This window comes from Mixophyes fleayi, chromosome 1 (genome assembly GCF_038048845.1).
Source record: "Mixophyes fleayi isolate aMixFle1 chromosome 1, aMixFle1.hap1, whole genome shotgun sequence".
NCBI classification, from domain to species: domain Eukaryota; kingdom Metazoa; phylum Chordata; class Amphibia; order Anura; family Limnodynastidae; genus Mixophyes; species Mixophyes fleayi.
The window spans coordinates 324,483,708-324,555,796 of NC_134402.1; positions in this window are offsets into that span (position 1 = coordinate 324,483,708).

Here is a 72,089-nt window from a genome sequence, read left to right on the forward strand (position 1 = left end):
AATACTCATCAGACAATAGCCCCTCACACTGCCTCCGAGTTCCTGAGCTAGCAGACCTTTTCATAACCCCTGGACCAAGTTTGATAATGGGCTGCTCAGGATATCCTATTAACTTTTCTTCGGCCTCCATTTCATCCGTATCACTCCCAGAACTCTCCTCCATCCTCCATTCTCCTTCACAAAAATAGAATGTCCTAGAAAAAGTAAAAACAAGGAAAATCCTGGAACAAAAGAAAAACAAAAACCGCCACTCCATCGCTGGAAAGATAGTTCTGAGGCAACGTCTCTGGTTCAGGTGTCTTAACTGCAGGCTTTAGGTCTCCCGGAACAGGCTCACAAGTGACAGCTCTATGTCGTCGGTCTGAGTCTTGTCTTGCACTTTCTCCGGATTATGGACTCTCCTGCAGTGGGTGGAATGGACCCAAGTGTCTCTCTCTGCAACCTTCAGTGATGTAGTACTGGTCAGCAGCACTTGGTACGGGCCTTCCCAACGGTCTGTTAAACAACCTGAACGTAAGAAATTGCGGATCATAACATAGTCTCCAGGTTCAACATCATGACAGTTCGTTTCTGGCATACCAGGTGACAGCATTTTTAGTTTTTGTTGTTGTTGTTTCAGCTGTCTACTCATTCTTATAAGATATTGTACAGTCACTTCATTATTACACTTTAAGTCGTCTTGTGGACTCACGATCAAATGAGGTTGTCGTCCGAACAGTATCTCAAAGGGGGACAGATTAAGAGGAGGTCTAGGAGTGGTTTGAATGCTGTGGAGGACCAACGGCAAAGCCTCAGGCCATGCCAACCCAGTTTCAGCCATTATCTTACCTAGTTTGTTCTTGATAGTACCGTTTACTCTCTCCACCTTACCACTGGCTTGTGGTCGGTAAGGGGTGTGAAGTCTGCTACTGATTCCCATGAGTTTACACATATTTTGGAAGACATCACCAGTAAAATGGGTACCCCTATCACTTTCAATGATTCTAGGGATACCGAACCTACACACAAAGTCTTGTACAATTTTCTTTGCAGTGAACACAGCAGTATTAGTGGCTGCCGGATATGCTTCTACCCAACCGGAAAACACATCAATACACACTAACACATACTTCAGATTCCTGCACGGTGGTAGTTGGATATAGTCAATTTGTATTACCTGAAAAGGTCCGTCTGTAGGAGGGATGTGGGATGGCTCAGTTGGAATAGTTTTCCCAACATTTTTCCTCAAACAAGTAAGACATGACATTGCTTTCTTACCAGCTTGAGAGGAAAATCCGGGAGCACACCAGTATGCTCTCACCAGTTTGCACATACCTTCTTTACCCAGGTGAGTCAGGCCGTGTGCTGCTTCAGCCAGGCTTGGATAGTATGTTCGGGGAGCTACAGGCTTACCTTGTCCATCCCTCCAGAGTCCTGAGGACTCTTGACCACATCCCTTCGCCTTCCAGACCGCCTTCTCCTGCAGGGAACACAAATCTTGCATTTCAATTAATTTCTGCGTGTCTAATGTCTGAAAAACCATCATAGTCTCGGTCGATACAGTCATAGGTTGCCCTGCTGCCCATTTAGCAGCTTCGTCTGCCCTATTGTTGCCCAATGACACTGGGTCTTCTTCAAAGGTATGGGCTTTGCACTTTATGACGGCTACTGTTCTGGGTAACTGTATCGCTGTCAGAAGTCCTTTTATGTGTTGTGAGTGTGCCACTGGTGTACCTGCTGCTGTCGTAAAGTTTCTAAGACGCCAAAGGGCCCCAAAATCATGCACTACCCCGAAGGCGTACCTAGAGTCAGTATATATGTTGGCTGATTTACCCTCTGCCAATTCACACGCTCTCCTTAGTGCTACTAGTTCCGCCACCTGGGCTGAGTGAGGTGGACCAAGGGGTTCAGCTTCTACCACATCCTGATCGTCTACAACAGCGTAACCAGTACATAGCTCTCCTGTCTCTGTCTGTCTATGGCAACTTCCGTCTGTATAAAACGTAAAATCTACATTTTCTAAGGAGGTGTCACATATGTCGGGCCTTGCAGTAAAGGTCTGATTCAGGTGTTCCATACAGTCATGCGTGTCAGTATTCTTGCCTAACTCATCATCAACCAGGGTCTCCTCACCTCCCACCCTTTGTGTCTCTTGAGACACATACGGAAGGTATGTAGCTGGATTTAGGGTGCTACATCGTTTGATGGTGATGTTTGAGGGTGCCATCAGGGCTAGTTCCCACTTTGTGAATCTAGCTGAAGAAACATGTCTGGTTTGGGCTGAATTTAACAGAGCTGATACAGCATGGGGTGTATAGATGGTTGAATTATGTCCTAATACTACATCCTCGCTCTTACTTACTAGAAGGGCCGTTGCTGCTACACTTCTGAGACATGTTGGGAGTGACCTTGCCACATTGTCTAATTGTGCACTGTAGTATGCTACCGGTCTGCTAGCGTCACCATGTTTCTGTGTGAGGACACCTGCTGCACAGCCATCAGCTTCTGTACAAAATAGCTCAAAAGGCTTTTCATAATCAGGTATTCCCAATGCAGGTGCTCTTGTCAGACTATCTTTAAGATTAAAGAACGCTTGCTCCGACTCTTCTGTGTGTATGACACGTTCTGGTTTTGAGGAAGAGACTAGCTCCTGCAATGGTAATGCCAGAATAGAAAAACCTGGGATCCAGGACCTACAGTATCCACACATCCCCAAGAAAGTACGAATCTGCTTCTGGCTCTGCGGCAGGGTCATGTGTTGTATGGCCTCAATTCTGTCGGTTGTCAGGTGTCTTAGCCCCTTAGTGAGGCAGTGTCCTAAGTATTTGACCTTAGTCTGACATGGCTGTAATTTATCCTTTGCCACCTTGTGCCCTGTTTGTGAAAGATGAAGCAACAACAATTTAGTATCATGTAAACATGACATAAAAGAATCAGAGCACAACAACAAATCGTCCACATATTGAATTAGAACAGACCCATTGTGGGGTTGAAAGGATTGCAAACAGTCATGTAAGGCTTGGGAGAAAATACTGGGGCTGTCAATGAACCCCTGGGGTAGTCTGGTCCATGTGTATTGCACTCCCCTGTAGGAGAATGCAAAAAGGTATTGGCAGTCAGGGTTAAGAGGGACTGAAAAGAAAGCAGAACATAGATCAATGACAGTAAAATGACTGGCAGACGGTGGAATCTGCATGAGGATGACAGCTGGATTCGGCACTACGGGGAATTGGCTCTCAACAACTTTGTTAATTCCCCTTAAGTCCTGGACTAATCTATAGCCCCTCCCCCCACTCTTCTTCACAGGGAAAATGGGACTATTTGCTGTACTGGCTGTACGAATTAAAATCCCTTGTTGTAACAGCCTCTCAATAACAGGATATACCCCTAGTTCCACCTCCGGTTTTAATGGATACTGTGGGATTTTTGGAGCTATCCTACCACTTTTTAGATTGACCATGACAGGGGCTACGTTTGCCATCAGTCCAGTGTCCTGTCCATCTCTGGTCCATAGGGAACCTGGTATTTCCAGCAACATCCCCTTTACTTGAGATGGACTTTGTTCTATAACAGGAGAGTGTAACATTAACCTTGGAGGGGTGTCCAATATGTCCTGTACCTCATGTGCAACCTTCTCGGGTATATCTAGGAACACACCATCTGAAGTACAGTATATGACACATCCCATTTTACATAACAAGTCTCTCCCTAGCAAGTTAGTAGGAGCCGCTGCAGCCAAGAGAAACGAATGCTTAGTATGCAGAGGCCCGATAGTAACTTCGGCGGGTTTAGTTAGAGGATAATGTAACACTTTTCCCGTCACCCCCATAGCTGGAATAGTTTTGCTGGTCACCTGTAGATTGAAAGGAGAGGTTATCACAGATCGGGCCGCCCCTGTATCTACAAGAAAAGTTTGTTTCCTGCCAGCTATGTCAACTATCATTGTTGGTTCTTCACTCTGACTCTCAGTTAACCTCACTGGCTGTAGACTACAGGTATGACCTGACCCCTAGCGCTGACTATTGATTTCCCGCGCAGCATTTGCTGCCGTAATATGCGCGGGTAGATGTGAGTCTTCTAGTCTATGTGAATCCTTTCTTGGAGGATATCTATGTGACCCACCCCTATGTGTATTGAGTCTTTCTTTATTACAATCTCTCCTGTAATGTCCTTCCTTGTTACAGTTGAAACACATGATCACTTTAGGTTTCCTGTTATATGGGTTGTATGCTGGTGGTCGTGTATGCACCCCTTCTAGAGCCTGTATACTTACCGTCATTAACCTATCACTTTTCTCTTCCCTTTTTCTAAAAAGGTTCTTGTCATGCTCCACAGCAGACTCCCTAAGGAAGTCTACCGTGACGCCTCTCCAATTAGGTAATGTGGTTTGTACTCTCGTCTTTAAATTTTCCCTAAGGCCATCCATCAGTACCCCTACAGCTACCTCTCTGTGATGTGGGTCCTCACTTATGTTGGATATCCCAGTAAATCGTGCAATCGCTGTTATAGCTCTAGCAAAGTAATCTGAGGCAGTTTCACTATCCTTTTGTTTAATGGTGAAAATCTTACTCCAATTTACTACTACTGGAAAACAGATGGCTAAGTGTTTGACAATTTGTTCTATATTCCGTTGGTTAATCTCATCAGTCAGGGTGTCATCTTCCTCCAACAAACAATCTCCAATAAATTTTTGTATGTTAGTATTGGGAGGAAGACACGCCCTCAACACTACCCGCCAATCCTTACTGGTTGGTTCATGAGCATTCCCTAAGTCTTTAACAAATTTCTGACATTTAGCTAACTCTTTTCTAGGATCTGGGAATTCAGTCATAATGGAACGTAATTCTGATCTAGTCCAGGGACAATGCATTGTAACATTTCTTAAAGGAACTACACCATCCTTATCCGGTTTCCCATTGGGAACTGATATTGTGCGGACCGGGAACACACCCTCTGGTACACTAACTTCAGGGGACGCTACAGGATTTACAGGCCCTAGATTTAGAACACTTTCACTCCTAGTGATCACGCTACTCTCACCTATCTCAGCCATTTTCTCATACTTGCGCTGAGCCTCTAGTACATTAACAGCATGGGCAATGGCCGAAATCACAGTGGGTTCATCTTCGTTTTCAGATACACTTGATTGAAACTGATTTAAAACAGGGTACAACTTAGTAATTTTTCTATTTTCAGTTTTAACAACGGCTGTACTTACCCCTCCCGCCACATAAGGTGGCGGGGGCGCGCTTGCGCTGAGTTCGCCACGCTTCTCAATGGTTACATCCGCCTTGCGCGCGCTTTTCGCCACGCCTATTTCCGGTTTGCATTCGCTGCTCTGCAACGTGTTACCTTCCATTTGCCACAATTTTAAACAATCATTATGTCTATTTCTCTTTTTCGTTGACTTGATCAACCATATTCTATCTTTTACAGTATTCAGTACCTCTGCATTAAAACTCCCTATTGTTGGGAAAGGCCTATCACAAGCTTTGGTCATCCCGACCCACGTGTCACAATACACAGTTGCATATGCACCATACTTCTTACACATGAGAAACCTCGCTGAACCAATAGGGCCTTCCTTAGGCAGTACACTGACCATCTCTAGCGTATGCTTAGCACCCATGTTGAACAATATACCTTCTACCCGGAACACAGACACACCGCAATGCTCTGTTCCTTCCGGCCAAATGTGAAATACAGACACACCGCAATGCTCTGTTCTTTCCACCTAATAATTTCAACTCTGTTGCTATACTCACCGCTAGAGATCTATAATCCTCGGTGAACGTATTTCCTTTAGCCGCGCTCACTCGATTTTCCCTAATACAGAAATATCACTGTGGGCCCCAAGGGCTATCAGCTCCTCGATACCCTGGCTAAACCACAAAATCTGCTGAGTTTATTATCGCTGGGAGCGCAAAGTCGATACAATCAACCTGCCTTTCCAGTATAATTCCTCCTAGCTGCTTCACCAATTCGCACTAACGGTGCGACCGGATCGCACTGCCTACCAATACTAATTATTAGCAAACCTTGTGATCTATTGGTAGCGCTTTGCGAAAACCCAGTTTTCGCATTCGGTATACCTGCCCTGTATACCGTCCTTCAGTTGGGCAATCCGCCTCGTCAGACAGCAACTGAGCACCTCAACAATAAAACAGTGTATCTACGTTACAACATCACACACTATACACCTTTTCTGCGCAGAAAATCAAAAGTTCCCAACAATAGTAATAATGTCTCAGAGGCTTTCACAAGTAATTATACTATGCATGTATAATAACTATCAACACGATTGTTTAACCACGTGGCAAGTTTACCGGAAGTTCGCGTACGCACAGCAGGAAGTACACATACGCTAAACAATGCAATACAGTTAAAACGCACAATGACAGAAAAAAGAAACAGTTTTCTCTTTTGTCCCTAGGTTCTAGTTAGCGTGCCCTAGATAATGCAAAACGGACATTCGGTTTCGCAACACAGAGTAAAATTCAGGTTTTGAACACCATGCGTTCTTACCCGTTTATGACGCGTCTCCACCCTTTGTTGAGGAACCGAAATCCGTTGGTCTTGCGTATCATCGGCAACGAAACCTCCAAAGCTCACGAGCCCCCAAATTGTAATGTGCGTATTGTCGCTAACCAATAACGATTGTCGAACCTCGATTTGTGTTTCCAACGCACAAAGATTTATTCGCAATAAGTGGAAAAAATATGCTCAAGCGATGTAATAGTAAATACAGCCGTTACTTAACGCAGGCGCTCTGGATCCAGTGCAGTCATTCAATCCTGAAGTCTGGGGACAAGAAGTCTGCACTCTGGATCACAAGCTGCTGCTTATATACACAATCAAGTACAGTAATACAATGAAGATGGTATGGCTTGCATCTATTGGTCCGGGTCTCAGGAATGTCCAAGGGGTCGTCAATCATTGGCTGGTTCATCCTAAGGAATCCAAAGGAGGGGGTCATCTCTGCAGGGGGTATGCTCTGCTCTTCCCGCCAGAATTCCTTAGTCTTAAGTAGTTCATAATTCCCTATCATTCATAACTTGTGTATGCACTCTGCGATTCCCTCGCAGAGCGCACCAAACAGTAGGATATGTAACAAGGTTCATTATGATACCACTCATGATGTTATTCCTTTAACCCGTTCTGTGTATTTCACTAATATGCATGTAACTCTGATATAACATATAAATACTACTATATTTCGACATAACTGACTATGTGTTGCAACTACCAATAATGTGTACTATTTTATAAGTATGCGTGTTTGTGCGAATGTATGGTAAAAGACCAATTACTGTTGCTGCCACGTGTAGTGGATGCGTACGCCCTTTCACGCCGTAGCGTGCCCTTGTACGTCATAGCGTACCGTACGCATCTTTTCAGACAAAGACAACCAAGTTTGCTAGACTTTAATTGAAATGACTTTATCCAATTTGCTGACTTCGACAACAGATTTTATTTAAAATACTTTATATATGCATTTCAGTCAATAGCAGCAGCAACAAATATGATAACCTTGTAATGTTCTGTAGCAATTTTGGCCTAGAAGATGGTCAGCAAAGGGTGTTAGTAACATTAAGCAGTCCATTGGGAGCTCTACCTGGTAATATCCTAGGAGAGTTTCTCCCCAGAAATAGGTTAGTTCATCTGAGTCTCAAGTTCCCTAATCTGGTATATTACAGTCCTTAGTCTAGGTACCTTACAGTTTGTTTTCCTAAATCGCACATTGTTAATCCCCCGTTGGAGCACTCATGCACGGTGACTTGAATACCAGATAGGATTTCCTCTGTCAGTGTGTCAGCATGTATAACTCCCAGCTGGATAAGTAGGATGTTTCACCCACATTCTGCTTTAGCTTGTCCTCTAGGCTGTCTGATCAGCAGACATGTATAATTCAATCAGCTTGGAGTTTCTCAAAGCTGTTCTGTGCACCATATTTCTTGCTGTATAAAGGCTTTATGGGTGGGAACTTTCTCTTATAATTGATTGGTTGACTGTTAGATTAGAATTTTAACCCCATTTTCCTCTAATTGCTCTTCACTATATATATATATATATATATATATATATGTATATTGTTCTGAATTCAAGTTGATATTTTTATAACAATCGCACAGGTAATTAACATTTAGCCTACATGCAGCTACAACAAAGATCCAATTTGTGAAATAAAAACCTCAGAATGCATATTCCTATCAAATAGAGTTATCCTCATCTTGATTAACATGCACTCAAAGATCTAAATAAAATTGTGGTCAAAGAAAATAAAATAAAAGACAATTAATGTATCCATCTACTATATTATAAGTAATAGAATCCAACCCTTACTAAATTAGAATTAGCAAGGAATTACAAGGGCATCAGACAACCACGAGGTTAGTCTGATAACTGTAACCATTCCATTTCATTCTTACTCCTTAAGTAGTGCACTAAAATTAATGGGTTATATGTAAACCCCAGTAGAGGTATCCTAAATCATACTATTGCAATCCAATGCTTCATTCAACCCTCAAGATACAGTTAATGCAATATACAAATCCATGAAGATTCACTCAAACATAATTTCCTGAACCTATCAACACCTCTAATGGTATTTTGAACTTGTTCAGCTCCATGACAACCGATCATAACATACCACGACAATTGGGATTACCATTATGGACTTTTTTGTACTTGTTGTATCTCGGGAATTAAATAACAGTTACAGAGGAGGTGACTTCCTATTAGCAATGTGTTTGCAAGATAAACAAGTTGTTTTACAACAGTGAAAACAGCTCATAGGTTTTATTTTTGTAATCTATGTAATTTTTCTATGAGATTCCACAGTTTTCAAGATAGTTGGAGCTAGAACCTTCAAAAGATTTCAAAATTCCTTACTAGAGTGATTATAATGAATATTTGTCTAGAGTGGTAGCGTAATCAAACGCTCCTTTCAAAATCAGTTCCCTAACATGATGTCTGCTTGTCTCTTAAAATGATAATCCATAGAACAATTATGTCTCAACCTACCAACTTGGCTTTCTGAGGATGTTATACACCCAGGGTTTATGGAATCCACCAGTTTAATACAAATAGTTGCTGGCATCAACAGGTTTGTTATAATTGGAGGAGATAATCTTCCCTTTCCAAATTAAGAGGACAATATCCAGGAAATGTATAGTGTTAAAATGAGAAGTATGAATAGATTTCAAATTTGACAAACTCCAATGCCAAAATGTATCCTCTTTTCCAAATTATAGGCAAATCCTCAATAAAATAGTCATAGAGGAGAATCATTCCAAATATACTGGTCTTCAAAATCACCCATATATATTTTGTTGAAACAAGGGGCAAACCTGGTCCCCATAGCCATTCCGAGTGCCTGTAAATAATACTGGTATCAAATTAAATATAATTGTGAGAATTAATATTATTGCATGCAATATAAATTCCCATAATTCGTTTGACAACCCACTGCCCTCTGGCAGTTTCAACTGCATTTTTCACTGTGTTTGTATATAAAGCTTGAACATCAAGTATAAGTAATACATGTCCTGCATTTCAAACAATGCTCTCTATCAATTAAAAAATGTGGTAACCCACACGAGAAATGATAGAATGCCTGGGAAGCATGTAGACGGATTTGTGTACTTTCGGTAGGTGATAAAACATAGGGGTAAAATGGTGCTCAGTGAAAAGCAATCAATATTCTCCCCTGTCTATCACCCCCTCTAGTAGAGCATTCTGAAGTAAGCCCTTCAATTCACATTTGTACTGCAATGTAGGATCCCCTTTCACTTAGAATAGTTGATACCCCAATTGTCTGAGGACTTCATCAACATATTTTCCCAGTACATAAGTTACAGTTACCCCCTCATCAGCCATTTTAATAACTAAATATATATCCCTTTACATTATTTTAAAGCTTGTTTTGGAAAGCAAAATCTAACCAGAGGGAGTCCAGGACCAATCCAGAGGGAGTTCAGGACTGTTCTAGTTGTTTGTGCAGTGTCCTGAATCGTCCCAGATGCCTACATTTACTACTACTTCTACCCTAAGGTCTAATGAGGAGAGCCATTGAGGACCTTTCCAGTCTTTGGTCCATATTTGAAGTGCCCAACAAGTTTCAAGAACTGGTCAGTGTTCATGGCAAGAGTCACAACATACATGGCGTTGAGCACCAGTATAGCTTCCCATCTGAGCTAGATTTCTGACATTGAGCTGCCTAAACCTACTACACACATTTATGTTCAATTTTATTGCTGGGATTACTACCAACACCATTATCTTATTATTATTACTATTAATATTAATATTATTATTATTACTTGTTATTATTGTTGGGTCGACTATTCCCATCATCTTTAATAGAGAAATACACACTTCTTCATTACTCTTATTATCGTAGGCCTCTTTGTAACTCTTTATCATTGTCTTCATATTACACTTGTTAAACCATGTCACAAGTTCTGAGTCAAATGGATTCTCGGGATCTGCTTGGCTGGACAATACCCATAAAGAGGCACGGAGAGGGAAATATTCACCAGGAATCCCCACAAGGGAATATGGACTTTGTGGCTTCCAGACCGCAGGTCGCGGCCCTCTAATGGGTGACAAGTGAGACCAAGTGGAGAGCCCTGGAAAGGATGTCCAGGGTCCACTGAGGTGCACTAGTCTGCAGAGAAGTGAAGAACTGAGGTCCTGAGGAGCTGGAAAGCCCTGGAGCAGTATCTGTGGGAGGTGCGACAGTCAAGCAGGAGGACAATATAAGTCCAGGTAATTGATGAGATGGATCAGTGAAACACAGGAGCGTAATGGTCTGCAGAGTGATGTAGCGCTAAGGTCCTGAAGAGCTGGAAGCCCTGGTGCAGGATCAGTAGGAGACACGACAGATTTCAGGAGAACACAACAGCAAATACAGGGAAACCAACAGCCAGAGGAAGAAGCGTCCTAACAGGTAGGGAGACCGGAAGATCTGGCACTTAGGAGCGGCAAGAGGTGCTTTATATACAGGGAGCTAGCAGGTAATCAGCCAATAGTTTGAATGGAGGAAAGCTATAAAAGTCGGAAGAGGGGACAGGCAGGAGCACCAGACCCCGACCATGAGGTTAGTTGGTCCTGTGCGTGACAAAGCATTATTCACCACTACATGCTGCTACCTTACGGATTCATACCAAGAGTTAAATCCCTATGATCCCGATGCTTTTCCATTTCATGGACATTAGAACATTAATTAGTTTAGGGTGTGGTAGATCTAAATGTGTTTACTGCCCACATTAAGCCCCTCCTATGTCCAGGTTTGAATTGGTTATATGCTAAGAATAAGATATTTAGCATGATATTGTTACCAGTAACAGGGTGATGTGGTCATCCTGGTTGCCATTGCCATTGCTGATTTAATGCCATTGTCATTATTGTCATAGCTGATTCTACCATTGTCACCAATGGTATTGCTGAATTTTCTATTGTGTCAGATTTGAATTCCAATATTGAATGCCATGCAATTGTGTTATTGCTATCTTCTGCACAGAAATTATATTATTGTCTTATTATATGCTACATGTCTTTGATAATTACAGTCAGTTAATTAAATCTTTCAATGTCTGCCACCCAAACCAATGACTGGACGTGTGAAAATCTGCTCCGACAAAAGACAGAAGAGCTGTTCTCCAGTTGGTATTTGAAAAGGATCATATAATATGAGAGTGGGGCTTTCTGAATTGCAAAACCTGCCCATTCTTAAATGTTAGTAATTTGAATACTTTCAATTTGGTGATTAGCACAGTAGGTGTGCTCCTTGAATTGCAAAACATAATCCATTTCACTCAATGTATATTGCTTAAAGGAGGTCACCAAGAAGCATGGCAAGGCATTAAGCATTATCTAAACAAATGCTTAATGAACTGATTACAGTTAGAAGGTTATTGCATACACTTCAGGTGGTTTAACAATAATTACGAGGAAAAAATGGTATAGGGTTCATAAAATCTTGGCTAACAAACAAAGAGCGTGTATAGCCCAGATAAATATCCTAAGAACTAAAGATAGGACAGGAGACCTTTAGCATGATCCCTAAAAAGTAATACATCATATACTCAATACTAGGAAAAAACACTCAATTAATTTATCTCAAGACACAGAGAAGACCTTTGATAGGATTTCCTGACAATTCATGATCCATACACTGAAGCACTTTGGTCTGTCCAGGAACTTCCTATCTGGGGTCCAAACATTGTACTCTCACCCCACTGCCAGGATTATGGCCAAAGGTTCTCCTTCGGATCCCATCTTCATTAGTAATGGCACACGCCAGGACTGTTCCCATTCCCCCTTTAACTTTCACTCTTGTCATAGATCCCTTGCCAGCCACTAATTGAGCCTCCTTGGATATATGAGATGTGGGCACGGGGGATTTGGAAAGAAAGCTTTCTGTTTTCAAAGACGACCTAGAACCCCCCACCGTAACTTATTTGATATGATGACACAATATGGAAGCCTCTCTGGCTCCATAATTAGTATTACAAAATCTGAAGCCTTGTTACTTAACCTTCCTGTGACTGTCAGGATATTACCTCCCAGTTCCACTCTCAGTGGCAAAAGAAAAGCCTGAAGAATCTATATCACCACCTATACCAGGAGAACTTCCCGGCCCTCTTTCACAAACTCAATTCATATATATTTTCCTGGCGTGCCTTGCTCATCTTATGGCTGGGCAGGATCATTGCCATTAAAATGACTATTCTCCCTCAGCCTCTTTATTTTTTTCAGACACTCCCCATTAAGGTTCCTTTCTTAAAACTGTCCACTATGCAACAACACCTAGCTAAATTTGTCTAGTGGCGCAGTTCTCCCAGAGTCTGGTTAACACTGCTGAAGTAACTCACAGGGTGGTAAAGGATTTCCTGAACTTAAGGCCTACAACTGGGTGGCTCATCTCAACTCTATGGTGGCCTCCTTTGCACCCCCTGCTTCCCAATCCTGGGTGGATATCAAGTCTGCTTATCTCACTTTACTATACTTGCTATTCATCTGGGGTCTAACTCAAATCTCTAGGGCTTCCCTTATAAAAATTTTCCCTACCTGGGAGACCTGTAAGCACCATCTCTCCATCCCTCCAATTCCTCTGTCCATTATGCCCCTATGGCACAACCCTGACTTTCTTCCCGATATGTCCAGATTCTTCTCTCAGCCTTGGATTGCATTGTGTGTTCTGTTTTCTGGAGACCTCTTGGACCAGGAGAAGCCCATGGCCTATGTGTTCTCTGCTTCAAATACCCCCATCTTCAGTCTCCATTTTTCCAGTATCTACAGATTAGGCATTTCCTTCACTCTCTCCTGTAAGGCAGCCTCTTCGCCTGATTTCCCCCTTTGCGGCTCTCTATCTCTCCTCACTATTAATGAAGGACATGATCTCTTTACTCTATAACATACTCCTAGATGATAAACTAGTCTTTAGGAACAGTCATAAGAGGGAGAGGGAGAGGGACTTGGGCCCTCTCCTGGAGGAGGACTGCTAGGAGACCATCAGATTAAGTGTGGCCTCCACTTCCATCTCAAACCTTGATTAAAGAAAACACGTACAAGGTCTACTATAAATTGTATTTTACACCTGATAGACTTGCTAAAGTGTATCTGACTATCTCCACTGTTTGTTGGCGAGAATGCGGACATAGAGGTACTTGCTTACATATCTGGTGGTCTTGCCCGGTGATCTTCTCCTTCTGGGATAAAGTCAGTGACCTTCTGTCCTCTTTCCTCCAATGCCCTATAAGGAAATATCCCCAGTCCTTCCCTTTCTGTTACCCTATCCAAGATACCAATACCTCTTGACTAACCGACATCCCTACTTACTATTCTCCTGAACACAGACTTACGCCCCTTTCTACTCTTTCTTCTCTGAGGCTTATTTTCCCACTACTCACTACAGCTGATGACCACCTCACCCCCACCCACCCTTTGTCCTCTTAAATACACTGAAATAGTTTAGTTTTATTTTTTGTTTCCATGTTTTATTACAAATCTCACTTTTATTTTGTATTGTGACAATAATTGGGTTCTCTTTTCCTGTCATGTCCTCAATGCTATTTGTCACTCCTGCTTGTTCAATAAAATTTTGATTAAAAAAAAAGTAATACATGAAAACCTGTGTAATATTCCCATTCTACTAAGTCCAGAACCATTAGCTGTTTCCTTGCGGGATGCCACCTCCCTAGCGTCTTGAATTCTAAGGCTAAGCAATAAGAAAGGGAAATTACTACAGAGGATATTACACATGCCACTAAGGGTCAAAAATCAGGATTTTTCAATATTTATTAACTTCACATTTATATAATCTCCTTGATGAAGATATCAAGGGCAAGACACTTGTTATATAAAACCTGGTAGATCTGTGTAGGTAGAATCTAAAAATTAAGGGATTATAAGTAGGAAAATTATCACTTTTGCTGAAGATATCCTCCTTAATATTGTTTATCCCTATGTCTCCATCCCAAATGTATTTAAGGTTGTAAACTCGTACCCTGAAATATCTGTGTACAGCATTAACTATACCAAGTCACAAGCAGCAGTTGGGCAGCACAGTGGCCTAGTGGTTAGCACTTGTGCTTCACAGCACTGGGGTCATGAGTTCAATTCCCAACCATGGCCTTATCTGTGTGGAGTTTGTATGTTCTCCCTGTGTTTGCGTGGGTTTCCTCCAGGTGCTCCAGTTTCCTCCCACACTCCAAAAACATACTGGTAGGTTAATTGGCTGCTATCAAATATTGACCCTAGTCTCTACCTGTATGTGTCTATGTGTGTGAATGTGTATCTATATTAGGGAATTTAGACTGTAAGCTCTAATGGGGCAGGGACTGATGTGAATGAGTTCTCTGTACAGCGCTTCGGAATTAGTGGCACTATATAAATAGATGATGATGATGATGACAAGCCCATCCCTTACATATCCCAGGCACAAACAGGGAGGCATTAACTCAAAGCTATAACTTTAACTGGGGCACCAAGAAAGTTAAATATCTGGGAATTTGCATCACCACCAATCACAATTTCCAATACAAAGTGAATTTCCTGGCTCTTTTTTTTCCGATGTTAAAAAGATTACTCACAGGATATGGTCCGCATACTATCTCCTGTTTAGGCAAATTGCAGCAATTAAAATGAATGTTATTCCAGACAATCTTAGTTCAAGATCCAGGGGTTATTCTCAAGCAATTCCAAAAATCCTTTCTTCAAATTGCCTGGATGGGAAAGCCATTTAGATTAATAGGTAGATTCACAGGCAATGGTGGACTGCAGGAGATTTTTAAATATTATTAAGCCTCTCACTTAAGTCAACTATTGGCCTGGTTTTCCCCTCTATCCACAGTCAACTGGCTCAAAACTGAGATATCCTCAGTATCCATATTGGACTATTTTATTGAATCACATTTTATCATTGACCATGCAAAAACCCAGATTTCTCCCCTGCTTCCTCATTCTCACTATTGGTGAAAACTTGAGAGAAGACCTAACCTTGTTTTTTATTTTATTGATGGTGCAAATAGGAATTCCTAGACTCCCATTTGGATAGATACAGTATCCCCTGATCTAATTCTTATATTTCTATAAAGGGATCAACTGTTCAGATCCCTCTCCATATTTAAGTAATTATACTACCATCCTCTCAGGAAGGGCATGAAAGCTTTCTTATATAATATGCTACACCTCACCACTTCATAACTTTGGTTAAAGCTTTAATTGTAATAGAAAAAACACCTAGATCATCCTCTGGATGAAGACTCATGATTAAAAAGGTGTAGAGTCACAAAGGACTATCTCTACTTTTATAAAACAAAATTCTTATAAGGTCTAATCGAGATGGTACTTACAAGATGGTATCTACAAGGTTTCACCAAATGTTAGTTACCCTCTCCCTGAGCTTTGTGCTAGTGGTTTCGTGGGCAGTGAGGGTATTTTCATACTTTGTCGGAATGCCCAAAATCTCGCCATATAGAAGTAAAATTCAAACTGCTTGAAAAGATAAAAATTCAACTATTCTCTTGTGCCTATCTATCGAAATCTATGTAACCAATCAAATAAACTACTTTCCATATATCAAATGCAGCCAGATCAGCAATAGCCAAGTACTGGAAGACACTGCTTTTCCCTTTTTTTCACCTACCCCTCAATTCCTATTCTTTCCTTCAATTAGTCTCCAGCTTATGTTACGTTTATTACATCATATAAGAGCAGCAAATTTTCTTAAAATGACTCACTGACAATGGTCTGTATTGCTTTGGAATATGTCTGTTCTTTGCTAATTATTTTAATACAATTATTACAAATTTGCATAATGTAATTTTGAAATTAAAGGGGCTGTCCACTTATATACAAGTTTATTAAATTCACTTCCTGATCTTGAGACAAACATATTACTAATAAACATGTATTACCTGAATTGTAGGTGTCAGTCTTTGTAAATTTCATTGGGCTGTAGAAAAAATATATGTAAGAAACAGGTTGTGAACAGAAGTGAATATTGAGTAAAAGAAAATACAAATATATTCCTCCCAAATGTCCTGATTTTGGAGGGACAGTCCCGCTTTGAATTGACTGTACTGCGGATCAGGACAGTTGGGGGATATACTTACTGATGATGTTCCTTCAATGTCATGTAAACCAGTGGCAGGTGCACGTGGCAGTGAACAGGTGTTTTTGGAGAAGAGAAGGTGATTGTGGTACTCCGGAATGCCTAGATGTGATGTGACCACACAAACTGTAAAAATAGAGACAACTATAGGTTATGTGGTATGCAGATATGTACAGACTGAATTGGAGGATAGGGAAAAAAACAAAGGGACTGGGAGATAAATGAATGGCATGTGAAATCAAAGTGTAGGACTGCTCTCTTTTAGTAAAGGAGTCATTTTCATGCAATTCATTAGTTTTAAAGACTGTCAAAACAGTGAGGCCTTTTTACCAATAAAATAGTAAAACATGTGCACCCAGATTCATTCCAACAAGCATATGTAAAATAAATCTGTTTCTAATCCTGTTTTTTCCTGTCTGCTCCTGGCTTAGCTAACCGAAATGCAGCCTCCTATCCAGCTCTAAATTATGCACTTCCTGGTCACAAAGAAGGGGAATGACTGTGGCCGAGTGACATGGTCCGATGTTTACAGTTGGGGAAACAGGACACTCTGCAGTGAACACAAGTAAAGGGGGCAGGACAGAGCCCGCAAATTGGGAGGTATGACTAAGTGATCATCATTTTACAGCATAAATGACAGAGGCTATCTAACCCAGCCTATATTTAATAACATAGTTCCCTTTCACTGGTCCTGACCTTGGCTTTGATGCTTATTTCTGCTGGTGTGCCTGTGACACCTTACACTAGTCTGAATTTGTTAGCCGTTCATGTGGACAATGTTAGGTGCATTCACCAACAGAAACCTACCTCCAGCATGTCCTCCGTGCAGTGTACAGAGCAGGTACATAAATTCCTCCATATCCAGGAATGTGACAGCTGCAGCAAATAATGGTGGTCCTTACCAGAATATAACTGCTTAAACAGGGAATTTAATTCTTTAAAGGTCAATGGGTTTACAGCTTTCTCTATCCAGCAATTAGGGTGTCATTTTGGTAAAGCCCATACAGTGAAGACCATACAGGCACAGTGTCATTAACTACAGCCTTTGGCAGCAGTTAAGAACTTCAGAAAGCATGAAGACATCTGGCTCACATGTCCTGTCCAGATATCACCTAATTGCTTCCTGAACACATAGAGACAGAAATCTCTTAGAGCTCTTTCTGCCTTCCTTTATTTTTACTTAAACTACTGTCACTTCCAGCACTCTACATATTGGTAACAGGTGGACAAAGAGTAAAGAAGCTTGTATTGAGTAGAACTGTAAAGTCTGCTAGAGAAGTAATCTAGAATGATAGTGTATGTTATATTCAAACTCTACATTTCTTTTTTTATCAGGGATCAAAAAAGGTCCTTTTTTCATTCTCCATTCTGTTATACCATTACAGCACTGAAAAACCTTCTGCATGCTATTTCAGTAGTATAGAAAGGGTAAAATCTTTAAAATCCTCATTGTAGTCATGTGTAAAGTCCGATCTCAAAGGTGTGATCCATGCAAAAACCAGTACAATAATAAAATATGAAGGGATTAACTCTGGATTTTGCTACAAATTAATATAGGTGTAGAGAGTTTTTGGGGGGGTTAGAAATTGGAAGCTAACCCCTTATCGATTCAGTAAATAAATAATTTAAAAAAAATTTGTATGGGGAAAAAAAGTCCATTAAAAAAATGTAAATCTTCTTTTCTTCCATCCAATATGATACAAACACCAACTGTGGATTTTCTCATTCAGCGAAGCTCTCAGCCTCATTCTTCTACCATGACCCCATGTAGTCCAAAATAATAAAAAAATAAATAAAAAAAAATAGACAAAACAAGCAAAGAACAAAAACAAAACAAGCATATACTAGAACCAACCAGCACTAAATTAACAAAGCCAAGAGTCTCCCAGACTCTTCACCTGGCAACCTATCAGAAGTGAAAGGAATTTATTCTAATATTTCTGATTGGTTGGCTGGTACAATCATTCTTACAAGCCAGCATACTTACGGCTTCATTCAGAAAATGACCTTCATTCATCTACTTTTGAAGTAGAATATATGTAATAAATGTAGTTCAATGTTCTCTCATACTCATTATTAATTTAAGATATAAATGTGGCTGGAGGTTTCAATCTGCCAGTAATAAAATCAAGTTCCTAAAGTGGTACATTGGAAGACAAGTCTTTCCAGTACGTACATTTCAAGCTGGACCTGAAATCTCTCAAAAGTTCAGAGTGACTTTGAGAACTAGAATGTGACTTTTCCCTTAAGTATGCACGGACAAATATGAACATTTGCTCATAAGAGAAACTGTTGCATTTTTCACTTTTGGTAAATGACCTTTGCTGTGCTCAAAGTAAGAGAAAACATTTCCTTATCAAACAGTAAAGACACAACATTGTGAGACAATACTGAAAAATTTGTGTGTCTGGCAGACTCTACTGACTTGTTTCCTTAAAAACAATTCAGGTCTGGTCAGGTCAGATATTAGTAACGTATGTGATTAGATGTGAAAATGTCACTTCCCATACAATGTACATGTGTTGCTTGAGTCAGATTTGGGTAAAATCAGACTTTATGGTTGGAATTAAAAAAACAACAACGTGGAAGCTCCATACAGCATTTAATGCATTATACTATTTTATGATTATTTAAATCCTCTTCAAGACTGTCAACCACAGTCAGGAACAGTACCACTGTTTATCCAAATCCCTTGTTAATTAGAGCACAGGAATAGACCAGTCTTCCTGCTTATTGGCACAAACAGACTTTTATTTCTCCATGAAACCGGAGCAGTTGATCCCTGTGGTGATGGTAGATAATTATCAGGGCTGGAATAGTCTAGCACTACTAAGTCAGGTGCCCACACTAACACAGTGTTATGTACACTCTGAATAAACAGAAGCTTAAAACTCTTTAGATCCAGGGAGGTATGACATTTCAATAAACCACAGTGCAAACACAAAAGCAGACAAACCCAGACTGTGCTAGAATAGCATGATTTAAAAGGCAAATAGGAGACTTCATGTACATTCCTGACTATCAATCATTTTCCTATTTAAATGGCAAGGTTGCTGTTTTCTCTCTATCAGCATAGGACAAAGTAAGGCTTGGCAAAAACAATAATTCATGTACTCTGTGTATAAAATATGGGAAGTTTTACAGTCTGCTGATTGTGCTCTAGGCTTAGTATACAGTGTCTAGTGTCTATATAGCCCTGAAATGAATACTCCCTATAATTCCATCTATTTCGACAAGACCTTGCCCTTAAGTTGCATTTCTATACACCTACCAATATACCAATTATGTCTCATGTTTACTGCCTATAACTATGGACTAGTTTATACAAAACCCTCCAAAAAATGGTTATTTTTGGGTCTATAACACGCAATGATTGTGTATGTGTCTGCTTGTTTATATTAGGATGTAGTTTATACCTGGCTGAACATATTCTGACACTCGGAGGACTAGCTAAAAAATACTCTTTATGAATGTCAATTAAATATTTCTTGCTGATAGAACCTTATATCCGAGTACATGTAGTTATAAGCTTTTCGACAAATTTTACTAGAAGTAGAAGAAGTGTGTATAATTACATCCACCCATATCCAATAAACAAAGAGATTACAACATTCCTGGTAAATGGCACAACTACCATAGCTGCTATATGACCCACAGCTGGCGAGGACCTGCCTTCCTGGTCAAAGCCCAATGTGTACATGTGAGCTTTTCACTATTAGTTTGTACATGTGGGCCCTTACCAAATTTTGCCAAGAGTCTTGCTAATATCTTGTTATTTCCCTGTTCCAAGTCCTACATCTGGGTGCATCTAAATATAGTGTATTGAATTGCGTGTTTTCATGTTGTCTGACATGCATCAGACAGATGCGTTATGTTGGCATGCCCCACACACTTAAAGGTTCATGCCTACTCTCCATTATCAGGAGAGGGCGGAGAGGTGGTAAAATCTCAAGAGGCGCACCGTGCAAATATGTAAACGTCATATCCAAAGTCCATCTTCCTACCACTTTATAATCCCCCCTTTATAATATAAGGTGAGCTAAACTAATCATGAAAGTGAATTGACATCAAGACTCCCTTATTATAAGTGGCACTTTTGTGTGTTTGAAGATTTTTTTCCACTAGGTAAAGTGCTCCTACAAATGCACTTCTGTGTAGTGCGACTGACAGGCACAAGAGGCGTCCGATTAACAAGATGGCAAAAAACAAGCCTTTGTGGAGTCTGCACAGCAAGGGACATCCATGAAAAAGTACCCTCTTCCACCCCATATCTCATATCAATAATCAATATGATTATTGCCTTTGGCAAACTGAAATCTTGTTTTTGGGCTGCTCTACAAAACTAGGTGCATTGTTGAGGCTAATTCATACTTAGCAGCACACACGCCATCTTGCTTCATAGACCTATGTGCTTTGGCAGAAATCTAGGTGCTTGCACACAACACCCCCAAAGATAGTATTACTCTGCCTCTCATCCAGTGCCGGCAGAACATGGTAAGCCCAGTATGCATGGCAGGAGCTAAGCATGGCGCCCAGCCAGCCATCTGCGCTGAACATTATCATTGCGGGCAATGTACCATTAAATAATCCATGTCCCTGCTCTGTGGATAATAGAGCAGGGACTCAGTACTGGCCCATGGGGTTGTTAGGTGGCAGGTGTGCATTGAAGGCATTACTGTGTTTGCGCTGTAGATTGGGATATGACATCACAACGCATGTGCCAACTCGCAGCAAGGGGGCGATGGAGCTCAGGGCTCTGGTGCTGCCCTCATCCATATTGTGCTTTGGAAATGAGGCCCATTGTCTTGAAAGTATGTTTTGTTTTCTTTTAGTTTTTTTATTTTTCAATCCATTAGTTATGACATACATCACCTTTAATATGCTAATTTGCTTTTGCTATTTTAAGTAGTCAAATTAATCAAAATATACATTTTAAAGAACAATACTTTCTATGATCTGCCATTTTTATTTTACAATGATGATTTGTTTAGATGCTATTTATGGCTGTTCTATACAACGTCTATAGTTAAACCTTAAGATTCAATATACTGTGATTTATTTTCTTCTATGTATCTAGTCTGCAAATACTGCACATCCCCAGACAGGCTACCAGGAATTCCAACAACAAAGTCGTCTGGGCTCTACTGTAGCAAAATCACACACATGTGCCAAAGGGAAAGATTACACTTCACTGCAGACTTAATCATTCAGCATAAGGCTGGTTACATTTCTCATCTCGCATCAAACACTAGCCCGAAAAAATTAAGGAATGCACATGTCTATGTCGATACATACCTAGAGATACACTAAGCTGCAATTATACAGTTCCCACTAAAGATCTATACACTTTTTTGGCTCAGTCAATAAATCATCTCTTTCTTTCAGCTGAGAAACATGTTTTTTTTTGGTCTATAGACACATACAAATTCCTAACAGTACTAGCACAGATGCCTGTAAAGCTTATGAAAGATCTGTCAAGATGCTGAACAAAAACCCTTTTATAGAATTGGTTATGATAGTTAATCTTTTTAAGACTAATTGTAACACAGGTTTTTTTGTGGCAGCCCTGACCTACAATGAAACCATAAGTACATAAATACAGTTGTACAGAACACAGTTCTGTGTGGATTTTTAGGATAAACATGGATTTCACACATTTTTACATTATAAATTTTAAAGGAATTTGCGCACTGTATCTGTACTTTAAGCTTGATTTTTGCCTAGTTGTAATTTGCTGTATTTAATACATTAGTCCACATTTACTCAAATGCATCCATCACAGTTCAAAGAGATCTACTAGCCCTTGTGGTACGTTTCATAAGGACTAGCAGAATGGAAATAACTACTTGCATGGAAGATTGTAATTGATTTCATGCACTGGCTGTCTAAGAAGAATATAAATTAATTGATACAGCACTGTAACACACCATCAGAAACATATATCTTTCTATCTATCTATCTATCTATCTATCTATCTATCTATATATCTATATATATATATATATATATATATATATATATATATCTATATATATATATATATATATATATATATATATATATATATATATATATATGTGGGAGAGAGGCATGCTCTTATAAACATAACGTTCTCTTATGGCATGAAAAAAGTACTGTCCCACTGCCACATAGGGACATGGACTAAAATTACACGGGTGAGTCTAGAAGTATGTTATATGCACAATAAAGTAGAAGAAAGCATGGTTAACCATAGCAGTGAATACTGATTATTGGAAAACAGTGAAGGTCATATACAAAGTGCAAAACAACTTTGGTCCAACTACGTACCTCAGTTTGCTGAAGTGCGCCTTGATTTATGCCAAAGTACGTTGGTTTGCTGAGCCAAATAGTGGTGTATTGTGGGATCTAGAAGCTTGCACAAGCCAATGTTGGGAGTTAGGCAGAGTTAATTATGGGCTAGGTGAATCAATGTTTCAATTTTTGAAACAAGATAAATGAGTGGAAAGGTCACATTTTTAGTGGCATTGTTAGCTGTGCAGAAGGGCAGATGGCCACTTTCATTCCAGAAGAGGACTTCAATTTTGTAACAGCTCAGAGCCGGCAGTCTTGTCCTATGCTTTAATAGGACACATTTTGCGCCAACCATGTTGCAGTTATAGTAAATAAAAACAGACATTGAGGATTGTACCTACAGTATGAACTACAAAGGCAAGAAAAATGGATAGAATGTGCCCTTTTAGCACATTTAATTTGGTGCATTTGTGCTTATTTATTGGACTCTCACATACATAGCTACATAGCCACATTCCATTTTTGGAGCTGTCCACAGAAAATGACTCTGCATCTACTTTTGAGGGATTGCAGCTCCATCTGGAAATGCATGTGGTGGAAAGAATAAAAATATGACCTCAAAGTCTATCTGACGATCAGTCAATATTTTTTCCTTCCTATTTCCATCTAAAATACTGCTTATCCCAGCCTGATTTATATCTTAAATTAATCATGAGCATGACAGGCAATTGGGACTATCTTTAATACATGTTTCACTATCGTACATTTGAATGTTTTTATTAGATTTTTACTATATTATGTTTTATTATATTGGTAGAAATAACATTACAATTTCCAGCATAAAATGTGCCTGGAAAGGTGTCCTAATAAAGTCCAAGGCCAAGGGGTAAATTTATCAAGTCGCGGGTTTGAAAAAGTGGAGATGTTGCCTATAGCAACAATTCAGATTCTAGATATCATTTATTAAGTACATACTACAAAATGACAGCTAGAATCTAATTGTTTGCTATAGGTAACATCTCCACTTTTTCAAACCCGTAGCTTGATAAATTTATCCCTAGGATGCGATACCAGCTCCGGATGAATAATTCTTTTGCGGGCAGAAAAAGCCTTTACGACACCAATAAACAATGGACTTACCTTGTAAATGTACTTTCTTCAGACTTTGAACTTATTTAAATATGTGTCCATGCAAAGTGAACTCACTTTTGCTTATGGACTCAATACGTCGTGAAAAGGTGCACCTAGCCCACATTCACCAAGGAACTCCTGATCTATCAGTTCACCCATCAAAATATGCAACTCCTGCAGATGTGACCATATTGATGTACAGCAGGTGCTCCCCATAGAAATGAGTTGTGCAAAAATAACTTGTGCTGCAAGCCGGCAGTTTCATAAATGAGCTTAATTGTTAGAAATACAAATATATAAAAATCCGGATTGTACCTGCAATATTTTCTTCTGTAGATAGTTATTAATTTGTATTGAAAATTTACTTCAAAAGTTGATGAAATGTGAAATTTATTATATTGTTGCTATATTCATTATGTAGCAACTGAAATACAAGGAGGAAGGAGAACTCAGCTAATGTTTTTATGTAGTAACTCCAGGTGGCAGGGTCCTGGCAACCCTCTTAGTAAGAGAGGTGGTCCTCCCACCAGCCTGGTACAGTTCTTTCACCAAGGTGTTAATAACGCTGATTGAACGGCTTCTGCTGAGCCATGACAAGTGTTTATTCAGCGCTATAAAAGCACTGCAGTGGGTTGTGTGGCCATTTATACTTCTCCAGGGTGTCCAGCCTAGAGAAGGGACAATTACAAGCACAGGCAGGGGTAGGTAAGTTCATTAAGCTCCACGCTGAAAATAGACACCACAGACCAGCAGAGCCCGAAGTAGTATGGGTGGTACCTACACAGGGTCCTAATAAAACCCTGTGTTAAAGAGCACCCTAGCAGCTGTTACTCCTGCAAATATGTCTTCAGTAGTAAGCAAAATAAATGGTGTTCCCCGGGATGTCCATTCATCCCGGAGAGAGCATTGAAAACAGAGAGCCATTAATGTGCTATACTCTCACACAAGCAAGCTCTTCACTCTGACAGCCCAAATTGGCTTCCAATTCCGGCTTTCTGATTGCCCTATGCTCGCTGCCAGCATGGTTTTCTCTGTAATTCAGTGCCCACCTGCTGTGCTCTCCACTGACCGGGAGAGAGCATAATATGTTCTCTCTCACGTAAACAAGGCACTAGGTAGTAGAACAAAAAAATAACATTATAGGACTTAGTGACGGATGTGCTTTAACATCAGAAATAAAAAAAGATATAAATCAGGCTTTGCTATAAACTCTTATTCTCAGTCCGCACTGCTTACTTGTCTTGAGCATTCTGATTAGGCAACTGCATCTAATCATCAGATTTTGTGAAGTTATTTTTTCATTTGGGATAGTAAATCATGTGCAATATACAAAACCATTTTCTGAAATCCAATTATGGCTAAAACAGCCAAATTTTAAAAACATGTTCAAACACCATGTAACTACAGAAAAGTTCCCCTATTAAACTTTATTAGTAAAGCACCCTGGTGCTATGAACACTATCTCTGAATACCATATCCATTATGGTCACTAATGGGCTACCAGTATCACAGTTCCTGTGCCACAGATTTGATCTAAGTTCCAGGAAGGCACAGCAGCAGGGCCTGGAGATTATGAGCTAATTTGCAATAATATAATTAGCAGTTTCGGTGTGAAACATTATATCAATGTCTTCTGTTTCTCAGCTTTAAAGTAATTGCTGGAAGACTTCACAGTAGAGTGACCATGCCTTCGGTTTGGAATTGCGCAACCTCTTTTCTAGTTGTGACTTAGATACACAAATAACATGGCGTTTTATATTCAAACTCTTAATAGAGACCAGGAAATTGCATTCTTGTCCCTGAGCTCAGACAGGATTGTGTTCAATTGATCAGCCAAACAAGATCCTCTTATGTCGGAATGGTATGTTCCAGTTTCTTCATTGGAGCTGTCAATAACAAGTTATATAAGTAAGGAAGTATTTCTTATCTCTGTTTGTGAGTTGACATTATGGAAAGGACAGGTAAAAATTCATGGTAACAGTGGCCAGACCAAATCCTGGAGCCCTGGCTTCTGTTTCCAGGTGCTTATTATAGTGCTGTCCCACTGGTTACATTATCACCACGTGCACATGATCACAAGACTTTGCAGGAACATGCTGAAAATATGCATCACAACACTGTAGCCAGTTGGAGTCTGTCCTAGATTTGCAGGGCATGAAGAAAGTGCGGTTCTGACAGGTGGGTAAAAGATTCTGTTTTGCGGCAGAGTGAAGTGGATTTCTTCATATACAAAAGTGACACATGTATTATAGACAGCCCCAGTGTCCCCTCATGAGTAAGACATAAACTAGGTCTATTATAGCAGTATGTAATAAGAAAAAAAAGTTTAACTTATGGAAGTGGTTGGACCTAAAGCCAGGCCCGGCGCTCCCATTAGGCAAGGTTAGGCAGTTGCCTAGGGCTCTGGAGGGCGCCTGGAGGGTGCCACAGAATAAAAATGACTTTAAAACTGTGCGGCGACCGCTGACCATACCTTCCACGCACAGCTTCCGATAAATCCACAGGGAGGGGGAAGGGGCTATGGATCACCACCGCCGCCTCTCTGCTCCGTCTCCTCCCCTCCACTCACTGACTGTCGGACGTGACATCATCATCATGGCCTGACAGTGTCAGTGAGTGGAAGGGAGGAGACGGATCAGAGAGGAGCAGCTTTATGGTGGCAAGTAAAGGTAAGGAAAGACGTGGGGAGGGGGGGGCGTAGATTGTGAAAGTGTGCCTGGGGGGGCGGCGCAGATGTGAAAGTGTGCCGGGGGGGCGCAGATGTGAAAGTGTGCCTGGGGGGGCGCGGATGTGAAAGTGTGCCTGGGGGGGGCGCAGATGTGAAAGTGTGCCTGGGGGGCGGGGCGCGGATGTGAAAGTGTGCCTGGGGGGGGCGCAGATGTGAAAGTGTGCCTGGGGGGCGGGGCGCGGATGTGAAAGTGTGCCTGGGGGGGGCGCAGATGTGAAAGTGTGCCTGGGGGGCGGGGCGCGGATGTGAAAGTGTGCCTGGGGGGGGGAAGGCGTGGATGTGAAAGTGTGCCTAGGGTGCCAAGGACCCTAGCACCGGCCCTGCCTAAAGCATTGCTAGGAAGTGACAGTTTAGTCTTTACATCATGCACATTTTCATATTTATCCACTAACTCGCAAAACTAGGTCCACTAGCCTTTTAGGGAGCTGTTTTAAGGGAAGTGGGCGTTCACCATGAAATGCCAATGACATAAGATACTTGAGAAAGATGTGTCATATGTTGTAAGACTAAAGGGCAGCCTACCTGTTGTGCAACATTTATCCATTGTTTTCTGTGCACTTCAATATCTAGCAACTAGTTAAAAAAAATCACACTCCAATGTTCCCGTGCCATCCCCAGATCAAACCAGTCACATCTTCATCTCAAAAGGAACAAGTCTGTGGTTAACCACATGTTTATAGCCTAATACTGCACTGTGAAGAAAAGAGCTTTGGAGGTGTTTCACTACAGAGAAACGGTATGCAGTTCAAGACTTATTGAGGCATATTCAATTGTTGGCGTTACTGCCTAAAGTAACGCGGCGCGCGCACTAGTACCGTCATTTTGGTAATAGTGTGCGCAAATACCATTATTACGGTACATCTCATGCTGGATTTCAGCTCGCGGCTCAGGGAGCTGCGAGCTGAAATCCGGCTTAGTATTACCGTAATAACGGTAATACTTTTTCCGTGGCGGAAAACACCAACAATTGAATATGCCCCAAATCTTACCAAGGTGTTTCTTTGTACGATTAGTAGTATTTCATATCATTGTATTTCATAATTCCAATCGCAGCAGTGTAGTTCATTCAAAAGATTGATAGTTACATTGACCAGTTCACATTCAGATTACATTCAAAACTACAAAGTATTCTAATTAATAAGAATATCATTTCCATCTTTGGGATACAGGTGGAGTAGATGCAGTGCATTTGTCCTGGGAGCTTCATAGGTCCATTAATGACAATAGGGCAGTGTCATTCAGAGACAGGCAGGGCTGCCAAGAAGAATTCAGGGCCCGGGTACAACAAATTCATGGGGCCCCCCTCATAGTCAAGTAAGCCCCAAAAATTTGGTTGTATGGTCATACATTCAGGGGCGTAGCTAGCCAAACGGCGGTGCAAAAATTTTGGGAGGTGTGGTCATGCATTTGGGGGCGTGGCAAACGTGCCATTGGGCGTGGCTAACATAAAAACCACTAGGCTCTCAATTCGCCGGAGCGTCACATATGTTCAAGAACTCCTGACTTTCAGGACATCTACCACCACAGTGTAGATTACAAACAATGCAGTGTGTAAACAAACAGTTCAGTCTTGGCCTACACCTTACATTGGGCACAACATTCACCAAAAATTGCCATTGTCCCTACTAGAATCACAACATTTCACACACTGTGCTGCTCTCTCCTACCTGTTCTTCTCACTTTCTCCACCTGTGGCTGCTGGTTTCTTTAGTTGTGGCTTGTCCGGATCAAGAAATGTTGAAGGACCTATTTTGAAAAAAAAAATGGCTACATTTAGAAAATTACAGCCAGCCCCGGCGTTAAATCAATAGCACCCACGATTAATAATTAGGCCTTCCTCCAGCCCCAACATTAAAATAATACTATTCACATTTAATAAATAAACCTATTTCACTTCCTGCAAACAGCCCCAGCAATACCTATTTCCCGCAACCATCACTGCCATTAAATAATTCATAGTCACATTTAATAAATAGACCTCATTCTCCCTAAACTCACCCCAAGATTCAATAGCCCCCAAACCACCCCATCTTAAATTAATAGTCCCTACTATTAAATTGCCTCACCATCACCCTACAAACAAAATAGCGCCTATTAATTAGCCGCCACCTACCTCACACACACTACATTGCAACAAGCCCCCTGTGCCATCACACACACAATACTGTGCCCCTTCATCACAACTACACTGTACCCCCTTATGCTCACACTGCGACCTCCATGCTGCTTTTCCCCCTTCTTTTTTACTTTGTGCCTCTCTCCCACTTTTTTTATTCCTCTGTTCCTCTCTCCCACTTTTTTTCCTCCTCTGTTCCTCTCTCCCACTTTTTTTTCCTCCTCTGTTCCTCTCTCCCACTTTTTTTTCCTCCTCTGTTCCTCTCTCCCACTTTTTTTTCCTCCTCTGTTCCTCTCTCCCCAATTTCTTTTTATTCCTCTGTGGCTCTCTCCTTTTTTTCCTCCTCTGTTCCTCTCTCCCACTTTTTTTCCCTCCTCTGTTCCTCTCTCCCACTTTTTTTCCCTCCTCTGTTCCTCTCTCCCCAATTTTTTTTTATTCCCCTGTGGCTCTCTCCTTTTTTTCCTCCTCTGTTCCTCTCTCCCACTTTTTTTCCCTCCTCTGTTCCTCTCTCCCACTTTTTTTCCCTCCTCTGTTCCTCTCTCCCCAATTTTTTTTTATTCCCCTGTGGCTCTCTCCTTTTTTTCCTCCTCTGTTCCTCTCTCCCACTTTTTTTTTTATTACTCTGTGGCTCTCTCCTTTTTTTCCTCCTCTGTTTCTCTGTCCCCTTTCTTTATAGTACTGTCCCTCCCTGTTTTCCTCCCCTTGCCTCTCCGTTTCTTTACTTACCTTTTGTCAACTTCTTTCTTTTCTTTTCTGCTCTTCTGTCTCCTCTTCTGTCTTCTTTCTTCATGCTGGCTGCGGCGCTCCTCACTGACTGACAGGCGTGACTTGATGACGTCACGCCCGGCAGTCAGTGTGAATGGAGGAGAGGAGGGACACGGCGCCGCGCGATCACGTGAGTATTTTTTTTTTTTTTTTTTTTTATTTATTCTTTCTTCCAGCCCCCCCCCCCGCCACCCCCCCCCCCCCCCCCCCCACGGGAAAAAAAATTAAAAAAAGTTTAAAAAGAATAGCGCAACAGAGAAAAATAAAATAAAAAATAAATAAATTTAATTAGCAGCGAGGGCCCGGCCCGGGCCCCCTGGCATGGCCGGGCCCGGGTAAACTGTACCCGCTCCCCCCCCCTCTCGGCGGCCCTGGAGACAGGTATCCTTAAAGGTTTTCCTGTAATCCTGTATATCCATAAAAACTAAATGTCATCCCACCTACCTATTCCAGAACCGTTCCTCTTGTTTATACAAATTTCCTTGTCCCTCCAAATTGTTCCTGTATTTGGTGTGATGTATGTACCAGAATAAAGCCATCTACAGGCTTTTAAATCTATCTGCCTGTTTCCTACATTTGATATAATAGTGTACATGTTGAGTACTTATGTTTTAGTCTATTGAGGTATCTGTAGTTCAGTGTAGTGTCTAAAAGTCATCTGTTTACACAAATCTAAGTGGACTTTTTAAAAAGACAGGGCAAGTTGTTTTGCCACAGCAGTCTAAAGTGTCTAACTGTAACCTTAAACCCATACAATGTAATGATGGGGGTGATTCTTACTTTGGTCCTTGTGGAATTTGCAACAGAAGCAAAAAAGTGTGTTTATATTTTCATTACCAAGATTTATTCCCCCCATGTCTCTTGCTTCCTTTTTCTTTGTCCCTGCTCCTGCCACTAACTTTACACATGACTATTAGCTCTAAGCAGCTTATATCTGTGAAACGGACACAATGCACGGTACTGTGTGCCGTGTCATTGTCCACTAACCTCCCAAGGCGATATCCACAAAACCAAATTGGCTACTTGAAGGAACCACCAACAAACATATATAGCAATCTTTGAACTGAGTTTCAGAAGGATTATCCAATCTGTCAATCACACAACAACTAGCTAACATGGGGGTGCCCTGCAGGTGCACTGTAGCATTAAGAGTGGGCGGAATGTGTTTTGCTGTCACCGGTGATTTGATTGAAGCCCTCTAACACAGCACACAAATTTCCTCAGGGTGACAGATTGACCTCTGGTCTTAAGTTAGGCTTGTCAGCTGCACAATTCTCCGGGTACCTAGTAGTAGTAGAAGTCTAATTCATGATGAGCATGAAAAACATGGTACGAGCCTTTTATCAAAATATATTTGTGTAATGCTTTATTTTAGTGCATAATGAGTGAGGAAAGAGTCCATCTCCAAATTACTTCTCATAATGTTTGTCTTATTTAAGATCAAAACTTAACCAAGCCTTTAGCAATACCAGGGCACTGGTACTACAGCAGAGCAAATCTATGCACATCCACCAGAGCTACTTACCATAACCAATATTAATGCAAAGGGACCCCAGCCTTATTCCTCCCAGCCATAGAATATACACTGGTCCAGCCCTTCCATTGGCTACTAAGTTATGGATTGGCTTGTGTGGAAGCCTCTCATCTTCAATGGCTATGACTACCATGTCAACTATTATATTGAATTAATTTTATATACGCAACACAGAAAAGCAAATGAACCCTAGCCTCAGGGCCCCCCCGCAGTGCTGCTGCTGGGGACGGACGCCCGACTCCTTCCGGCTGCAAGTGTGTTGGACGACCGGAAACACTTCGTGTTTCTGGCTGTCTGTATGCATACGTTAGGCTGTCTCGTTGCCTGTCTGAATTGGCGGGCTGTTCGCTTTGCATCTGCCTATTCAGAGCAGGCTTTCTCACGCTCCAATCAGGAGCGCCCTGCTTCTATTTAAACCTGTCTCTGACACCACTAGGGTGGCAGAGTATTAGGCTCACACCTGATCTCCAGCATTTGTTCCAGTCTCTTCCTGGTATCCTGCTGACTCAGCTTGTTACTGACTTCTCTCTGGATCCTGATTTGGCACTGACTCTGCTCTCCTGGTACTACTCGGCTACCCTGACTACTCTTTGGCTACTGACTCGGTATGCATCGTCCTCCTGGTTACTACCTCAGCCTGTCTGACTATCCGCTGTTCACCTATCTCGCTGGTGACTGTCTTGAGGAACCGCGACCTGCGCACCCTCTGCAGCCAAGTCCATACCTCCTTGCAGGGGTCCCTGGTGAATACCAATGGTGCGTTAGACTCCGCGCCTCCCTGTTCAGTCGCGTCAACACCAGCAGATAGCTGGGTTAATTGCAGTGGATCATTCTGTCTATAAAATTAATTTTGTGATACAAAATGACACCTATAATCTATTTTGAGACACATTTCAATGGCATCAAAATACTTGCTTTTATTGGTGTTTTTTAAAGTTAGTAGAAGAATGTAAAAAGGTATAGTAAATGTAACCCATTGCTCCAACGATCCCATGCCCACTAGTATTTGCTCTTGTGTCATGAGCATTTTGGTTTTCCAACATAGACCGCTCCTTTTATTTTCGTTCACCACAACTGAATACCTTGAGGGTCCATTTGGATCTCCCTGACTGCAAGTTCAAGCGCAGATTAACTGCTGCATGTCAAACGCAATCATGCTTGACTAGCGGTGTCAACGCAACACTAGTAATTAATGAGTGTTGGGCTAGAACTATATTACACCAAATCTACAAAGTTCAAGTTAATTTTGGTAAGGTACATACATTGACTCTCATTTAAAGTAAGGAGCAAATCCAGCTAATGGGTGGAAATTTTCATCTGGGCAAACCATGTTGTAATGCAAGGGGTACAAATGTCATTTTTCTTCTTTTGGTGCCGCTTTGGCATGTAGTACACAAGTACTAGGCAACTCATTTTTACACTGCATTTTAGAGTTGAGTTATGAGTCTGATGTGCCCTCTGTGGAACTTTAATCTGTTCGCACATATTTTTATCCTGCTCCTGCCGTAGCTCAGAATGGTTTTGCCAAGGTGCTTCTAGCTGGGCTTACTCCTAACTTTAAGTGATGACCTATATTTGCAAGTAGGTTCTTTGACCTGGATATTTTACATTTGCAGGCTCTCAGACATAGAAGTTGCATAGCATAAAGTAATTATCTGAACAAATGGGCAAACATATTGGGCACTGGAGCGTGATCAAAGTATCACATGCAAATGCTAATCCATCTGCAATTGTGCTAATAAATGATCCCTTCAGATTGTACTGGTAAACAATACATCTTTCTTTCATAAAAGCAGTATATTTTATAAAAACAAGTTGAGCTGGACTACCAAATGTTATTAAGCCAATTCCAAACATAAGGAAATCACAGTAGAGTACAAAAGTCTTAGGGTTAGTGTTGTGACATCACATGACCTCTATTCAGTACCATAAAAATAATGGAAGGCAGATGTGATATCAATATTTAAAAAAAGTAACATTCAACCCAATTAATTATAGACCAGTGAGCTACACTTCATACGTAAAATATCAAGAGATCATAGTAAATACTATGACATTATATGCAGAAATATATCAAATAAAGAAAGCATAGCTTTAGGGACGATCGTTCATGCCAAACTAATCTGATCTGTTTTTATCAGAAAGTAAACTGGATGTAAAAGGAAAATTGTTTTATATTGTTGAATATCTATATTACAATCACTTGGTGCTTTTTGATTAATAAATGACACAATTTGTTTGATTGATCCAGGAAATTAATATAATTTCAATGTATGGGGCCATGGAAGGGTTGTCCCCTTGTAATGCTCAACTGGAAGCTGCCTAACTGTGGATTTTGTTTGGCTTTATTCTGGATCAACACAATTAAAATTTAGGAAGAGTTGAACTTGACTGACGTGAATCTTTTTTTCACCCTCACTAACTATGCCACTATGTTTACACAGAGTTTTTATTGCTATCAGCCATCCAAAGCACAATTCAAAAGTGTTTCTTCTCCAATAAATAGTTAATAAAAGTAAATAATTTTAAATGTATTTATGTATACTGTAGAAAAAGGGCAAAATAATATACCAATAGTAATTAAACATGTTATAAAACAATGCTATAAAACAGTTTATTCATAAAACACGATTATATCACATTTATTTTATGACCTTTTTACTTCATGGCTTTACATTTGCACAGCCTCCAGCAACAAATGGTTAACATATGTTTTTAAATTAGCTGTCCCCCCCCCCCCCCCGTAACTCGCCCCGCACTCCCAAATCCTGTGTCCTAAGCCCTCGCCTGCACACTGTTTGATTATACACCGTGCGTAAATCTGTCTCTATCATTAGTTTGTGCTTGGCTGCATTATATAGAAAGATAATTTAAAAAAAAGATTGTTGTCTGTTTTATTTTTTCCTGCAATAATGCAAAATGTGGAATTGGGTTGTTTGTCAAAGGGTATTTTGTGACACAGTTTGATGTATGCTTAGGATTTTCTGTCATAAAACAAATTATCGGCTAAAGAACAATGTGGTGCTGAGGAGTTTAGCAAAAAAACATATAAAACTGTAAGGAAATTGAGATGTGTTTTGAATGTGCCTTACTTCACAAGAAAGCATATATAAAAGATTTGAAATATCTAACTAAAACTATCCGTAGCAAAATAGATAATATCATGCAGAGCCTCCATCATGGACATCCACAGTTTTCTTCTTCAAACCACCCCCCCCCCCCAAGTTGTATTTTAGCTCAGTGGTGTGCAGGGGCATTGCTAAGCTTTCAGAAAACCTAAGGCCTGGACCCTCAACCAAGCTCATCAAAATTCACACAGTGTAAGAGTACAAATGCCACGGAAAGATTCTGTGTTTTACATTCTAGTTGTGCATCATTAGATGTACATTTCCAAGCCTAACCTGTAAGCCTACAGCCTAAGGTAACAGTGTTCTCTGTTGTTGGATTGGTTACAGAAGATAGTAGTGTAGAGGATCTGCCATGTCTGAACAATCAGTTGGAAAAACTACCAAGACGTGAGGTAACTTAGGATCCCTGGGTCCTCTCTTTGATTTATATTATATACATTTCCACTGTGGATATATAACATTGGCCTACACAGGCGGAACTAACGAGCTGTGGGCCCCAGTGTAGGGATGCGGGAAGGAGGGAACTTGCTAGTTCCTCGTGCAGCGGGCCCCATTATCTCCATGGGCCCCAGTGCACCAATGGCAGTTCCATCACTACTGGCCTATACAAGCTGGAATTTTATAATGATTTTTGGATAGGGTACTTTCCAAATATTTCCCTGCACTGTTCATTTCTTTCACTGTTTTTTATATCTCTACATCCTTACTCTAAACATTTTACTTGGAGGGCCTGAGTCATTATGGAACGCATACTGAGCGCATCGGACAGTTGTTCTCAACGGCACGTAAATCGGCTCTGCATACTCCCAGAGTCAGCAAGGAGCGGATCTCAAGATACGTGTGGTGTTGACTGTGGGTGTAGGTTCACTCTGCTGTACTAGACCAGACACTGCAGGATGCATACAATACCTATGTGGAATATAAAATTTCAAAAGAACACACAGAGAAAAAAAAAATATTAATCAACTAATGTTACCTGTCAATAATATAGTCATTTATAATTATAAATGGAAGTTGGGCTGTCCTTAATGTCTACTATACATAAAATACACTTTTACAGTTGTTCCTGATTGCAGACACATGTTATAGCATGCACACGATACTGACTCAGGACTTAGACCCTAATCTGGTGCAAGAGGTGCGGCAGAAAAACAAGAAACTTTCACAGACGCAGAGCTTCATTCCGACGTGGCTGCTTTCGATTAATTTTTTCACACCAACATTGCACATCGAGTATGTCACACGCCCGTTCCCCTCCCCGTTCACTTCCTGTTCACTTCCCAAAATCGTAGACCGTCGTAACTGTCATTTGCATTGCCATACGCAGTGGCTTTTGTTGACGGCTGAGTGTACTCATTATGGGCATGTGCAGAAGGGAGTTGCGAACGACACGCACAAAATACAGAGATACGTTCCTTAATGATTCAGGCTCGGAATGTGTACTTTTGTAGATTTTCTTCTTGTGTTGAACTACATGAATTTATTATATATTATTACTGAATATTATCTATTATCTATAGGAACCTACTATCTATTTCCTTCCGTAGATATTCTATTTTTGTGCTTGTGGTGCACGTAAACATTATCCTCCTCTGTATGTCTTGTTACCCTTTCATACTTATCCTTCTGGCCTATACATTACGTGGTCCGCCTAACATAAAATACATGCCTACATACCCTAAATTGTTCACTTGGCAGTTGGCACATTCTAAGATACTGTATGTCTTTCATTAAGTACAACTGGCTTGGGTAAAATTGATGCTAAATTGGTGAGGATAACAATAGACACAGGGATACACTAAGCAGGGGTCCCAAAAGAGCACAACCAGCCACCGTACACAGGCCCAGGTGATACATTACATAGCAACTTGTGTATTATAAAGTCAAATGAGTGTCTGTATGACAGGAGAATTAGAGCCTTGTCTGGAACTCTAACTGAATTCATACTATAAGGTGCTTACTAATCAGGGTGGCCAATCCTTAAAATTTTAGGGAAATGAACTAATCAGATCAATGAATCAACTAATAACATTAAAGGGATTACCACAAGTAAATACATGTACAATTTGTTAATGAAAAAATACATAAAGGCCAACATATAAAAAGTAGTAAAAAAAATAAAAAGGCGCATACGCTCACCTCTGTACGATTTCCCCCGCTCTCACCTCTGTACGATCTCCCCCGCGCTCACCTCTGTACGGTCTTCGGGTACCTATGAACCATACTCTAGCCACACATACAGGTTGAATAAGCACATGGATATCCTCCATGGGAGCAGTAGTGCCACGCCACGCCAAGGCTTCAACCATTGTTAATGACCATTTACACAGCTTTTACACACCTTTCATGTCTCCATTCACTGACAGTCATACACCTCCACACATCACCTTCTCACGGCATTCCCCCGCGCACCACCTCCGCATGGTCACCCCCCTGTGCATCACCTCCACACGGCCCTTTCCCCAAGCGCAATCTCTGCACGGTCACCCCCCGTGCACCACCTCCTCATGGCCCCCCTCTCCTCGCTCACCACCTCCGCACTGTCTCCCCACCCAACGTTCAGTCTCCATCCCTTTGCCTGCCCCCCCTCTCCGCACATCATCCCCACACACCTACCTACCTACTGCTTTCAGCCAGAATGATGTTTGGTGGAAATGTTTCTGATATAGGCAAGTTATTACTATGATGTAACAATGACCCTCCTTATATCAGTCATTTGTGATAAAATGGGTGTGGCTGATGGATGTGACAAACCTCTTGGGCAGTAGCTGTGATATGGGTGTGGCTGTTTGATGTGGGTGTGTCTGCTTGATGTGGGTGTGGCTGTTTGCCAGTCAACCCTAATTTCCAGGGACAGTCTCAAATTTTAATGTTTTTCTTGTCCCATCAAATTGTCCCTATCTGTCAATATTGATCAAGTGTACATTGTAATTCCAATTATTTTACATTTTGCATTCTATTCTATATCTTTTTTTCTCTTGGCTGTGTGAGTGCATTTTAATTACATTATTTTTCAGTAGATATCAAAAGATTTACATTATAATCATTCTCAGTATTCATATTACTACGGGGTTCATATATTATGGTGATCCAATTTTATTTCCTTTTTTTAAGTTAAAAGCATATGTGATCCTAGTGAAGTGATGGCATTTGACCAGAGGGGACGTGGTCAGTTTTTGGAGGGGGTGTAAATTATGGATATAGATTACAGAAGCTATTTTTTTGTAATTGAACAGTAGTACAACACATGTCATAGCTGGAACTACAAATATACACAACATGCCTCATCAGAACATTTGCCATCTCCTGCCAAATATACTACTTCCTGCATATAGTTCCTTCCCAATCTCTTGCCATTTGTCATGGAAGCATGACTTATAGATCCTTTTAAGTGGGTAAGGGAGCATGGAGGGACGTGACAAAACGCAGTATGCTGAAATACTGTATACAATTCTGGAGGCCATATCATCAAAAAGACAAAAAAATGACAAGTTATTCAGTGAAAGGCTAAAATGGTGCATGCGGCATATAACTAAAATTATCAGGAGAGATTATATGCTTAATATTGTATTGCTTAGAAGACAGAAGGGAGTGATAGAAACGTAAAGATATTAAAGATATTAATAGTTCAGGATGGCCGTATTCTTTACAATAACAGAATTTATAGAATAAGGAAACATGTTTGGAGGGTAAAAGACTGAAAGGTAATATAAGAAAGAACTTTTTTTTACCAGAAGAGTGATGGATTCATGTAATAATCTTTCATAATTTGTGGTAAGGCGTCAAACCCCATTCCCCAGTCGGTACCACCCCATTAGTGTTTCCCCCTTTCCTTTAGGATGCAGGGCCCTCTTTCCTTGTGTGCTCCTTCTAATATTCCATCACCCTCTGTTCCTCTTGGCCTGCTTCCTTAGCCTTATTTTCTTAAGCTTAGGTCTACCTCTCACTGATTACTAATATCACACTCACTCACTGTCACTCATATAATTTGAACTACATTACCGTGTTACCTATATTTTTATTCATTCAGTATGTCTGGTCTTTGTATTTTGTTCTTTATGTGTTATGGATTACTGCTTTCTGTATATGTCATGTACGACGCTGTGGACCCTTTGTGGCACCTTATAAATAAAAGATAATAATAATAATAATATAGTATTAAGACCAAAGGATACCACAATATATTGCGCCAACAAATAGATTTCTATAACAAATGTCACAATGTTAAATAAATGTGCTCTTATAATAAACTTATAAATCAGTGGTATGTAACTAATTTTGTAACAACTAATTAACTTTTTTCAACCATAATGCATAAACTACTCTAGTCATTGGTGTTTCACTGAGGTAAAAATTCCATAAAGGAAGTATTCCAAGATGTTAAAATATATATAACTATTGCTATTCCATAACTTGTAATTGTATACAAACAGGTAAACAATACTCCAGTGATAATTGTATGTCAAGTTTACAAATATATCAAATGAACTGCAGCATATAGCCACACAAGGTGTCACATTTCACATGTATCACAGCCAGTACACATGGTTTCCTCTTATTTGGTACATGCAGTGTAACAGTGTAGTTGGCCAAAGGACTATTCCCAAGTGAAGTTCATCATTCCCTGGGCAATGTACAATTTATGTGGTCTACCCATAGCACAATAAGATGTTCAACTTCTTACCATGATGTGTAAGCTTTTTATATGCATAACGTGGGTGCACCTATAAATGAACCAAAATAAAGTATCGGTGTGAAAATGGCCATGCACCCTTCTACACAACATGGCATAGCCCTAAAAAGTCTTTTTCACTCATTTATTTCATGTTAATGATCTAGCTCCTCACAGAGTCTTGTTTTTGCATTTCTCCCAGCAATAGAAAGCACACTCCAGCAAGGACTGGTCTCACTGCTCCAAACTCCTTGACACTTACACAAAACAAGGTGCACAATAGGAACAAAGCTTGTTCTGCCTGGGACATTTTGAATTTCTTTAATGATGTCCTTTGACATCACACAAAAATATGTGCCAAAAATGCTATTCATTATAAAGGAGTTCAAATTGACCAATTGCTATTCCATAGAAAAGAAGAAAATGTTGATGTTGTCTTCTATTATAACACAATCAATGCTATGATGATAAATGTCATGGAAGGTCTTTTAGCAGAAAAAAACATGATTGCTGATAACCATGAAAGGAAACAATAGAAACCAGGAAACACTGAAGTAATCAAAACACATTTAACCTTGTTTCATAAAAAGAAAGTTTCCTACACAAAAAAGCTGCATCAAAAGCTCATTGTAACATGTCAAAAACCTTGTTTACAAATGCACAGAATTGTGAATGAATTGTAATAAAATTCATCTGTAGATGATGTGAATGAACACAAAAGTGCTCTGGTCCCATTCAATTTAGAGTAATGTGTTAAGCTGGGTAAACACTACAGTCACGCACTAAACGACTGTTCGGCCTGCTACAGCATTAGTGTGTACACTCCAGCGATGAACGGTTATCGTTCCAAAGGACTTCGTATCATTTGATCTGATTTTATAAATGGACTAAAAATCTTTACAAGTAATAGAACAATGTCGTTCCAATTCTGCAGTGTGTACGCACTCACGACCAGCAGTGTAGGCAGATATCCATAAAGTGTGCAGAGCATACTTACCAACTTTGAATAGTTGGTTTCCGGGAGCCTGTCATGGGAGGTGGGCGTGACGGGGGCGTCATTTTGGACCCGCCCCCGTGATGGCATGATGCAAAACGCGTCATTTGACAGCGGGGGGCAGGGCCAAACGCCGTGATTCCCCGGGAATCGCGGCATTTGAGAACTAATTCTGGGGCACTTCCTAGTGAAGTTAGCAGAATTCGGGAGATTTCCACACTCACCCGGGAGTGTGTGGGAGAGTGTCTCGCAAAATGCGGGAGTCTCCCGGACATTCCGGGAGAGTTGGCAAGTATGGTGCAGAATCTTTTCAGCCAGTGGTTATGACAGATGAAGAGCACAGATCTGGAGGTAAATCCTGTAAAATGTGTTTAGTGTGCACACATGAATCGGCATGCTGATCGGGACATAAAGTCGCTGGTAAAATCATTAAAATGGTTGGTGGGACTCTTGAGTGTAGCTTGACCTGGATCCCTTCATTTTACATTAAAGGGGAAGTTGTAAGCTCTAATTGCAGCTCTGTGCATTGGATGCAATTATACCTGCAAAGCAGACCTGTTGTTGCATTTAATAGCAACACAATTAGTTAAATTTTTTCTGAAGGTGATGCCCACCCAGGGTAGGAAGTTACACATTTTCTCACTAGTAAATGAGGAATTTTATGGTGCTGTAAACATGTAACAATGTCAGTATCAAATATTTCTGTGAGGAAAATCGCCGGAGCGATGAAACGCTTAAGACTGAGCTAACAAACACCTACTAAGCTTGGGATCCTTTGTTCCTGCTTTTGTTGTCCATACATGCAGCTTTCACTACCATTTCATTATCGGCTAGTGCAATTGAGGCAAGCTGCGGACTCTGTAGCCAGCGGAGGTGAGCTGCTAACAACAGGGGAATGAGGAGAGCGAGATGACGTAACTACTGAACGGGTTGTCAGCGTTTCTGCCGAGTGTCAAATAAGCTGGAATAAATAAATTAAACTTTCTTTTTTAAAATCTAATTTAATTTTCAAAAATGGGGGCTTATGCCCCTGGCGTAAGACATAAAAACTCTTCTAATACTAAATCATATTATATGTTTACTGCTGTAAGCTATATTTCACTAACAATGGAAATAGTTATGGATAGTGGAGGCGTTGATGAAGTCAACAGAGTATATGTGAATTTGCTTGAATGACATAATTACATTCATTGGAGTGATGTTTATTGAGGCGAACTGTAAGTTTTTTGTACATGAGCAGTTATACAGTCAGATAGATATGGGTATGCTAGGAAACAGTGTGAGAAGCACTTATAAGTGACAAATAATTATCACCTGCTGAAGGATGGATGGCCTTGACAAGTAACAAATCACATCCTCTCCCAACACACTTGTATCTTGTCACAACATTCTATAAACCCGGTGGGAAACACAATGTCAGAATTATAGGTTTGTGGGTCACAATGGGGCAATTGACAAGGCAGTCATTTCAGATCTCAGTATATGAGAGTCATAAGAGCAGTATAAAACATATAGTTGGATTGTAGAAAGAAGCACAGTGAATCAATGCTGTACTGTGGGAAAACAGATTGGTTCCCATTACTGAAACACAATGTCAGTTGACAAGTTTCCTTATTTCCTATGGGAGTGCTGTCCCAGCAATCTCATAATAAAAGCCTAGCATTCCCCCTTTACCCTAAATAAATAAGCCATCTAGCGACAGATACCACAGTAACATAAATGGCCCACAGTGTAGAGCTGGAGACACTAATCCTCTATTCTCTTACAGTGTTGATTCAATGGAGTATGCCTTCACTTCCTCCTTTGTGCCCCAAGCCTTGTGTGTAGCTTAATCATGTTTCTGCCCCACCTGTGGGTATGAGGCTGGGTTTTAACAATTGCCCGCACATCCTATCTGGGGGACACTGCTACCATGGGGGTGTGGAGTTTGGCACTTAACTAGTTAACTTGTTAATGTATCATGCTGACAAACCCCTCCCCTCTGCAACCTCCCTGTAGCCTCTTCAGGTTTAGTTGAGTGCCCAAGGGAGTTGGGCTTACTTATGTTACTTCTTATAGTTTTAACTATTTTATTTAACTAATTTATTTTTATGTTTTTATTTTTTTTTCTATACAGGAGTGTTCTCTGTTCCAATAGAGCATAATAGTTCAGTGAAAGAGGGACGGCTCTCACTGACAGCAGAAGATGTGTCAAGATTTCCAAGGTAAGGCCACGGAGAGAAGATAATTGAATTAAGTGGTTTATTAAGAAACAAAGATAACACTGGTTCAATATGCACAAGTGGTAAGAAAATGGTAAACTACAGATTATAACAATGAGGAAGTAGTTGATTCATTGAGAAGAGCAGTCCAATGGAAACAGTATCGATGAAGAACCAGTAGGTGTCACGGGCACTAGGAGTTCTGCCCAGGATTCACCAGTTGACAATGCTTACCAGAGGGGCGGGGTTTACACAGCGGACCTCTGGGCAGTAGGGTGAATAGTAGGAACGTATATAACAGCAGATGGAGAGAGAATGCCAATGGAATTGATGAGAGTCAGTGACTTGCAGCTATACTGGTAGGAGAGTCAGCGACTTGCAGCTGTACTGGTAGGAGAGTAGAGTGAACGTGAACAGGTGAAGGAAGGTAACGGGAGAGTCAGTGGTCTGCGGATAGCAAGTTGTACCACTGCTGTGATGAGAAGACTTGTCCAGGTGCAGGTATGTAACGGGAGAGTCAGTGGTCTGCGTATAGCAAGTTGTACCACTGCTGTGATGAGAAGACTTGTCCAGGTGCAGGTAGGTAGCGGGAGAGTCAGTGGTCTGCGTATAGCAAGTTGTACCACTGCTGTGAAGGGAAGACTTGTCCAGGTGCAGGTAGGTAGCGGGAGAGTCAGTGGTCTGCGTATAGCAAGTTGTACCACTGCTGTGAAGGGAAGACTTGTCCAGGTGTAGGTAGGTAGCGGGAGAGTCAGTGGTCTGCGTATAGCAAGTTGTACCACTGCTGTGATGAGGTGAGGACTTGTCCAGGTGCGGATAAGTGGAGGAGTGATAAGAGTCTATAACTGTATAAATACAATTGGAGATCAGAGGAGCTAGTCCCAAACAGATATACAGCGTCACAGCTAATAGTCTATAGCGGGTATGTATACCGCTGCTGAGTAGAGAGGCTTGTCCAAAGCGGATATGCAGGATAACAACTGATAGTCAATAACAAGTATGCATACAGCTGCTGATTAGAGAAGCTTGTCCAACGAGGATATGCAGGCACAGCTGGAGAGCTGAGAGACTGTAGCGGGTATGGGAACCGCAGGTGAGCAGAGCAGGTAATCCAGCAGACAGCTGAAGACACGAGCAGGATACAGGAGTCAGTAGCGGGTATGGGAACCGCCGATGAGCAGAGCAGGTAATCCAGCAGACAGCTGAAGACACGAGCAGGACACAGGAGTCAGTAGCGGGTATGGGAACCACCGATGAGCAGAGCAGGTAATCCAGCAGGAAACTGAAGATACGAGCAGGACACAGGAGACACCTTCAGAGACTCACAGGGAATGAGACTCACAATCAGGCAACGATACAATGGCCACAGGTGCCTTAAATAGGGAGAGGTGATTGATCCACCAATTAGGTTAAAAGCAAGGTCTTAAGAGTTCATGGATGCTGCGCATGCGCAGTCCATCAAGATGGCGGACGGCCACGGCTCAGGACAGGCACCGGCAGGAAGGATAGAGAACCACGCACCAGCGCAGAGGCACTCACGGTCCGGTGAGTGACAGTAAGTCTGTTCAGATGGTAAGTCAGAGCAACAACAGCTGAATTACTGATACAGCGAGAGTTCAATAGAAGCAAATGTAATGAAGAACAAGCTGATCCGTTTAGATGGTAACTCAGGGCAACAGCAGATGAGTTACTGATACAGTGGCAGTTCAATAGAAAAAAATGTGATGAAGGACAAGCTGATCCGTGTAGATGGTAACCCAGAGCAACCACAGATGAGTTACTGGTACAGCAACAGTTCAATAGAATCAACAATAATGAAAGGCTTGGTTAATTCCTTTAAATTGTAACACAGGTGACAGCAATTGAGTACTGATACAGCTACAGTTCAGTGAAAACAGCAGTAAAGAGGACTTAGTTGATCCGTTTAAAGAGTAACTCAGGTAACAGTATTTGATTTAGTGATACAACAACAGTTCAATAGAAACAGCAACAATGAAGACTTAGCTGATCCGTTTAGCTGGTAGTTCAGTCTTTTTTGCCCGAAAAGCCGGATGGCTCCTTCCGCCCTATCCTAAATCTAAAACAGTTAAACCTACACCTGCAGGTGGACAAATTTCAGATGGAATCCCTCAGGTTGGTTATCAATAAACTGGAAGCAAACCAGTTCATGGCATCAATAGACATCAAAGACGCTTACCTCCACGTTCCTATCTGGAAGGCACATCAGGCTCTTCTCAGATTCACAGTGGCACCTTCTCACTACCAGTTCAGAGCTCTCCCATTCGGCCTTTTAACAATACAAAGGGTGTTTACAAAAATAACGGTGGTGATAGCAGCTTGTCTTCATTCAAGAGGTGTGCAAATGGTGCCCTACCTGGATGATCTACTAATCAAAGCTGCCTCTGCTCATCTGCTTGACCACCATCTGCAGCTCACCATCAGGATCCTGGAGATGCATGGGTTGCTCATAAATCAGTCCTAATCCCAATTAACCCCTTGCCAGAGAATTACTTTTCTGGGACTGAAAATGGATACCAACAAACAGAAGGTATTCCTTCCAGAGGACAAATCTCGATCCCTGCGAGACACTACGACTCGAATTTTGACCTGCCGCAGACCGTCGGTCCTCTTATGCATGCGCCTACTAGGAAAGATGGTGTCTACCTTCGAGACTCTCCCTTACGGTCAACATCACTCTCGCTGCTTCCAATGGGACCTCTTAAACAAGTGGTCAGGATTCCATCAAAAGTTAGAACGCCAATTGATATGCTTGTCATCAGAGGCAAGACAATCCCTCAGAGGGTGGATAGTCCAGGACAAATTGCTAGTCAGCAGGTCCTTTGCCCCATGGTCTTGGATCTTAGTATCGACAGATGCCAGTCTACGGACATGGGGGCTGTGGCCCTTCATTTGAGACTTCAGGGACTCTGGTACACTCAAGAGACCTCTCTCCCCATCAATATACTGGAACTGAAAGCCAGGTTATAGAAATTACAGGGCGCACAGTCCATCCTGCAGGGCCAACTGGTCCGTCTGCGGTCCGACAATGCCACGGTGGTGTCTTATGTTAACAGACATGGGGGAGTCAGGAGTGAAGGAGCGATGGAGGTGGCGGCTCAGATCTTGACCTGGGCTGAAAGCCATGTTCCCTCCATCTCCGCAGTCTTTATTCCAGTCATCCAGAACTGGGAGGCAGACTATCTAAGCTGGTATGCAATTTTGCCGGGGGAATGGTCCCTTCATCCAGAGGTCTTTCAGTCTCTGGTCGTTCAATGGAGGACCCTGGACTGAGACCTATTGGCATTGCGTCACAACCTGAAAGGTTCAGCACTTTTTCTCAAGGGCATGGGACCCTTGGCGGTGTCCGTCGATGTAATGACAATGCCCTGGGACTTCAGGTTAGGTTATCTGTTCCCTCCCATTTCCATGATTCCCCGCGTCCTTCAGAGAGACTAGCAGGGCGGACTCCCAGTTATACTGGTGGCTCCAGCTTGGCCACGGAGGGTCTGTTATGCAGAAATCCTGTTAATGGCTGTAGGTCCAGGTCTTCGGTTACCGCTTTGAGAAGATCTTCTTCTACAATGACCATTCCAACATCAAGACTTACATCGGCTGAATTTAACGGCATGGCGGTTGAACCTTTGGAAGTCCAGAGGGTTCTCTCCATGAGTAGTGGACACTCTCCTTCAAGCTAGAAAGCCAGTATCTGCTCGCATTTACCACCGCATTTGGCGTACCTACTTTAGATGGTGTGAGAGCCGAACCTGCCCCATGGCTTCCTTCCGCCTTTCAAGGTTCCTTGCTTTTCTCCAGATGACCTGGATGGTGCCTTCGCTTGGGGTCCTTAAAAGTGCAGATCTCAGCCCTTTCCATGTTTTTTCACATTCGCCTTTTCACATTCGCCTAGCAGACATACTGGGCATCAGGACCTTACTACAGGAAGTCCTGCATATCCAACCTCCATATGTTCTGCCCACGGTACCCTGGGATCTTAATCTGGTCCTTAATATGCTTCAAGGACCTCCCTTTGAACCGTTATAGACTGCGGAGTTACGGTTCTTAACATGGAAAGTTTTGTTTCTACTAACTATTGCGTCAGTTGGTGCTCTCTCATGTCGCGAACCATATCTGGTGTTTCACGATAAGAGGGCGGTTCACAGAAGAGTTCCAACTTTCCTGACAAAAGTGGTTTCTGGTTTTCATGTTAACCAGTAAATGGTGGTTCCGGTATTCACAGAGGGGCCACAGGCATCTGGAACAGGTTCTATGGAATTTCTGGATGTGGTCAGAGCTCTCCGAATCTATGTCCATAGGACACCTATGATTCGCCGCACGGATTCTTTATTTATTTTATTTACTTTTCAAAACAAGGATGGCCGGCCTCCAAGCAATCAATTGCTAGATGGCTTGTGTCGACTATTAAGCAGGCTTATATCAATTGTAACCGCTATTCTGGTCTCTGGTTGGTTGACTCCCCTACCTTTGGGCTTTATACTTAAACTGAAGAGCCTATAGGGGGGTTGCAGAGAGGGAGGGGTTTGTCAGCATGATACATTAACAAGTTAACTAGTTTAGTGTCAAACTCCAATCCCCTCGCACAACCCCCATGGTAGCAGTCTCCCCCAGATCGAATCAGAGAAACAGATTTATCGTAAGAATAGGCTGATAGGCTCTTATGGGATTAAGAATGCTATGAAGAAGTCATTGAAAATGGCATCCACCATTTCTATATAAAATAGAGATTTCATTGCACTGCAGTAAACTCTTAATGCAACAATTGCAGTACAATTATTTTAATGTGTAATGCATGCAGTACAATTTGCCAAAATATATGTGTTATGTACACTCTAACAGCCTTTTACGTGTTTGGAGAATAAATAATTTGAAAAAGTAATGTCAAATCAAATCACCACAAATACAGACTCTGAAAAGAAATGGAGGTGTTGCATTACTGAGAGTTTATTGCTATTACATCAGTGTGTACAATCTGTGCCAATCTGTGAAGACTCTAAAGATTTTTGCCCACAAACCCCAGGAGCTGTAGTACAAATTTAAGGCAGCATGCAGCCTCATGCTGACTTCTCACAGCTAATAAGAGGGAGAACCCTGGGGAGTCATATTATTTCTGTTCTCTCTGTCTAGCCAGAAAAATTGTGTGCACTACATTCTACCCTCCTGACAACTCACTTGTTCATTATACACTTTGTACGTCTAGCAAGACAAGAAAAAGGTCTTTTTTTGTCAAATTAACTTGAAAAAAATGAATAGAAGCTTTCTGACACGTCAATTCTAATCTGTTAGCAATTTAGGTTGCAAGATGGCTGCCAGGTGGCACTCTCTGTGAGGAAATGCTCCAGAATGCTTAATGGAGAACCAAAGCCAAAATATAGTTTTAGTACAGGTTTAAATTAACTTATTCATCTTTTTCTTGGTTATCAGCAAATATCTGGTCACTCAAAAAGCTATATTTATTTCCCTCTTCTATCTAACCTGAATGCTACAATGGAATAATGCCATTCCTATTACGAACCAATGAGTTTAAACTATTGCACTCCCCTGATACCTGTGTTAATCTACATTAGCTCCTTAACCATCCACATTGTTAAATAATTTAATTTTGTACTTCAATTCTCTTTTAAGGAAAAATGCTTCAAGTGTTCCAATGCCACATTGTTTAGTAAAGGTAATGCTGTTTCAAATCTTACTCTGCCTGTCTAGTTCTGGCGGTAATTGTATTAAGGAGTGATTTTTGCAAATCGCTGATATTCGGTGACTTTGACAGCTAAATTTAAAACGTCAATGTGTTTAATGCTGCTGGCAATCAGTTAATGCTAGAGGATTTGCAAAACAGATAAGTTGCAGGCAAAAAGTAAAGCTCAGAAGAAAGGAGTTAAACTAAAGTGTACAGGACTACAGCAATGTACAGTACCAACAAAAGTACGTCCCAGTTCCAAAATTCTGCAAAATATTAATTAGAACAGCTGCAAATATTTCAGCATGGATTTAACAAAACTGCATAGCAGAAATATACACTTGCGAACATAAGCTGCCTAGGGGTTGATCCAATGTTCTCTTACATTATGAATCCTAACACATTCTTATTTGGGCTGGGGACACACTACAGTGTTTTCATACAATTATCAGGTCAAACACCAGAAAACCAACCGGTCAGACCGATATCACTGTAGTGTGTACACTTACACGATGACTGATAGTTGATCCAAAGCACCGATTTTCGGATCATTTGGCTGGTCAGTAAACCTAATCTTTGTAACGTAAATATAGGATACTTGCCTTACTCTAAATTTGCGCTGGCTGGCCGGTGGTGCGAAGCTTAACGAACCCCCTTGTGTTCACCAAGAACCACACCAAAGCAGGATGGGATTAGCTGCGGAGGCTCGCAGGTCGCGGTCCACTGGTCTGCCTCTAGAGGTAAGGCTGCAGGAGATATCCGAGGGCAATACCGGAGCAGGCACACTGGATGTAGGCAGATATCATGGTTTGGGTAGCCGGTACTAGTGCACAGAAGTAGGCAGAACGTGGTCAGGCAAGCCGGGTTCGGTACACGGATAGACAGCAGAGCGTGGTCAGGTAAGCTGGGTTCGGTACACAGGGGTTGAAGAGAGAATCGTAATCAGGAAGCCTGGGTCTGGTACACTGGGGTTGGAGAGCCGGGAAAGTCACAAGCAGGTCTGGTACACAGAAGAAGCTAACACAGGAACACTAACTGAGTCAGGAACGGAGGAAGTTGCTTTGACGCTGCCCAGGCGTCAGAGCGGAGTTTACATAGAGGCAAGTTTGAATTCCCCGCCCCGATCATGTGACACAGCCGACACCCAGAAGAGAGAGACGGAGATGCGGCTATCGCGGCGCAGGAACGTGGAAAGGTGAGTGTAACAATCTTGTTCCAACCGCATTTCGATCCTGTAGTGTGAATAAAATAACGACCGATTATTCGACCAACTGGCGATATTTCCTCAAACAGCGACTTCTTTCTGGGCATGTGTATGTAAATTGCTGATGTTCATACCTCTCCCATGTGGTGCGGTCTTGGAACATTAGCAAAATGGAATTAATGTGCTTTTAATGGAGAAGCAATAGTAAACCTGTTTAGAACGTTCCGTATACCGTGAATGTGCAAGTGTATACAACATGTATTCTTATCATATATGAAAATACATATTCGCAATACAGTTTCACATATATCCAGAAGTGACGTGACCTTATATTTGATTTGTAATTATTATATGTAATTACTATTGAAATAAAATGACATAATATTCTTGTATGTTTGTGTGTATGTTACATATTATAGACAGTAAAACCTGTATATGTATGGAACTTTGTTAAAGTTATGGCTATGTAGGAAGCAATTTATATAGATGTGTATTGCATATGTCTCCTTGCATAATTATACACCTGTGTCCATCCTGTGTAGAACAAAAGCATAAAGCTGTGTATTGTATAAATGTGTATTACATATGTTTCCTTGCATAATTTATCATCTGTATCCACCTTTATCTGAGCTATATTTTTCTTGCAAGTGCACCAAATGAACCAAACTATTGTGATAAATTACATTTTTTTTTTAACCAATATTCACTGAAAAGGATGTAGAAAATAGAGATAACAGAACTTCTTAATTCACAGGATTCTTACATATCAAACAAAATGTTACTTTTTGGGAGTTCTTTGCTGGTGATGGTCAGACCTTTATTTAAATTTACACACCATATAACTGCAGGGGCCCCATATATCATTTCAGTGTGTACGGAAACAAAACTTTTTGAGCCAAGGTTATGTCTGCCCAGAATCGCTTCACTCCTCAAAAAACATTTAAACTATGTATAGTGTGTACACAAGAATCAACCGACAGACCGTACCTAAAGTCGTTGTAGATAACGCATCAGTTGGAAATTTCTGTACTGTGTACACAGCCTAACTAAACTTGCTTAGCGGAAAATAAGGTCACAAATTTATTAAATTAAATAAAGTTCAGTGGTGCCGAAGAATGGTTTAAGCCACTCAGCTCCCAATGCTACACAAAAATGGGGTGACCCATCATCCATGTTACTTCTAGGCCTTTCTGAAGAGAAAAAAACATGTTAAACACACAACTCAGAAACCACAAACTACAACAGGGACTGGGTGGGTGGTTTAATTTTCAGTGACAAGAGGAAGAAAAACAGCTTGGCTTAAGTTTATATAACCTCTTCAGCCTCAAACCATCCCCTGTAACCTATTCTAACAGCTCCTTGCAACCATTCATAGGCTAAAACATTAACTCTTGCATGGCCCACAATTCAGGATCACACACTACCTCGGTACTTATACAGCTTAGACAGCCAATACCAGACCTCCGTTTTCCTATTCACATGCCAACTAAAATATTCTATAACTTAACTTTTTTTTTTTAACGGTAAAACAAACAACATTGGATACTTTACAAGACATAAGTGTGAAAAGTACTGCAGAGGTAAGCAGAGGGGAATATGTTAGATATTGTACACATGACATATGTGAAGGATATTCAGTAGTTTTATACTATTGTGACAAAGTTGTCAAAACACACAGGTAATTGGAGTTCCATTTCTGATGTATTTCAACCTGACACAGGTTCAATCATTTGCTGAAGGCATGTACAGAAATATATAGCTGAACTGGTGAAGCATTGGTAATGAATCATGTATATTGTAATCTGGTTACCAAACATGCTGATTTGTTAAAGGAAAAAAAAGGTATACAGCAGATTCAGATAATACATGCCTCTATGAATCAGTGCAGATGGTAAAGGGGCGTGGCCATATCGTGATGAGGATGTGCTTAGGGTTTCTGGTGGGATAGATTTATTGTCTAAGGTTGTGCAATCCATTTATTTATGCTAATTAAGGTGCGTGTGTATATATTATACATTATTTATACATGCTTATTATGTTTTCATTATTGTTATAATTTTTAAACTGTCACCGTTTAATGCAGTGTTTTACAGAGAATATACAATGATTCACATCAGTCCCTGGCCCATTGAAGTCTACAATCTAAATTGTTACCACACACACTAAGGTCCATTATTGTCAGCAGCAGTGGTGGAAGTGGGGGTGTATACTGTGGTATGCCATACCGCCACTTCTCCTACTGTCATCATTGTAAAACTATGAAATCCTATTAATTTACATTCCTATTACATTTTTCATACCACCACTTCCAAATGTCCACTTCTACCACTGGTCAGCAGCCAATCAACCTAGAAGTATGTTTTGGGGAGGCAATCAGAGCACCTGGAGGAAACCCACTCAACCATGAGGAGAACACATAGGGCCTCATTTAGAACAAGTTAACCCGTGCATGATACTCATGCATTCTAGTCAAATCAAGCTACTTAAGGTCTTAAAAAGGTTCTTGTCATGCATTTGGGCCTAGCCCAGGCCTCCTCAGGGGAAGAGCGTTACTTCCCGACGCAAGCGCCCTTTTTAATGTGTGTTCATGAGGTAAAATTACCTCACGAAAATGAGTTTGACCCCTCAACTCGTAAATTTAGGCTTTACTACCCCTCCCACGGGGGGAAGGGGGGATGATGGAAGTTAACTGACTTCACTATTCTAATTTTTTTGCAAATAATGTCAGTATACCAAATTTCAGGTCAATTGGATGAGTCCTTTCTGAGAAAATAGTTTTTTCCACACACACACACACACTAACACACGCCGCTACACATGTGTGTTCATGAGGTAAAATTACCTCACGAAAATGAGTTTGAGCCCTCAACTCGTGAATTTAGCCTTTACTACCCCTCCCACGGGGGGAAGGGGGGATTATGGAAGTTAACTGACTTCACTATTCTAATTTTTTTGTCAAATAATGTCAGTATACCAAATTTCAGGTCAATTGGATGAGCCCTTTCTGAGAAAATTGTTTTTTTACTTTTATATATTAGATAATGCTAAGAATTTAGTAGGTCAGTGTATAACTCCGCCCAGCAGGTGGTTTTGCAGCTTGTTTTTTTTTCCACACACAGACTAACACACGCCGCTAGGATTTTATATTATAGATCGGATGCAATGTGTGTCTAAGAAGTACATACAAGAGCAGGAGTGGGAGTGTGCCGCAGTTTGGTAGGGTATTACGATTGTAATGCAACCCCAGTTGCATCCCACTCATACTACCATACTAAGCTGCGCCCAGTTCCTGCAGCTAGCTAACTACTTGTGCCACCTAATTCCTGACGCACTTTTTCAGTCTTTGTTGACGTGTGTCTTGATCTGTCTAGGGTAGTTTGTGATGGGTAGACGCCCATAGTATCTAAATTATTCACGGTCACGCCTACATAACTCCGTGTTCCACCCTTTCCTTCATACCGAGATGCAGTACTTGCTGTCGTAAGTGTACACTGCGTCTGAAAAGCAGACGAAACTGATGCTTACTGCACATGCGCGTCAGTGGAAATGTGCACAATGCACCTGAAATTAGGCCCATAATCTACACCCAGTAAACTGGTCGGAATCAAAATCAGTGTTGTGAGATGGCAATGCTAACCACTGTGCCACTGCGCTGCCCATAATTATGTGTTATAATAGAGTCTTTGAAGGTTGTCAAGAATTGTGTGTGTTAGTGGAAATCAATGTTAATTAAGCGAGCAGAAAGCTGCTATGTATGTACTTATCATCATCATTTATTTATATAGCACCACTAATTCCGCAGCGCTGTACAGAGAACTCACATCAGTCCCTGCCCCATTGGAGCTTACTGTCTAAATTCCCTAATATAGACACACACTCACACAGAGAGAGAGGGAGAGACTAGAGTCAATTTAGATAGCAGCCAATTAACCTACCAGTATGTTTTTGGAGTGTGGGAGGAAACCAGAGCACCCGGAGGAAACCCACGCAAACACAGGGAGAACATACAAACTCCACACAGATAAGGCCATGATGGGGAATCGAACTCATGACCCCAGTGCTGTGAGGCAGAAGTGCTAACCACTAGGCCACTGTGCTGCCCACCTACATGAAAAAAACAGGCAGTATTTAACTTATGTGCAAAACAGAATGCTAATTTGCACCACTTGCATTGTAAAATGGTTTTGTCCAGGACACTGAAATAAGAAGTTTCTCAAGTTAAGATCCTTAATGAATCAGGCCCCAGAACATTACTCCTGACCTCTCCCTCTCTAACACCCACACTTACATGCAACACTTTAAAGAGTGGTGTGTAGAACTACAGCCATAAACATGTGTGTGACTGCTAGCTACCTAACTGCAGTGACCCCTGGACACATAGGGGAAAAGTGTATTTCTACGTTATGCCTCAGTATGGCTGCATATTGAGTCATTTATTCAGTACTTATGAGCCTCGTATGAAGGTACTTATCTCATCACCACATAGATGGAAGTATTGGATATTGTATTGGACTGGGGCAGCTCTTTGTAGCTTGATATAACTTGCTGCGGGTTCTACTCACTCCTCTGATGCTGTACATGAGGTTTATGGAGCGTGATTCAGCTGTATCGCATTTACAGAAACCCTCTGCATTTCATTAACAGCTGTCCGGATTTCATTTTCAAAGTACTTATATACACCTGAGGCATCGGTTGTTCTTACAAACAAGCCTGCATTTTTTAGGGACATTATATCCCTTGGAAAAAAAAGAGAGCAAAGCAAAAGAACAAATAGAACCTGTACCATAGTAGTTTTATATATCGCTTTAGGAAAAATATTATAAACAACAACTAACAATAGGTAGAAAGTGAGCTGCCCTTTTCAGATTGAATAATAAGATTTTTCTTGAATACATGTATAAACCGTAAGCCAGGCATTACTTAGCATCTAGCATATCATTTATCATTTTATACAGTACATAAAGCTCACCTTTCTTCCCTTGGGGTTCTTATATTTAAACTACATTGTTGTTTTTTTAAGTACAGACTTCTTTTGAACATACCAGTGTTATTTGCTAAGTTAGCTGCACGTCATTAGCAAAATAGTTCAAATCAATTAGCTACTAAAACTTAATACATTTAGAGCAATATTAACATCAGATTAGAAATAATTGAACGTAAATCACTTTCTCTAAACAAAGATAAATGTTTGATGATAAGGGGTAAAATAAATGTATTAGAAGCACCTTTCCATTGCAGTGTCCAATACAATGTAAATACGGTTTCACCTCAGTAGTCTAGTATATATACCTGTTAGTCTGCAGCCTGAATGTCAGCAAACAACCCCATTCCCTGTAGACAATTGAATCAATCACTGTGTCATCCTCCCTTTGTCATGGTGTGGACAGAAGACAGGAACCATTTGTCTGAATGTCATTCAAGGTGGATGGAATATATACATAATGTAGTAATATTTCTACCATTTCTACATATATCCATAATACATCTGCACATATACATAAACAGGTATAAAATATTAGACATATGCGTGTTTAGGTGTGTATATGTACATGTGTGTGTATGCAGCCGACAAACATGCAAAAACTGTAAGTGGCTTCCACACAGACTTCCTCACTTTGAGCTGCATTGAAATCCTTAATTCTTTAAATAATGTATTTTTAATGCAATGAGGATTACAAAATATCTACATGATTATTAAAATAAATACAATAAAGTTTTTTTATTTATTTTAAAGTGATTGATGTAAAATAAGGATGAGCGAAGACCTGGATAGGGATAAGAGTTATTAAACGCTGGGGTGTTGTAGCCACACTGTTTCTTACCTAAAAGGTTAAGATGACTAATTTGTCTGGCCAATAGGATGCGTGGGTGGGGTTATAGGCGATTGCATAAAAGCTAGTGGGAGGAGGCATCCCTCCTCCTTTTTCCTGAGAGACAACCTCCCTCCCTCCCTTGTATGTTTTGTAGGTTGTTACCTATGCAGTTTGTTTATGTGTTTCATGTTCTAAACCAAATTTTTCCTTTTGCATTCAGTGGAGGCACAGTCTCTTTAGGGGGGTCACCTGTACAGGTGCCCTTGGTATCGTTTTAGGAAATGTACCTGTGAGGACAGAGGGGGTGGAGGCTTTCTGATGGGGTAAAGTTGCGACAAGATTTTGGGCCGGCTGGCCCTTTAAAGTATTGGGTTAAAGTTTGGTATTGACTGGTAGCTTGCCTGCATCCGCTTTCGTTGCCACCATCATCTTTTATCTTTTAATCAATCAATAAACTGTGACCTTATTTCGCTAAATTTATTCCTGTGTCCGTGTCATTTATTTCAGGTTTATTATACAAATATTTTATATCTTAAGGTGTCTTTGGGTTTTGTGCAGTGTTGAGAAATCAGCCCATTGGCATATAAGTTCTTTATTAGCGTGTTTGCTTTTTTTAAAAATACTTTATTTCATTTAGTACCACCCCTTTCATACTAATAAACCTTCGATCTTCTCTCCAAAAATGCTGCATGGTTTGTGGACGGTTTCTGCCTTGTTTATGGATTAAATAAATCATGATAGAGAGGGGACATCAGTATTGGGCTTGTTTTTGCGTGTGCCATATTTATGTATGCGTGTGTAACTTTTTACTACATTGTTTGTAGTGCACCTAGAAACGCACTCATCCACCACGGACCCCAACACTTTTAATGAGACCCGTTTGGTGTGAAACACATTTGCAGGTATCACCTGTCATAAAACATTGCCCTTGTATGGTGCACTGCTTAAAATAAATAATTAATAAAATGTGGGTAGCAAAACCCCCTGCCTTCCAAATTCCCAATACTAATAGGTCCTCTATTATAGTATATCTATACTACAGCATAATATATATATATATATATATATATATATATATATATACATTATACAACTACTATATTATAATATATAGTGTATAATAACATAAAATGACATGAAAGAGAAGTTATATATGGCCCTGCCCAAAGGAGCTTACAATCTAACAGGTGTGGGGAGTAATGAAATAACAATTGTAGCTGTTGTGGTGAAAATGTGTTTGGCACTGTATAGCAGAAGCCCCCAATATTAAAGCATGTTGTTTGGCATTTATTGTGCCACTGCCTGTGGTACAGTTGGAATAAGGAGAGACAATGGAGGTGTAGAAATTAGATATGAAAAATTAATTGTAGAAGTTTCATCTGCTGGCAATCATGAGTTTCTCTCACCATTTATCTTAACCGAATGTCCTTCCTTTTCTTGTATTGGTGAAGGCTTTTCGCATTTGTGCTGCACATGCTCTCTTGTAGTTATCCACCAGCTCAGAGTAGCTGTGTGCTCGCTTCATGCTCGCTTCTGAACACAGAGCCAGGACACTTATTCCCAATGTTGGCAAAAGTTTTACCAGCAGATGTTACCGCCAAGAAAGACTATGGAGATCACCAGAGGATCAATGACATTTGAACTCACTGGGTCCATCATCATCATCATCATCACTACTTATTTATATAGCGCCACTAATTCTGCAGCGCTGTACAGAGAACTCACTCACATCAGTCCCTGCCCCATTGGGACTTACAGTCTAAATTCTCTAACACATACACACTAGGGTCAATCTGTTAGCAGCCAATTAATCTACTAGTATGCTTTTGGAGTGTGGGAGGAAACCAGAGCACCCGGAGGAAACCCACGCAAACACTGGGAGAACATACAAACTCCTCACAGAAAAGGCCATGGTTGGGAATTGAACTCATGACCCCAGTGCTGTAAGGCAGAAGTGCTAACCACTTAGCCACCGTGGTTTCAGGAGCTGAGCCACAATGGCACTCCATTAGATCTGCACAACATCCCTGTCCTTGATGTGATGACACTCCTGGATAATACTCTGTCATCTCCCAGTGTAATTACAAATTTGTAACTGTATATTTGTGAGAAGAGGATTATATGGGAGTAGGGCACAGAGCTGATCTAAAGTACACCCATCTGTAACAGATAAATTGGTGTTATAATGGATTAAAACAGAATACTAAAATGAAGTTGGAAAATAAAATAAATAGCACCAACACCACAATGCAACATTTTCACTGTCCTCTTGTTGAAATTGTATTGGTAAAACAGATCTGATAGTAAAGTAAAACACAAGCGAGGTTCCTTCTGCAATAAATAAGTATTAATAGAGGAACTATCATCCTAACAAAAAATTCACTTGTATCTTTAAATCACCATATTACATTTTGGCTGGTCTATTAAGTAGTAAAAAGAATACTTTCAGTAGCAATCGTAATAATTGATGGTTCATTGCTCTCAATATAGCAATAGTGGCATGGTCCATCCTTATTTTTAAACTGACCTTTGCCTCTTATTTGAAGTAAAAGGTGATGGAAGGTGATGGCTGCGGAAGTGCTCTGACTGGCCCTCGATTCCCAAACCACATAATGGGGAAGTGGGGTAGCATATTCTGTTCCTTTGTTAGACTTTTAGTGTGGGCTGTGGCAGGGTGGGGTGGCCGCAGGAAAAATGAAAACGCTAAATGAGTGGAATTATGTCACTGATTTATTGTTTTAGGCGCTCCCCAATCTTTGACACCTAGAACTGACCCTGGGAAAAAGATAGATACCCGGCAAAAATAAATGCATTCTGAAATATATGTATTGCATGACTTATAATAACTGTGGTAACCTCCAGTATAAGAGCTCTTTCACATTGCACTTACACTAACAAGCTCATTTAGCGATATATGGCTTCCAGCTCGCAAAGACTATTTTTGAGGAGGCTGCATCCATTTTTTTTAATCAGGAAGAAGTTCTTTATATAAACACCATTGGAGGTGACGTTTACGTATTTAAATGCTAATGGATTTCCTTTTACTTAGATCAGACATAAAATGCCAGTAGTCCTGTGGTTTGATGTTCCTGCTGACACAGATACCACCTCATTGTAACCAGTGGCAACACTGTATTGGATAAATCTGCAATTCCGATTAAATATATGTATGTTTTAAAACCAAGATACTATGCTACCATTTTGTTTAAATTACAATTAAAATGTATTTGCCCAATAATCCCAATTTCGTATCTTATCATATTATCATATTGATAATAAATTCTTGTGACACATCCATTCTGATATCATCATGGCACAAAAATGTGTCTGGACACAGTGATGGGAAATCGCTGAATTAGCGCAGAGCAAGGTGCAAATGAATGAATATATTTGATATTAGAAATAAACAATTACAACATTTAAAATACAGACACATTAGTGTTAACAGTTAATATCTAAGACCTTACTGGGGATCATATAGAAATCTGAATGTTGTATTTAATATGATTGCTCTGCAAGTAAGTACTGCTTTATGTGGAATTTATCACATTTGCAACATTGCACACAGAAGAGTTACAAAACAAAATTCACGATCTGTGTGTAAAACAGGCTGGGAAGCAGGGATTGCCGCATTGGGGCATATCCAAAGAACCAAAATCAGATAAAGTTAAGTGCAATAGCACAGAGACATGCAGATTTGTACTGCACCATCCAGTCTTAAGTGACCCCCAAGGTTTCCCTTTTAAAACCCTTTTTATTTGTCTGTGGTTGGCCTTAATGAATTAATGTATTTGTAAATAAATAGATAAACTCTGCCAGAACCAGGAAAGGACTGATTGGGCAGTCTTGCCGGAGAGGGATCATAAACTGAGTATTGTCAAATTAACATATACTGTATATTCATTTTACAGATGATATGACTAACTGAGCATCTGTGTACTTTATCGTTATGCTAATTACATTATTATAATTAACTACCCTCAATGTTTTCTGCCAAATTCATATTGTGTTATACTTATTACGCTGAACATTGGCTGAACTGGGAAAGTGTGATTTAATTTAATTTATAGCTTATGTTTGTTTAACTCTGTTGATGTACAGCATGAAATAAATCTACTTTCTTAATATTATGGATGCAGCAACGCCATATTTTACATTTCTGTTAAACACAAAATACTAAACTTAAAAGGAGAAAGAAAAATAATAAACGCTAACTGAAAATACATTAGCAGTTACATTGGTTCACTTAGCTAATGGATATGATAATCTTATATTGCATTTTATGGTGATTTTTTTTGTGTTTATTTTCCTGGACATTATTTTTATTGTCAACTTAGTTCATGATTTCATCATATTCAGCAGAATATAAAACCTGGTTCCTCTAATTATTCATATAAAGGCAAACTAGAGAACACACTAACGATTTGGATGTTATAACTAATATATGTTATAGAGGCTTACAAACCCTTACCTGGTAGCTAGTGTACCATATTCCTAATAGGTACTCAGGGGCGGATCTAGAGAATACTGCTACCCGGGGCGATGTAGGGGGGGATTTAGGCCCCGCCCCCTTTTTGACATCTGAGGCTGCCGGCGGCTGCATACTATGTGCAGGTCCATTCAGCAGTGACAGGCAGAGACAGTGTGCTGCCCGGATGCTCTGATTGTGTTTAAAACACAATCAGAGCGGCCGGGCAGCACTCTGGCCCTGCCTGTCACTGCTGAATGGACCTGCACATAATGTGCAGCCGCCGGCAGCAAGCCCCTGCTAGGGGTGGGTGATCGCCCCGATCGCCCCCCCCCCTGGATCCGCCACTGTAGGTACTGTAGTATAATACAGACCCATTCTTAATGGCTAGTGCACAATACAACCCCCTTTCTGGTGGCTAATATGCTATACAGTTATGATTCCAGTAGTTAATTTACAGTATTTTCATATTTTCTGGTTACTAGTATAGTGATCCAAGAGCTGCTATCAGGTTTTGCCATTATTGTTTGACAGTGTTTTGTTTACGGTATAGCACTCAATCTGAGCGGCTATCGCACAGAGTTCTGTGCCGGACAGGATATTGAGCAGCTCTGGGACCTAGCGGTAATAGATTGGGGAAGTGGCTATTATATTGGACTGAGGAGGATTTCATTCAATTCGATGAAGGGTGTCACTCAGCACATGAAAGGAGTATTAAAAATACAGGTGCTTTTGATGTGCTTTACATGTGTTGATCGGAATTCCAGCTAACTGAATAGGTCTTTATCTGCCATCAACATTTTATGCTTCCTTTCTGGTGCTATAAACAGTAAACCAGTCAGCAAAATGTGTTCTCACTAATTGTGTTAATGCAGGCAAATGAAGAATCTGAAGAATTTTAGTCTAATTATTGCTCCCAATAAAGATTTCCACTGGGATTGTACTGGCAAAATTGGCAAGAAAAAAAATCACTTGATTACTAGATCTTCAGATTTACCTTTTTACACTTTGCTTTCATAGACCAGTTTGCATACAATACATATGGATCAGAAGCAGAACTAACAAGCTGTGGGCCCCAGTGCAGGGAGGCATGGAGGAGGGAACCTGGGCCCCCAATCCTCTGTATCTGCTGTGCAGCTGGCCCCATTATCAGGGCCCTCTTAAGAACCTCTTGGGCCCCTGGGCACAGCAGTGCACCGGGGCCCCTATAGATACAAAAAAAAAATAATAATGATTATATATATGGGCCCTGCAGCCCAGGGGAACCCATCGGAGGCAGGAAAAAGAAAACCCTGAAAAAAAGAAGAAAATACTTACCGTGCTGTCAGCTGGCGATCCGGCTCCCTCCCTGGTCTCCTCCTCCGTCGCGCTCCGCAATGGATGTCGGGCGGGCGTGATGACGTCACGCCCGACATGCACTGCCAGCGCGACGATAGATAGAGTATGAAAGTTATTTGTAACTTAGTATATACACAATGTTAATAGTTTAAATAAATCTTATTAGGTGAGGGTGGAATCATATGGCATGTGGGGGAGTTTTGTGGTACATACAGGATCTGAGTGTCATGAATCGGGGTCTTAATCCTGTTTACACCACTTGGAAGTACCATATCACCGTACATCTCCCTTTTGGTCGAAGGCAGCCTTCTATCCTGGGACAAGCATGACTTCTGTCTGCAGTACTGGAGGCTGCCATCTTGGATGAGACATTTGCTAAACATCCTGCGGAGTCTGAACACTCATCCCCTAATTAGCTTCCTTTGCAGACTATAAGAGTCTCCTCCTACACTCAGCAAATTGCCAGTGCAACACTTTCCTAGTTCCTGGTTCCAGACTACCACAGTTGCTGTTTGTTTGCTGTTTCATCCTCTCTGTTGTATACAGATCTCAACAATCAACCCTTTGTGTGAATTCAGCTTCATCCTGTTTGCTGCTTCATTCCGCCTGCTGTATACAGATTTCAACCATTTACCCTCTGAGTGAATTCAGCCTCATCCTGTTGCTAATACATGGACTTCAACCATTTACTCTCTGAGTGAGTTCAGTTTTTCTTGTTTGCTGTTATATGGATTTCAAATCATTAACCCTTTAAGGTATATTTACTAAACTGCGGGTTTGAAAAAGTGGAGATGTTACCTATAGCAACCAATCAGATTCTAGCTATCATTTATTTAGTGCATTCTACAAAATGACAGCTAGAATCTGATTGGTTGCTATAGGCAACATCTCCATTTTTTTTAAAACCCACCGTTTAGTAAATCTAGCCCTTTGTGTGAATTCAGCTTCATCTTGTTGCTGTTATATGGACTTCAAACCATTTACCCTTTGTGTGAATTCAGCTTCATCCTGTTGCTGTTATATGGATTTTAAACCATTAATCCTTTGTGAAAATTCAGCTCCGCTCTGCTTGCTGTAATACAAACTTTAAACATATAACCCTTTGTGTGAATTCAGTTTCACTCTGCTTGCTGAAATAAAGACTTTGGCTGTTTATTCCTCATGTGGATTCACCTTCATTCTATCTGCTGGTATACCGTTTCCAGCTGTTACCTTCTGTGTGGATTCTTCTCTCATAAATCTATTCCTGCCTCTCCTTCTGGCTATCTGGGGTAGTAGGTTGTTGTTCTGAGTCATCCACTTTCTAGAGCCATCTCTGTGTCTCGGGGTACCGACTTCCAGTTCCAGGCCTACCTCAGGTTCTGAGTTGTCCAGGGCCAGCTCCAGGCTTATTCTGTTCAGGAGGTTGCCACCCCATGTATAGTCTCTGCCTGAGTTCTGAGTCTTCCCAGTCCCAGTTGTGGTACTATATTCCTCTGAGTTTCTGAGTTGTTGGTGGTATTGAGTCTCAGGTCGTGGGGTCAGGTCCTCCCTGTTCTCACGTCCAGGTTCCAGTCCATTAGGTCCAGATTCCAGTCGCTTATTCCAGGACAGAGTCTAGTCCAGCATTCCTCCTCCTAATGTTCTGGTAACCTGTTCTCACGTCCAGGTTCCAGTCCATCAGGTCCAGATTCCAGTCGCTTATTCCAGGACAGAGTCCAGTCCAGCATTCCTCCTTCTAATGTCTGGTATACAGGAATAGAGGTACCCCTATAAGCAAGACACTCATCCGGCCTCCCAGTTTACACTATATCTCTGCCACAGCTAGCCGCAAGGATCCCAAGACGGATCCCAGAAACCCTATTACCGTGACACTGAGGACTTACAGGGTTACTTTGGAGCAAGTAGGAGGTCTGAGTTTCCTGTGGTGGAATAATGGAGCACATGACGGGCATGTGGGTCATTTTGGGATGAGTGCGTGGGTGTGCCGAGGCAATTTTGGGGCTTTTTTTCATTCTTGAAATAAGGGTAATGCTGTGCCTTTGGAAGGTTGAAGAGCTGCACATGAATCCCTGGCAATATATTAGGTTACCCATCTCTGAGCTATCCTACAACACCAGTATTTTATATGTAATTATATTATTAACAACTATAAATATTTATGTTTATATACAATTATGGAAGGACATAAATAAAGCTATAGTGTCTTTAGATTGTCTTTATTATGCTAGAATTAGATGAGGTATTGGTTGCTCTTGTGCACTTTTTCGACTACAAATTGTTTGTTGCTGAGTCTTTGCAAGAAGAAAGGAATTTATAATCTATTTCTTGGAAACTATTGGACTTTCGGGTCTAATCAAAAGATAAGTTTGGTACACACTACAGAAAATTACTGCTGATGCGATTTCTGTAATGACTTTACCAACGATTGAAAGTCCCGATGCACATGCAGCCAGGGCCGGTGCTAGGGTCCATGGCGCCCTAGGCATTTTGAAAAAATCGGCGCCCCCCCCCCTTCCCGCAAAAACGGCGCCCTCCTCCCTCCTCCCTCCTCACCCCGTCTTTCCTTACCTTACCACCGCCGCCTCTCTGCTCCGTCTCCTCCACTCCAGTCACTGACACTAGTGAGTGGAGGGGAGGAGACGGAGTAGAGAGGCGGCGGTGGTGAGCAATAGCCTCTTCCCCCCTCCCCCGTGCATCTGAATGCTGTGCAGCGGCCGTGACAGGTATGGTCAGCGGTCGCCGCACAGTTTTAAAGTAATTTTCATTCTGGAGGGTGCCCTCCAGGTGCCCTCCAGAGCCCGGCGCCCTAGGCAAGTGCCTAACCTTGCCTAATGGGAGCGCCGGGCCTGCATGCAGCTTTATGTGTACACACTTACACGATTTACCTTTAGATCTGTGCTCTTCATCTCTCATAACCATCTGCTGAAAAGATCATGACTCTGTAACCTCCATAGAGATCTGCCTACACTGCTGGTCATTAGTTCATTCACACTTCCACATTTGCCTGACATCCTTCCATCATTAATAGTGATTTTTTTGTCATTTTATAAAATCAAATCAAACGATACGATGTGTTTTGGTACGATAAAACATGATCGTGGGAGTTTACACACTAATGCGATATCGGACCTAACAGACGTTTATTGTGTGATCGGCACAATAATTGGATGAAACACCTGTAGTGTGTACCCATCTTAAGTCTTTTACTGGTGTTGTTAGGGGGATAAGCAAATGTTGTACTTTTTAAAGCTATTTTACTTATCACTGTTAAAGATATTTCTCACAACGATTGCTTTCAAGCGCTGCCCATTATAAATGTAATGGCCCTTTAGAGTATTTCATGTTAAGTAGGCAAAAACCTGTGTTGCACAAACAGCCGTGGAGGGGTGTGACCACGTGAACCTATAAGAAGCTTTCTCCTGCCTGTATATATATGATAGATAGATGACATAAAGGGTAAAAAATGTGAAATCCAGGCCTGTGCGCACTAGGAGTGAATGTAACAAAAGTCTTCAGTGTTATTTATTTTTTAATGTGAGAAATATCCTAAATTATAACTGAAAAGAACCACTGTGAAGATCAACACTATACGAAGAAAACCTGCAGGGTTAATTAAGATCAAGAGCTGGCACAAGCATGTGGATTATGGGAAAACATCTCTGCAGCCATTCCTGTAAATCTCTGCACCTCTTAACGAATGTCTCTGAATTGCTTTAATTCAGCGTCTTTTAAATAATTTAACGGCACGTGTAATAGGACTATAAAAATCTATTATAACTTCAATAAAGAGCATGCACTGAGAAACATAGGAACAATATGAGCCATGTGTACATTTCTGGGCTTTAATGGGGAGTTTAATGGATGGATTTACAGTGGTTGTGAAATGGATTCTGGTAGATACATGGATTTGAGCTGCAAAATTATTATGGTACATTAAAACATTTGTGGTCCTGAGATTGAAAAAAAATGCAATGCCTCAAAAGAAAAAACCTTTTGCAGGCATACATGTATATTCCCAGGCCTCAGGGCAAGTAACAGGCTTCAGACCCCTAGTAATCATACCTGTCACAGTGAATATGATAGTTATATGGGTGGACACTTTTTAATATATGCCTATTTTTATGGTGTGTCTGACTAGAGTCACAATACATTACTGTACTGCATTCTTTATATACTATGGGGCAGCACAGTGGTGTAGTGGGGCAGCACAGTGGCGTAGTGGTTAACACTTCTGCCTCACAGCACTGGGGTCATGAGTTCAATTCCCGACCATTGCCTTATCTGTGTGGAGTTTGTATGTTCTCCCCTTGTTTGCATGGGTTTCCTCCGGGTGCTCCGGTTTCCTCTCACACTCCAAAAACATACTGGTAGGTTAATTGGCTGCTATCTAAATTTACCCTAGTGTGTGTGTGTGTGTTAGGAAATTTAGACTGTAAGCCCCAATGGGGGCAGGGACTGATGTGAGTGAGCTCTCTGTACAGCGCTGCGGAATTAGTGGCGCTATATAAATAAATGATGATGATGATGATGATATACTACACTATGGTGCTAGCTGTCCTTTGTGGGCTGACTACTCCCCCTCTAGTGTCTGGTTTCGCCTCTATGATGGCTGGCCACAGCCCCTCTGGTGGGCCTCTAGCGTTGCAGTCCCCCGGTGGGCCTTTCATGCCCCAGTCCGACACTGGTACACACTATGCAAGTTTTAAAAGTTTTACCCTCAGATCTGTGCTCTTCAGCTGTTATAACCATCCGCTGAAAAGATCGTGACTGTTAACTCTATGGAGATCCTGATCATAAGTGCAAACGTACTGCAGGATTGGAAGGATGTCGTCCCATAGCTGAATGAGATTTATTCTTCTGCTGAACAATTAAATCAAATGATGGTCGGTGCTATGTAACGACTATCAGTCATCGTCTAAGTGAACACACTTATGCAGTATCGGGCTGAACGGTCATTTATCGGAAGATTGGCCCTATAACTGGCTGAAAACTGTAGTGTGTACCCAGCCTTACTTTATATTTAAAGCTTAAATGTGTTTTTTTTTCTCACCTGCTTTTCTTTCAATAATATCCTAGTATTTTTTTTAACCAGGGTGCATATGTGAAAAAAACTGTTATGTCTATGAACAATTCTTGTAGTTTCTTATGTGAGTAAAGTGCGCTTGTTAAGTTTGCCTTCTCCTTTAAAAACAGCCGTAAAGGTCAATCACAGTTCAACCATATGCCAGACATCAGTTGTTTATTTTTGTGCCAAGAAGGTTATAAAAGGGAATGGCTGATTTATTTGCGTTTAATTAAAAAAGTTCTGCTCACAACAGAACTGAACAATGATGTCTAGCTCCATCTAGTTATGTCGAAGAGAAAAAACACAATTTCAGCTGGCAGCTCTCTATCCCTCTTCGGTTGGGAATATTTCTTGCCAACAGTCTGTCTAGGTTGCTGTTGGAAGTACACTTTGTGTGTATCCATTTGTGCAGAGCAGAGAGGTTCCCCCAGGCTGCCCCACTCACTTACATGAGAAAGCATCAGTCATGAGTCAGAATGGATTAGGCAGTAGCAGAGACCATCCTTAAGTATGAGCCAGCTCTGTCTCCAGTAGCATTAAAGTGACTATTGACTACAAACACAGGAGCGTCACAAGCAATTTAATTAGGGTGAATGATTTTTGACCGGCCAGCATCAAAGAGATGCACAGAGGGCATACAGAAGCTAATGTATTAAATTGGCTCTCATACTGACATAACCTTAATCTTTTATTACTTTCATAAAGTTCCAGTGAGCGGGTTAAGATGTGAACAGTTTTCCTTATATGTTTGTACAGCTTAAGACTTTAGAGCATATGAATCAATCTTCTGGCATCTTTCATTAGCAGATTATAATAATATTAAACACTTTTTTAGTCTTAGGGGTAAATGCATCAAGCTGAGAGTTTTCCGGTGGTTTGAAAAACCAATCAGATTCTAGCTATCATTTATTTAGTACATTCTACAAAATAACAGCTAGAATCTGATTGGTTGCTATATGCAACATCTCTACTTTTCAAACCTGCTGGAAAACTGCAGCTTGATACATTTACCCCTTAAAGTTAGTTATCCATATATGTTAAATGTTGGTCCCAAGCAATTTTCCATGGCTTACCTTTTGCTCTTTTCTATGTGTTTTTATTTATGTTTTTATACTTGTATCTGGAACAACAGTGTCTTTTGTGGAAATAGAACACTGTATCCTCCAATGTGTAACAATCAAATCAAATGGACATGGACACAGCAAAAATCTATTGAATTTTAAAATGAACTTGGAATAAAAAATAAATAAAGTGAGTGAGTGAGTAAACATGCTCAGTTTAATTTATTATTATTATTATCGTTTATTTATAAGGCGCCACAAGGTTTCCGCAGCGCCGTACACAATACAAACAATGGACAGTACAGGGAATAACAGTACAATACAATAAACGAGTAGTACCAACACTTCAGAGGCTCCAGGCAAGGCAAGTGAGTGGAGGTTGGAGCAGAAGAGAAGGTAGCGAGACAGGAGGGAGGAGGTCCCTGCTCATACGAGCTTACATCCTATAGGGAGGGTAGACAGACGACAGGCACAGAGGATGTCGGAGGAGGGGAGCAAGCGCTCCCCTCTACTGAGGAGAGTGAGCATGGAGAGAGGGTTAGGTGGAAGGCTGGTAGGCAATGTGGAAGAGATGAGTTTTGAGTGCCCGTTTGAAGGAGCACAGGTTAGGTGACAAATGGATGGACCGTGGGAGGTCATTCCAGTGCAGGGGGGCAGCTCGGGAGAAGTCTTGAATTCTGGAGTGGGATGAGGTGATCAGAGTGGAGGAGAGGCGACGGTCATTGGCTGAACGCAGGGGCCGGGCGGGAGTGTGGATGGAGAGGAGAATGGAGATGTAAGGGGCAGTGGAGTGGGAGAGAGCCTTGTATGTGAGGGTAAGAAGTTTAAAAAGGATTCTGTAAGGGAAGGGGAGCCAGTGTAGGGCAAGGCAGAGAGGGGAGGCAGAAGAGGAGCGGCGAGAAAGGAAGATAAGCCTCGCAGCCGCATTGAGTATAGAACGAAGGGGGGCGAGGCGAGAGCAGGGGAGGCCGGTGAGGAGAAGGTTACAGTAGTCCAGCCGGGAAATGATAAGCGCGTGGATAATAGTTTTGGATGCTTCATGAGATAGGAAGGGCCGGATGCGGGCAATGTTGCGAAGTTGAAAGCGACAGGATTGGGCAAGGGATTGAATGTGGGGGGCAAAAGAGAGAGAGGAGTCGAGGGTGACTCCCAGGCAGCGGAGTTGGGGGACAGATGAGATAGTGGAGTTGTTGACAGTGATGGAGAGATCCATGTGGGATGGGGACTGAGATGGAGGGAAAACAATGAGTTCGGTTTTAGCAATGTTAATTTTGAGAAAGCGTGAGGACATCCAAGAGGAGATGGCAGAAAGGCAGTCAGATACACGAGAGAGGAGGGCTGGGGAAAGATCGGGAGAGGAGATGTAAAGTTGAATATCATCGGCGTATAGGTGATACTGAAGACCGAATGAGGTGATGAGAGCACCGAGGGAGGTAGTGTAGAGTGAGAAGAGTAGAGGGCCAAGAACAGAGCCCTGAGGGACTCCTACAGGGAGGGTGGAGGGTGGGGAGGAAGATCCAGAGATAGAAACAGAGAAGGAGCATTTGGCGAGGTAAGAGGTGAACCAAGTGAGGACAGAGCCAGAGAGACCGAGAGAGTGAAGGGTCTGCAAGAGGAGGGGGTGGTCAACAGTGTCAAAGGCTGCAGATAGGTCAAGAAGGATGAGGAGGGAGAACTGACCCCTGGATTTAGCAGAGAGGAGATCATTAGTAACGTTGGTGAGTGCGGTTTCGGTGGAGTGGAGGGGGCGGAAACCAGATTGGAGGGGGTCAAGGAGGGAATTGTCTGAGAGGTGACAGGTGAGGCGGTTGCAGACAATTTGCTCGAGAAGTTAAGAGGCATAGGGGAGAAGTGAAATGGGGCGGTAGTTGGCGAGTGAGGTGGGATCAAGATTGAGTTTTTTTAGAATAGGAGTGATAAGGGCATGTTTGAAGGAGGAGGGGACAGTGCCAGAGGAGAGAGACAGGTTGAAGAGGTGAGCTAAATAGGCACAGACAGTGGGGGAGAGGGATCGGAGAAGGTGAGAGGGGATGGGATCCAGGTGGCAGGTGGACGGGGGAGAGGAACGAATGAGGGAGTTGACTTCATCGCCCGTAGTAGGGCGGAAGGAGCACCAGGGTGGGATGTGGGAAGAGGGGGGAGCGAGGAGAGAAGCAGGAGAGGAAGGGGAGGAGGAGATACCAAGTCTAATGGCCTCGATTTTGGAGGAGAAAAAGGATGCAAAATCAGTAGCAGAGAGGGAGAGTGGGATAGGAGGAGGTGGAGGGGTGAGGAGAGAGGTGAACGTGGCAAAGAGGCGGCGGGGATTAGAGGACTGAGAAGAAATGAGGGACTTAAAGAAGGATTGTTTGGCGAGGGATAGGGCGGAGCAGTAGGAGGAGAGAATAAACTTGAAGTGAAGGAAGTCAGCCAGGGAGCGAGATTTCTTCCAGAGGCGTTCAGCAGCACGAGTGCACTTCTGGAGGAAGCGGGTGAGCTTGGAGTGCCAGGGTTGCGGAGTTAAGGGGCGTCGGCAGACAGAGGTGGCAGGGGCGACGGCGTCCAAGGCAGTGGTGAGAGAGTGGTTATAGAGAGAGGTGGCTTGGTCAGGGCAGACCAGGGAGGGAAGCAGGGAGAGTAGGTTTTCAAGAGAGGAGGAGAAGGAAGTAGAGTCAACAGCATCAAGATTGCACCTAGTAAGGATAGATTTAGGGAGGGGTGGGGCAGGGGAGGAGGACAGATTGAAGGAGAGTAGGTGGTGGTCAGAGAGTGGGAATGAAGAGTTGGAGAAGTCAGAGAGATCACATCGATGAGAGAAGACAATATCAAGGGAGTGACCAAGGCAGTGGGTGGGGGAGGAGGTCCACTGTGTGAGGCCAAGGGAGGAGGAGAGGGTGAGAAGTTTGATGGAGGCAGGGTCAGAGGGGAGATCAATGGGGATGTTAAAGTCACCAAGTATGATAGAGGGGAGGTCAGAGGACAGGTAGTGGGGAAGCCAGGAAGCGAAGTTGTCAAGAAAGAGGGAAGTGGGGCCGGGGGGGCGGTATATGACTGAGACACGGAGGTGGATGGAGGAGTAGAGGCGGATGGAATGGACTTCGAAGGAGGAGAAGGAGAGGGAAGGTTCGGAGGGAATGACCCGAAAAGAGCAATTGGGGGATAAGAGGAGTCCCACTCCCCCACCTGGACGGTCGTCCGGTCTGGTGGAGTGGGTGAAGGAGAGACCACCATGGGAGAGAGCGGCAGTGGAAGCAGTGTCAGCAGAGGAGAGCCAGGTTTCGGTGATAGCAAGGAGGTTAAAGGAGTTGGAGATGAAGAGGTCATGGATAGCCGGCAGTTTGTTGCGGATAGATCTGGAGTTCCAGAGGGCACAGGAGAAGGGGAGGGAGGGAAGGGGAGTGATGTGGAGGAGAGAGGCAGGGTTTGAGCGAGGGGGAGCATTAAGGTAGGGGCGGGGAGGGGGACGAGGGGAGAGGATGGGAATAGGACAGGAGCATGGAGTCATGGTGATATACAGGAGATGAGGGGTGGTGGAGGGGCGAGAGAACCAAGGTGGAAGAAGCAGGGGGAGTGATCCGAGAGAAGAGGCAGAGGTGTGGACAACAATAGGCAAACAATGGTGCAAAACAATAGTGCAGTACAATGGTACAATAGTGCAGTACAATGGTGCAATAATGCAAACAATGGTGCAAAACAATAGTGCAGTACAATGGTGCGATAGTGCAAACAATAGTGCAGTACAATGGTGCAATAATGCAAACAGTGGTGCAAAACAATAGTGCAGTAGGCTGGTAATAAAATGAGCAAGAGTGATAAAAGTAAAGTAGTAGACTGGTAGTAAGAAGAACAAAAGCAATAAAAATAAAGTGAGTAGAATTTACAGGCAAAACAATTAGGAAGCAGTAAGAAAAAGACAAAGTAGAATACTAGGCAAATACTAGGCAAAGACAGTGGGTGAAACAAAAACAAGTAGGCAAAGCTGGGGGAACAATACCAGGCAGGGAGGACAGGGAACACTAGATGTAGGATCCTGGCGTGGGTTCGCTGGTTGTCCAGAGCAGGGGAGTCCTCAGGAGCTGGTGCCTTCAGGGTGGTGAGCAGGAGCGCTGGCAAGTCCAGGGGGGAGGGATTCAGTGGATCCAAGGCAAATGCGAGTAAGTCCAGTAAAGTGTCCAGGGGAAAAGTGAGAGTCCTGGGGTGGAGGGAGAACAATGAGGACCAGAGAGAGGAATGCGGAAGGAGAAGAGACGGAGGGGGGGGATCACTGGGCATCCGTGGGGACAGGCCGCGGCAGCAGAGGGAGACACAGGGTCAGGGAGTGGATGGAGAGGAGGAGAGCAGGCCCGTGCCGCGGCCTGTTGTGGCCGATTCCGGATGGGCGGGGGAGGTGCAGAAACCAGAGGCAGCATCAGGAGCTAGGTCGACGAGAGGCAGGAGGCAGCATGACATCAGAGCACGAGGCAGCAGGAACGGCTTGAGGAGGAAGAAGGCTGAGTCCGCTTCCAGGAGAGGCAGCGTCGTCGGGATGACCAGACCGTGTCCTGGAGTGGCAGCACCGCCGGGATTGGAGCGGGAGGCGGCGGCGGCAGAGCAAAGGGCTGCAGGAGGTCATCGGGCCACGGACAGCAGGCAGAGACCGCGGAGTAGAGGTGAGTAGATCGCCCGGAGAATAGGCCTGAAGCCAGGGGTTGTGGTAGATGGCATCCAATGGACGGAGCACTCAAGAGCACCACAATTACCATCCATGGATAGGTAGGCTAGCAGCAGAGACAGGCAGCACGGAAGGCATCTCCATAGGCATAAAACGGGGCCCAGATGAGAAAACAAGCTGGGCTCCAGCGGAGAGCTCAGAGGGCACGTCTGCCCTAAGCAGGAACAGGAAGTGTAATGTGAAGTGCAAACCTGCATTGCTAATGCACATTTAGTCACTTTTATATTATTATACTTAATTTTGCAGCAAAATGATCTAAGTCACAGCTATAGTAGCAGGGCACGCCCAATAGCGGAACAGGGCACATCCATTGGGCGTATCAGGACACGCTCACAATGTTTTTTACGTTCTCCCTGAAATTAATTTTCAAAAGTTGGCAAGTAAGGCAAAAAAATGAGTAATTTTGCACCTGGGTAAAACCATGTTGCATTATTGGAGGGGGAGGTAAATTTAAAATGTGATGACAGATTTATAGTTAGGGTAGTGTTACGAGCCACGGCGGTGCCCAGCCGCCGCGACTCACTCACCCGCGTCCCGGCCGTCGCCATGACGACCGGGACGTCATTTCCGGCCATAACCCGGCCGTTGCCGGGGCAACCAGTAGACGCTTCAGAGCTGCGTCCCGGCAATAGGA